This window comes from Diadema setosum, chromosome 13 (assembly GCF_964275005.1).
Source record: "Diadema setosum chromosome 13, eeDiaSeto1, whole genome shotgun sequence".
NCBI lineage: Eukaryota > Metazoa > Echinodermata > Echinoidea > Diadematoida > Diadematidae > Diadema > Diadema setosum.
The window spans coordinates 21,231,225-21,303,313 of NC_092697.1; the positions used below are offsets into that span (position 1 = coordinate 21,231,225).

The 72,089-nt window shown below is 38.1% G+C and overlaps 3 protein-coding genes across 6 annotated transcripts in view; 1 reads left to right on the forward strand and 2 right to left on the reverse strand.

The window, feature by feature from the left end:
* Window positions 1-5,205: 5,205 nt before the first annotated feature.
* Window positions 5,206-44,311, reverse strand: LOC140237194 (uncharacterized). 4 transcript variants are annotated; one of them, XM_072317134.1, is made up of 13 exons: window positions 44,131-44,311; window positions 32,235-32,359; window positions 31,371-31,649; window positions 22,821-22,910; window positions 19,363-19,537; window positions 17,427-17,872; window positions 15,976-16,039; window positions 14,205-14,500; window positions 12,935-13,150; window positions 11,035-11,307; window positions 9,767-10,023; window positions 7,706-7,808; window positions 5,206-5,445 (listed from the first exon to the last, which is right to left on the reverse strand). In XM_072317134.1, the coding sequence occupies exons 4-13, from the start codon at window positions 22,896-22,898 to the stop codon at window positions 5,302-5,304; spliced, it is 2,052 nt and encodes a 683-aa protein (XP_072173235.1). In that variant the 5' UTR covers window positions 22,899-22,910; window positions 31,371-31,649; window positions 32,235-32,359; window positions 44,131-44,311; the 3' UTR covers window positions 5,206-5,301. The 4 variants fall into 4 exon arrangements, with proteins under 4 accessions (XP_072173235.1, XP_072173234.1, XP_072173236.1 ...); XM_072317133.1 differs by having other exon boundaries at window positions 31,371-31,849; window positions 32,201-32,359; XM_072317135.1 differs by having other exon boundaries at window positions 11,035-11,304; window positions 31,371-32,359.
* A 13,472-nt stretch (window positions 44,312-57,783) lies between these two features.
* Window positions 57,784-61,068, forward strand: LOC140237215 (zinc transporter ZIP3-like). Its single transcript, XM_072317158.1, has 2 exons — window positions 57,784-57,901; window positions 59,977-61,068. The coding sequence occupies exon 2, from the start codon at window positions 60,027-60,029 to the stop codon at window positions 61,065-61,067; it is 1,041 nt and encodes a 346-aa protein (XP_072173259.1). The 5' UTR covers window positions 57,784-57,901; window positions 59,977-60,026; the 3' UTR covers window position 61,068.
* Window positions 61,069-68,479: 7,411 nt separating this feature from the next.
* The window catches only part of LOC140236882 (prolyl 3-hydroxylase OGFOD1-like), a 21,604-nt gene continuing 17,994 nt past the window's right edge, over window positions 68,480-72,089 (reverse strand). The window contains exons 12-13 of the mRNA XM_072316820.1: window positions 71,331-71,389; window positions 68,480-68,936 (exon numbers count right to left, since the gene is read on the reverse strand). Coding sequence (XP_072172921.1) covers window positions 68,772-68,936; window positions 71,331-71,389 — 224 coding nt within the window. The 3' untranslated portion in view covers window positions 68,480-68,771. The remainder of the gene's footprint in view (window positions 68,937-71,330; window positions 71,390-72,089) is intronic.

The window sequence follows — 72,089 nt, forward strand, 5'->3', positions numbered from 1 at the left end:
GTAAAGCAGTAGGCCTACATTTGGACAATGTAGACGAACACAAAACAAGCTCATATTAACAACAAAGTTGTACTGTATAGGCATAGGCCTACTATATGTTTTGTAGGGGCTTTAATCTTTAATTCATTTTATAATTTTTTTGGTGGGGGGGGGGGCAAAATTCACAGGTTAACTGCAATCCACTCTTAACCACACTGAAGTATATCTCCTGTATGTGCATGGGATATACTGTCGCTAAGGTGGAAAACCATGAACATTCTTTCTTGAAAAGGGAAAACATCTATATCTCATTCAGTCACTGTAGACAAACTTCACCACTCATGAAATTGTTTTATAAGTTCAGATTGCCAAATATCTAGTACATATAATACTCTTAACAAAATACAGCAATGCTATACAACCCTTGCAATGGCATGGAAACAGAATGAAATAAGGGCACAAAGTTTCAAGATGTAACAAACTTTCTTTTTTTATTGAGACACTTTTTCATAAACAGCAAAGAATTTATTACATCATGCACAGATCTGCTAAGTGCAGTAAAGTTTTGTCAATACTTTTATCTTTCTCATACCTCTTAAATCTCTCCCCTTTCACTCAATCTCTCTCTCTCCCTCTCTCTCTCATTGTAGCCCACAGTATCTCTGCTGTCGGTCTTACATCAATGTTACTTGTAGGTTGTAAGATATGGAAAAATATGCTTATTTGCTTCACTTATGACATGTCTGTATGCATCAACATTTCTGCATTTATTTTAGCTTTCAGTGTAAAATCAACAAAACTTAAATGAAGAAAAACCATATAAGTGACACATTCTTCGCTGTTTGACACAAGTTCCTGTACATCAGAAGAGTTTTGAGCACAGCTCTTCATAATGTGGGAAAACAACAAACAAGATTAATATATATAAGGTATTCTTTTTTAATCATTTTCAATGAGACAATCCCATTTATGCCAATTAAGTATTCATTCTGCTTCTTTACAAATAGTACAAAGAATGATACTTGAGTACAGATCCATCTGAAAACTGTTTTACATGACAGCAGTCTACAGTGCAAACACAAGTAGCACAGAATAAAATAAGTAATAAGGAAAGTGCAGGAAGATCTCAAAAATTTTACCAAAAACAAAGTTGTCACAAATACAATCTTGTTGGTATGAAAAACAAAATGAATTAAATGTAGGACCAATTGACAAATGGATGTCTGTATAAATATCACAGATGTAAGCGGATCACCTGAGAATATATAAATGCAAAACCTCCCTTTCTAAGCATTTCCCGACAATCCTTATGAGCTTTACACATGAACTTTGTTCAAAAGCAGAGCTCTGTGCTGGGCATTGTGCAGTCTGTGCAGACTTGAGAAGCCAGCGAGGCACAGCCATCAGACACCTATGGAATCAGACATGCATCACGTATACCCAACAGAAGACTTGACAGAGGGTGGGTAAGTAATATTTGACATCTTGGCACAATGAAATGATATTATCAAATTCAAAAAAAGTCTGCTAACAAAAATACACAAGAAAAAAGTAAATAAAAGTGCTACAACCCAGGCGCGGATGCTTTACCATTTTGTTGTTGTTGTTGTTGCTGTTGAAAGTTTTGACATTTAGAAGAAAAGGTTGTTTTGAGTTTCGTATTCATGATTCTCCATGACCACACAAGAACACTAAATAGAAACAAAAAATGAACTATTAACCAGGGTACACAGCTCCTCCCAGTAGAACAATTGCTAAGGCATAGGAAACTAGCGTCTTGTCATAGACACGTGACACACAGGCATGAAATAATCCTCGCTCCTTCCACTCTCAAGATGTTGCAACAAACACAAAATTAACTTCCTGTAAATGTTTACACTTGTATTAGCCTCCATTCATATTTGTCTGCTGTATAATTTCCTGTTAAGAACAAAATTTTGAACTACAAACCTTTATGAAAGAAAGGAAAAAAATATGCATGCAACCCACAGCATTAAATATAATTATATGGTGAACTCTTCCTTTTGTTTGTTGGCATTTATGGCTAAGTGGCTAATTCAAAAATGCTAATCATCAAGAGTGAGATTTTTATTATTATTTTTTTTTTCAAAACAGTAAGTCAAGAATTTATTACATTTCCCATGCCTAACATTTTTGTGTTATGTGTGAAATGAGTGTAATGAACTGTTTCCCATCCATTTTGCAATGGCTAACCAGCATTTGCTAGTCATGGTAACTATTTTAGCTTTTCATCAAGCTGGGAAGACATTGACATTGAACAGAAATCAAGTGAGCATAAATCAAGGGAGTGAAAATGGCATGAATAAAGCATGTAAAGAGTGATCTACTCTCACAGTCAAATACTGTAGGTGCTGCAAACATTTTTTAAAGGTTGCACTGCCTCAAAAGAAGTGGCAATAGAAAAACATGTAGTGCCATATTAGTGATCAAGGTGAAGATTTTAGATTAATACAGGCACTGCTTTTTTGTTGCCAACTGAAAAACCCCAACACAATGTACAAAACTAAGAAAGAATAAAAGGATTGCCGACTGAAATTTTACACACACACAAGAAAAAAAAAACCAACAACCATTTTTCCAAGTAAATCTTGTAGAGAGCTGTTTGTGGTATTCTCCCAAATTTTCACTAACAGCATAACTACCAAGAATATAAATCATTCCTTCAGAAGAAGGTGTAAGGCACAGCTACTGCAGATACCACTCTCAACTAGCCCGGGAAGTTGGAATCTCTCAAGTCAGTAGTCACTTTTAATTCCTGGTTCAAGACAATCACAACCACACAGAGATAGTTTTGCTGTTTGTTTAATTCATGCTCTAAAACCCATTACATAAATCTCACTACACACTGTATGTCAGGCTATTTTGGTGAACCAGACCAATCTCACATGCTAGATCTCAATATTGTCCTTTTGAAAACTAAAATCTCTCATGAAATCCCAACTCCTGCAAAGTGGTACATATAATGTATGACAGAGAAAAAAAAAAATACATAAACAGTACAATAATGAAAACAATAATGATTGTAGACCTGCATTATGATCAGTGATGTTACTTTGTTATGCATATTGAAATCTGGTAATATCAGGGTTTTAAAAGGTAACAAAATATCAAGATATTTGTACATTGGGGGAAGAAGATGATGTTTTATAACCAGTTTGTTATATGTGTAAAAAAAGGTGTCCTTGATAAGAAGTGTCCACTGAAATAATTGCATCGTCAGTAATGAGCTTGAAGCTCATTGTATGGGATATCTATACCTCTAGTACATATCAAAGTTGGGACATATACATATGTAGACCCTGAAATCAGCATTGATAGTAGGACAAAGATATCACACTATCCATCTTGTGCTATTCATAGTAGGCATGCTTGCCTGAAAAGGTATGAGCATCTCGGATAAGAGATATCACAGTACTTGTACTAACTTGTTAACCTAGCACAATGAAAGCACAATCTTGCACTTTTTCTGTGTGGAATAACACAATTGGACACATGCTTGTACACAATCCTGCTGCAGAAAACACCCACATGAAAAAACAAAACAAACACTGTTTCTTCATTTTTGTGTATTTAAAAGAAACACATCTATGACACAAGATCATGAATAATGTGCTAGTGATGTGAGAGTTGTGGTTTAGGAATAAGTTGAACACATGACAATGCTACAGGTTACATTTACAAGCCCTCTTTTTCCAAGGCTGCCAACATTCAAACATCAAAATTAGAGAGTTTTGAAAGAGTAATCATGGAGATATTTTTGTGTTACAAGCATCTCTAAAAGGGCAAAAAATACTTCCTAAATCAGGGAGATTGACATGTTGTCTTGTCCAGACATCCTGATATTCATACACAATTGGGGAGACTTTGCAGACCTACATATGGCTCAAGTTACCTCAGAGAAAAATCATAGTAGTATGGAAATATGTTGTGATGTATGGTGTTCTTTCCTACCAAATAAGTATGTTCACATATGACACCAAGACTGCTAATCCATGACATTGACTTTGTCAGTTTCCATAGAAAAAAAAAAAGGTTTACTGGCATTTATTGCCAATTACACTGAGGAAATCAGAGAAGGTCTACTCTGCATGAATCACTAATTTCACGGTCATTTCAACCTGTGTGGTTTGCTCTCACTGGTCTGTGTTAATTATCACTTGTTTATGGCCTGTTGAACAACTTTCACAGCCTGAAGTGGACCAAGTAATGAGCCTACTTGTGCAGTACATAGATATGTATGAAGATTATGAAAACATAATGGCACACCTTTAATTCTTTTATTGCAGACTGAATCAAATTCTGGGCTTTGTAGAGCCTTGCATATACCTAGCTTAAGTAACAACTTTGATTTTCCTTTGAAGATATTGTAATGAATCACAAAACAAATGTATGAATAGGAAAAACATTGATTGTGGTAGAAAACTCACTTCTTGAATATTAAGATAAAAAGTTTGTATTTGGTACAAAAAAGACACACGCAACAGACTGGAAGTACAGGTATATATACTCATCGTTGTGGAAGATAAAACATGATTATTTTGTCACAATGAAACAACATTTGTATATCACGCCTGCTGTCTTTCTCCATTCACACCTCCCAAGCATTTATATGCCTTTTAATAGCATCTGCAATGAAATGTACTTATGATAAAGATATGAATTTATCCACACTCTAACAATGATATGTATATCTAATATTCTCACTTGTGAAAAACAAACACATGTCAAATAATATTTTTTGAATGACAATAAAAATGGTCTTGGCTCATCAGACCTCATTCATTTAGGGAACACTATCACATTGGTATTATTCAGAATACAGCAAATACAGCCTATTTTTTTTTTTTTTTCTAAATCTTGAGGTTTTCTTGAGAAAGATTACTGTGTAAGGGGACAGATCAGCAATGTTATACTCTTCTGGTGTTTGCTTTGCAGCTGTAACATAGACATTGAATACCAGTATGTATGTTTGTGTTTGTGTATGTGTGTGTGAGGATGGAATACCTTTCGTGTACACTATTTTAGCTTTATGAAGGTGTTAGATTCAATGAGTGGACATGGATAGCATTGTGCAAGGGAGTCTTAGACTTACTGGCAATGTGGCTGGTGGCCAAAGACTCACAGTCCAACTTAGGACATATAATCCTGAAGAAGTACATCTCAATGAGTAGTGTGGTACCATACCACAAAGAAAGAAAGAAAGAAAGAAAGAAAAAAAGCATCTGATGGCTTGGTGAGGGATGCAGGCATTAAGTAAATAGCACTGCCCAAATTCTGAACCCCATCACATTCAGCTGGATCCTATAAGTCATCATCTGAGGAATCATCATCTGAGGAAGTAAGCTCTGCATCCTCTATTGTCATAGCAGTTATTGCGCTCATGACTGGGTGGGGTATGTGGTTCAGGATGAAAGGCTGGGGCCGGTTGAAGCCATTCCTCTTCATCTACAAGAACAGCAAACAAATCAACAATGAAGCAAAGAGAAATTGCAACATGGAACTAACATTTAAAAAAAAGGACAGAAATAGCAATAATACATTACAAGTACTATGTAGTAAAAGGCAGATGAAATTTATGAAAAGATTTTTCCACCTTTCACTTCCTAGTGCTTGGTTACATATGATTGCAAAGATATAAAAATCACAAATTACACACATAGAATCGCAGAAGAGGACACATTACAATTCTTCAGGACCTAATGATTGAAAAGTATCATTACTTGTCAATCTTATGTAGTTTACATTAGTGTCACAATGAGCTGTACATTTGGCAGGGCAGTCTCGCTTTGATTTGTGGTTCTTTCATTGCAATTTTCATCGGCAGTTTATTGCAAAAGATTATCTTAACAAGTTTTTTTATGTTGACTTGTTTTTATTGCAATTGATAGATAAATTGCCCTACGTCGACATAAATGAGCAACAAACTAATTAGTGTTTTAGTAGTAGCCATGATAAAAAAATCATGGGCATACATACTTGAGCAGAATTCAATCCTACGACCTCCTGATTAATATCACCAGACAGACATCTTCTCCACTAGACCACTGAGCTTCCACCTGACAACTTGACACAAGAATTTCATTAATTTGAATAATTATGCAGTACCCTCTGCATGCTAAAGGTTTAGAACCAGCACCCGACGTGTCACCATCAGGTGGTCTAGTGGAGGAGATGCCTGTCCACTGATCAGGAGGTCGTAGGTTTGAATCCTGCCCAAGTATGTATTCCCATGATTTTTTTTTTTTTTCCAAGGCTACTACTAAATTACTGATTAATTTGCTGCTTATGTACATCAATGGAAAGCAATTTGTCAATCAGTTACAATTAAAAAAACAAAAAAACAAAACAAAACAAAACTAGAAATGTCGCTATGGCGACTAGTATGCCTCCACCATAATGCATGGTTCTCCTAAAAGGTCTATTGTACAATGTCTTGACAATGTGTGATGACAGTTTCACATTAATGGCAAAATACTAAAATGACAGGTTTGTCACAAATGAGTTGAATGCTCACTTTCCTTGAACTAGGTTTAATTGGATGAATGGCTGTATTGTCTAAGAGTGCAGGTATTTGGGGATTTGGGGATTTTTACTAGACTACTGACCCTTTCATCTAGGTTAAAGGAAGAAGTGAAATTTAGCAATTTTTACTTGACCTTTGACCAGAAACTTTCAAGAGAATCTCTATTGGGTGATACATGCATACACTAAGTTTCAATAAAAATCGTGCAGGTATTGCATAGATAAGAGAAGAGGGAAATAGCTAAATTTTGAAGAGTTGACCTTGACCTTTGACCCTTGACCCCTACATTCCCTAGATAATCACTGATAGCCAATGTATGCATATGCACTAAGTTCCATGAAGATACTTTGAACCATTTGTGAGATATGGAGAAAATAGTGAAATGTTAACATTTTCACTTGACCTTTGACCCCACAACCCGAAAAGCTCTCTGGAGAATCGTTATTTGATAGTTCATGTATACACAAAGTTTCAAGAAAATACCTTCAGGCAATGCATAGATATGGGGGAAATAGTGAAACCTCTACTGTTCTGTTCATCCATTTAACTTTGTAAGAGTCAACAAGATGCAGATCATATCAATTGTACTATATGCAGATTATATCAATGATTTTTTTTTTTTTTTTTTTTTTACTAAAGTCAAATTTTTATCAAAATTTTCGTGCAAAAATTTGAATCAGTCAAGACAGTGATCCTGGAGGGGAGGATGAACTTATTCTCAATATCGATGAATATGAAAATTGTGGGGATTTTTATACACTTTACTCCCCCCCCCCCCCAAAAAAAAAAAAATAAAAATAAAAAAAATAATAAGATAAATAAATAATAATAATAATAATAAAAAGCATACCATCCACACTTCACCATCTACCTTTTCCTCTTTAGATCAATTGTTGTTTCGTAAGGCTAGTGAAACAATGAGGAGACCTGGTAGATATGCACTTTCATGCTTAATCCACAACTAGGAGTCATTCTGCACTGATCTACACAGGACTTTGAAGCCATGTCAACATGTGTTCTTTTGTTCCTTTTTGTTCCTTTGTTATTTTGTTTGTTTGTAACGACACTGCATCTGTCCTTTACCAATTTGCTATATTCATAATTTTTGTAAAATGTGATATCTAATCTTCAGAAGAGCTGAAAACCCTGTGATATTACTTAAATGACTACATGCAAAGGTACCTGCTGTGATCGAAGTTTGAATTCTCTAAGTTCATCTTCTGTGATGGGCGCATATCCCTCTTCGTTGTCACTGTGCTCGTGCCAACCCATTTCTTGAAGAAACCTATAGAACAAAAATATGCTAGAATGTAATATCTGCAAGTAAAATGACAGAAGTAGACCACACATATTCCAACATAAATAAATCCAGCATGCATACATCCTTAGTTTGGTGAATATTGGATCATGTATCTTGAATAGATTATGGCAATGTTAACATGACATTTGTTTCCTACCCCACCTTTGCTTTAAATAGTATCTTTAAGTACAGTACTGCTGGATCTGGAATATGTCTTCAGAATTTACATAGCCGAGGTCTTTTGATTTTAAGGTCATGCATGATGCCAACGTGAGCTTAGTGTTATCATGATAAATTTTTAACTGAATAATTCTTGTATTATATTAACTGTATGAGTGTTAGGACTATAAAATTCTTGCTATAGAGTTCAGTTTCTTCATATTGTTTTCCAAACTGTAACAACTTTCAGTATAAAAAGTGGATCTGCTGGTTATCATGATTTCATTATCATAGGAGTCCACTGTATACATACATATCATTAGAAAGCCTCTATATGAGTTCTAGAAATATACCTTTTCAACACAGATTAACAACAAAAAAGAGATTAAAAAAAACGATTTGCCAAATATAAAGGCCACATGCAATGGCTATGATGACCATCTAATTGCATAAAATCTGCTTCACAACATGTATCCTTAATTCCTAGAATAATGATGCTGATGACTAATGTAGCAAGATTATCACACACTATGAAATACAAGCACATGAAGAGCATTCATCACATTTCACTGAATCCGTTCTGCTAAGGTGGCACACTATAGACCACTCCATATCTATACATCCACTGCAGTACAGAAAGATTTGCCTTGGCATACTCTATACCAAACTGGGATGTGGTTCTGTGGTGTGTGCTTTCTGGGTCACAATGGTTTGCCACACTGTTTCAGTAGTCAAGAAGTGCGCTTCTGACCACTCTCAGCATTAGTATGGTAATAAAAACAAGAGACCGGGTTCTTGCGCTCACCTGAGTATTGCAAGATCACATTCCATGCATTCTTGCAGAATATTATCTGAGAACAATGCAACCTGAGAAGGGGGAGGGGGGCAGCTTTGATGGCTTCCATGGGGACATGTCAACCATTTGCATATTCTATCACACTGGTAAAAATTTGTACAAATATATTTTCTACTCTCCACCTATCTTTTCAAGTAAAAGATGAGAATGTGAAAATTGGGCCCCAACTTGACCCCCAAACCCCTGAATCTGCCATGAACAAGCTAGAAAGTACAGTCACTGATCTCTTTATTCAAAGCACCAAATTAGCTTTATCTCTTCTGGTTCTAGATAGAAGGTATGTAAAGATTTAATAAATTTAGGGGCTTTGCCTCCCCCGGAGTATTGTGCTCCTTGGAGCCCCTAAGTGCAGAATGGTGTGCATTTCCACAGATACATATTTGATCATCCTAGCGATAATCTCTGTCAAGTTTGGTGAGAATCTGATTTTGCATTTTCAAGAAGATTAAACTGTTAAAACTGTCAACTGGCGGGGCACTGCTGGATCCCCCATGAACAAACTTGAAACTACAGTCATCAATGTACTTAAACATAGTATTAACTTAGCTCTATCACTTCTAGTTCTAGGGAAGAAGATTTTTCATGATTATTTTATTTCATTTTTTTTTTTTTTTTTTTTTTTTTGTTGGGGGGGGGGGGGGGGGGGTGGGGCACAAGGTGCCCATCTGAAAGATCAAGATCCTATCCCCCTAGAGACAACTGCCAAGTTTGGCGAAAATACGTCGAGGAGTTTTCAAGAAGAAGATGAAAATGTAACAAGTTTACACATGACAAACGCTGGATGGCACACGCTGGATGACGGATGATGATTGATCGCAATAGCTCACTTGAGTCTTTGGCTCAGGTGAGCCAAAAACTTAAAGGTGAGCAATATTTATTCAGTATGTAATATAACAGCCTTAATTTTTAACACCTTTAAAAATGTTACCTTTTCTCTGCTTCCAAGCTACTGGATAGTTCCATTGGTTGACAGTCAAGATTGGTCTCGTCTGTTTGCATGCTTTCCAGATGACCTTTGCTGGTGATGAAATCTGTTTCAGTGGCAGCAGGCTCCTCCTCTTCCCCCTCGTCCTCATTGGCTGCCTCCTCAGAGAGATGACCATTGCACATGCTAGATTCATCTGTGGAGTTCCTAGTCTCATTTGGAGTTTCCTCTACAGCAGTATCATCAAAAGGGTCTGGCTGCTATTGGGGAAAAAGATATAATGTACATTTATTTACTGCATTCATGGAATGGCAAGAGGTATGGCTTGCTTGTTTTAGTGTTTGCTATGATTTTTGTCTGGGTTATCTTATTTGGTATCACTGACATGATCTTCTCTCTTGGAAATCAACTAGACTTGAGATTTCCTAAAATACAATGAAAATAGGTCTAAAACCTTTTACTACATTGGACTCCGGTTACAACGAGTCCTGGGGACTGGTAGCTTTCTTTCGTTATATCAAAATTTTGTTATAACCAAACAAATAAACAAACAAAAAAAAAAAAAAAAAAAAAACGAGCCGGTAATATTGCTTGAATATCTATTTTGATGTAACCAGAATTTTGTTTGAACCGTGTTCGTTGTAACAGGGAGTGCACTGTACTGATAACCTTGTCAGCGCCACTATGACCCAAATGAGCAATGTAATGCTGAGATGTGATAGCATCACTTGCGATTCTTGTTTTTCATGGATGTAAGAGTACTTGCAGAAAAAAATTCTAAAAAATTGAAAGTTTTGAAAAAAAAAGTTTAAAGAGCATTAAATTGTGAACATTTCAATGCATTTTAACTGCAAGATAAGTCTGAAAAGTGGGTTTTGGGCAGAGTAAAAAAAGTCTGGTATTTGACTTAACTGCACTCTCACACCCCTATGTTTTGTTTTGTGATGTTTTCATACCCTTCTTGGAATGGATTGAAAGACAGTGATTAGTAACAGCAAATTACTGGTTCAAGAGTCTTACCCAGTTTGATATACAAAATCAATATTAAATATGCATTTCAACTAAATCCAACCATGCAGACATGTACAGAGAAATATTTTGTCTTGTTTACTTCCACATTACCAGAAACAGACTAATTATGTACAAATATTCCAGAATCAGAAGAGTTCACGAAGAACATTTTTCTTAACTTTACCTAACTTGGTTGTTGGTCAAAAGATATTTTCATTTGAAAACATAGTCTTACAACTCAACAAGAATTTGTAGTTTACCTGATATATCGGGGTTGAGTTTGATTTGTTGTATTGCTTAGTGGAAGACCTGTGAAAGTGGTGTTGGTTGTGATGGTGGTTGTGATGGTGATGTTCCTGGTCCAAGCCATTGATAAGACTCCCCTGAGGAGGAGAAGTTGATCTTGGGGAGTCCACGCTGCCAGAGCGACGAAGCTCCTTCAGGAAATCAATCTTCTCTGTCCGTTTGACCTTGCCGGTTACCATACGAGGGGTGGGAATGTCAATGGCTGGGCTGGTACGTGGGAAAGCCTGCTGTTGGTGTTAATCACATAAATAGTGTATTCAAGTATTCTGACAAGCAAAGGTATGAAATATACCTACATTTGCCTATCGAAGTCTCTGCTAAGCACTGTTCCTCTTTTATTTTTCATATCTATTGGTACATACATGGGATAGGTAACTTTCAAACATTCTTATCATTTTTTTTTTTTTTTGCACAAGGGATATGAAATAATGCTTGTTCATAATGTGGATGGGCTCTCACGGACATCAAGAGTGCACAAAGACTGGAGCCATCTATGGAGTGGCATACCTTCTGCTACTCAATGAGAAACATTTAAAAAAAGTGAATTGTCAAGTCCCAGAGTCTAGAATACTTCTGTCACATACACTAATATACACATGTTCAAAAAAAATTGTTTTTTCACCTACAGCATCACTCTAAATTTAATTATCCCCCACCCCAACCATGCTTCCTGCTACATTTGGTGTTAATTCAGCCAATATTGTTTGGTTTTTTTTTACTCTGCGTTGAGATTGCATGTCTTTTTACTCTCCAGTTGTGTGCAAGATTAGACAATATTTGCAATAAACAAAAAACAAAACAAAACAAAAAATAAATATTGGATGTAGTTATGGTGTGGTATTACAACTCGCCATGCTTCATGTCAGCCTTTTTTCCTAATGCTATTACATAGAAATTCACTTTTTTTTTTTTAACATACTTAATCACATTATGAAATATATGTGTGAAATATCTATGGATAAACCTGGGCCCCGTTTCATAAAACTTGTTATCAGTGACAAGTTGTCATAGTTGTTATAGGCTACTGAAATCCTTGCATCTGATTGGCTAAGAGCAAATTTATCACAGAAACATGGCAGTTGTCACTGATAAACAAGTTTTATGAAATGGGACCCAGGTTTGCATTCATATTGCATTCATTAATTCATTAGCAAATCAGGGTCCAATGCAAGGTCACATTAAGGTCACAGGTTATGGAAAGATGTAGCATTTCTTTATGGTTCGGAATGCAATTCATATGATCAATTATCCATTTCTATGGTCACTCTCAGCATGATTTGTTGATGTGCTGTTGTGGGACACTTGTATACATTTCTTCTGCTGTTGTTGTTTTTTTTTTACTTTTGAAAGACAAATAATGCAATGAATTAAAATACCAACAATAATACAAATACAAATTTAGAATAACTTCACTAGCAAAAATATTGTAAGAAACTCATAAAGCCTGAAAAAATGCACATTTCCAAACTTTATTGGCAATCACTGGAGCATCATTGAATGTGTGTTTATGAAATTGTATGTGTTGAGTCAGCATGTGTTACTTGATATGCATGCCAAATTTCATCTCATTTCATCATTCATCTTCCAAGATTCTGGAGGCAGAACCCCCCTCCCCCCCCCCCCCCCCCCATCAACAGTGAGCTGGGTCCAAAAGACCTGGCTCTTCTTTTTTCTTCTTTTGCCTCGTCTGAGGATTAATTCAGAATTCCATTAGACCTGGCCTTTTTAGACCTGGCTCTTTTAGGGTTAAGCTCATAGTCATTGCTGTACATAATGCATGTCATATGCAATGCTGGTGGACACTGGTATCTGAACATTTGATGTCTTGTTTTTTTTACATTCATACATACTCACCTCTATGGGTGGTGCAGATGACGAGGGTTGGGACAAGGCCACACCTCCTGAAGGTGATGTTGCAGATGGGGATGGCGCTGATATTGAAGTAGACGATGATGACGATGATGCTGATGATGATGATGGGACTGGAGGGATGGGCTTCTCTTTGCTGCTGATGACAGGAGCCGGTCTCATTACAACTTCCTTAGCAATAGGTTTTCGAGGCATTGTGGCCTGTGAATTATAAAGCAGTAAAAATATCAGTTTCTACATTTTATATTCCCCTCAAGCATCATTTAACACCCTCAAGCATCATTTAACACTTAAGTGACTTTCCATGCAAAAGATGAATTATAGATAACTGTAACAAAATTTTTTTAACACTGTCACATGACAAAGAAGAGTTTACACTTGATGACAACACGGATAAGGAGACAATGATGATGAAATGATAAACCAAAAAGGAGACAAAGGAAGAAGATGGTGAAGGAGAGAAAAAAGATCAAGAATAAAAAAAAGAAATGAAAGAAAGACAAAAAAAAAAAAACAGACTACAGTTAAGAGCAATGTGGAAGCACAGCACATTTGGGATGCCTCCTCCTCCTCCTCATACAATCTCTATTTTCTGCCACAATGGTCCTTTGGGGTCCTTCATTAAGATGTACATGCAGCTTATTGATTGTGACCACTGGCCTTGATGCTCGACTTCTAACCTCCTTTGTAAAATTGAAATATGTCTCATCCTATTTACATCCATCATGCCAAATCACAGTGAAACAAGACTTTCCTAGCTGAAATTTTGGCTGAAATGAAATTAATTGATCACCGGTAATATTTGATATTTTATGTGTGATATGGGTTGCAATAATGTAAACTCTAATATTGTTGTTTTGTACCCCCATGTACGTGTCTAAACCTGCCATTCGTTTTGAATGAAACGGTGGACCTGGTTCTTTTGTATACTTGTTATTCTCACACTTTCTTGAACTTGAATAAAGTCATGACTAATCATCTTTAGATAAAATTAGTGACCTGCAGCTTGCATCAATAGGGATTTGCTAACAATCTAACCAGCACATTCACAGCACATGCAGCATACTGGGCTAAATACCAAGACCATCCCCTACAGTGTTTTCTTACAGAAAAACAAAAACCAAAACAAAACATATCATACAGTACTAATGAGGTCTGAGGCGTACAGATGAACACATGGATGGGAGGATGGACAACCAACAAGCATACTGCCTCAGGCAGTCTGTGGTTGCAGAAGCATGAAAAGTTATCTCACCTTACTTGGAGCTGTTGTCTTTGATGGTATCAGTGATTTGTACATGCTGGTGCTGGTGGATGAGAGGCTCACAGGAGCACGACCAGCCTTTGGCCCTTTGCTGGGACTACTAGTCTGTACTGGGGCCATCTTAGTAGCTGTGGACATACTGCCGACACCATTGATGCTGGATGGAGCAGACATTTTGCTCGGAGTCTGGGTGCTGCCGGCCGTCAGCGAGTCACTGGCTGTGGTTTTCTGCACAAGTTGAAGCTTCTTTCCGCCAATGTTGATTTTGGCAGTTCCTGGCCGCTTCTCTGTAAGCATGAAATAAAATTGTGATGCTCATGTCACTGCTTTGTCATGCATGCACTTTTCAGACTTTGTTGAAATTCTTACTTTTCAGTTTCAGTTTGGTGGAGGGGGCAGGAGGCAAGATGTTAAACCAAGTTTCATGACATATTACACCTTGATGCAAGTAACCCTGGATGGTGCATCTTTCACTGAACTCTAGCAACATGTTCAGTTGCCCTTCAACATTTACAGTGTATAGGAGAGAATACACACAATGAAATTTAGCTGTATTACTAGATACAGAAAAGGTCCAAATGGGTATCACATGTACCCTTTGTATAGTTTTGAATTCCCTACCCTACCTGTGATTCCTGCCAGACCTGATCATGATCTGATCATAATTCATGCACAGGGATGCTAACTTCGTTAACAACATTGCAGTATTCTAAGGGCTTAGTAAGCATAATTTGTGGTGGAAAACACCATTTCTACCTTTCTTCCAATAGACAGGTTTGGTACCATAATACAGTATGTCCCCCCCCCCCAAAAAAAAAAAAAAAAAAAAATACAATTGGATTTTCACTTTGATAACTTCCAATATGTTTAAACAGTCTAAATGCTACTTCAGGATCTTAAAATATAACATCTTAGCGATATTTTGCAGAAAACCCATTAATTTAGTTAAGTGGTCACAAAGAAATGTGGCTTGTTGTAAAGCATGTCATGGGTCTGATTCTTCCAAGTTTAGCTCTTGGATGCTCTTGGAACTGCATAATGTGTGAACACAATGGACAGAACTTGGAGGGAAGGGATTCCTGACATGCTCTACAAAAGTCCTCATTTCTCTTTGACTACTGAAGCAAATCAGACAGGGTTTTCTGAAAAATGTGGGTAATAAGTTATAGTTATATACCCTGAAATTGTATCTGGATTGATTCATTATTTTTAAAGTTATCATTGAGGAGGGTCCTGTTGTAATTTTTTTGGGGACATATGGTACAATTTAGGATAAACAATACTTTTTAAAATTAAACCTGCAGTCAAAAACAATACAAATTATTTCAACAACAAAAAAAAAAAAAAGAAAAGAAAAGAAAAGAAAGAGTCAAACTAAATAATGCCTCCGGCACCACTTCATGGCAGAGACATAAAAAGTAATAGTTGGCAACTCTGACTGCGGAAGAGAATGCTGACAGAATTTTATCACTGAGCCCACCAACAAAAATGCCATGCCCCAGTGCAGATATTGATGCACAGCAACACAAGAGTGTACTGGTTGATCTGACACAGATGTTAAATCCACTGTCACTACTTTGGATCTTGGGACTTTTGGGTGTTGCTTCAAAGCCCTGCTTCTAGGCTCAATATGAAAGAAGTAAATGATTCAGACAAGTTTGTATACTTGTATACCATCATCAAAGAATATAAGACCTCACCCCCTTACGGGAGTAAGTTCTCATACACAGCTTTTGATAGAAGGCAATCATGAAGCTCTTACCCCATGCTCCTGAAGGCTTTGAAGACTCGTTCTTGACATCATCACCTTCACCAGATAAGGAAGGCTATCATGGAAGGGGAGACATGTGAGAAGCAAGTCAATTTCTTTATTTTATTTGTATCCTCATTTGCACTCAGAAAAAAAAAAAACAAATTACCAATATACATCATTATCTTTACAAAATACCCCAAACTTTACAATAAAATTCAGTTACTGATGAGGTGTTGCAATATATGTATAACCTTATCGTTGCCTGCCTGCAATCATCCAGTTGATTTCCATGCGTCCTATACATACATGAAAAAGAGTTCAACCTATAAAAACAAACAGACAAAACCAAAAAAAAAAAAACCAAAAAAAAAAACAAACAAACAAACAAACCATGGCTGGCCTTACAAAGCATCAAATTTCTTCCCAACAATTAAATTGACTGTGATAAATATCGACCACCTTTTTTTAATTCAGTGAACCCACTATAAAAAAAAAAAAAAAAAGGAATTATTTTTACTATGTTGTTGTTGTGTTTAAAAGAAAGAAGAGAGAGAGAGAAAAAAAAAAATGGGGGAAACAACAAATAATTTGCCCCAAATATATATTTTACTATGCATACACTTGGAGAGAGTTAACCTGTTCCATACGGGAACCTGGTGGTCTGTGTATTAAGTCTATGGGCATTTCAGAATTCAGTATGGAACGGGTTTATTCTGTCACTGATGAGCACTACTACATTGTAAGAACTTGTAATTCATGTAAATGTCATTGTGGATTTAACCTTGTTCAAAATGATATGATATGGTTAAAGATATGCTCGTGCATTTCCCAAAGAAAATACAACAGAGCAAAAGACCCACATGTTACAATGACTTGATAATTAGACATTGTAATCCACCATTTTGTGTATAAAGACAGAACAAGCAACAGCACTATTACGATAAGTTACAGGCAGGTAGATTTTTAAATAATACACTTACTTATCAAATTTTAATAAAATTCAAGTTAAACCATGATGCTTTTGAAGAAACCTGATCTAGCAATGTGCATGGTTGAGTGCACACAAGAGCCTTTGACCATGTAAAAGGCGAAACATTAGGGGAAGCATCACCAAAAATGATAGGGGTTAAGATTTGACCGAGATAAATCTATGTACGGAACAAAATCCATTCAAAAATGTGGCTAGGAGGGCGCTTACAAGCAGACCTTAAAAAAAATCAACCCTTTTGTGTATTAAGACAGAACAAGTGAGGACACTCCCACCTACAGTAATAGGCATCTAAATGCTACGATACACCTCCATGCTGAATAAGAATAAAATCCATTAAAGAAAAAAGAATATGGCCAGAATTGCCCGCACAGAACGTAATGAAATGGCAGCAGAGTAACATTGCTGAATCATAAGTATCCTCTGGTACACCTAACGGAATACAATTACAGTCTGTGTAACTCAAACTTACAAAGTCATGACTTGATAAGGCACTTTTATCTCCCTCGCCATTCTCACTCCCTCCTTCTCCCTTCTTGCTGCGACTTCCAACCTTTGTCCCATTATTCTCCACTGCACAGGATTCCCCAGGTTCAGGACCAGCCTTGTCATTGAGGCCACCACGGTGCTTGGCCCCTCCACCTCCATTGTACCGGCTTCTGCCCCCTTCACCTCCATAGACATTACGCGCGTGATAGTTGTGGGAATCAAGGCGGTTGAGATTGTGGTGAAGGGGGGAGCCACGCTTGCCTCCATGAATGTGCAGGGCATGGTGGTAGTCAGAGGAGGGGTAGTAACCAAGGGAGTGGGGAGGTGGTAGAAAGCCATTGTTTAGTGGGGCATAGGCACTGGGGAACTCAGAATGACGCATGGGATCTTCAAGAGAATGGTAGCGTGGTCCAGGCCTGATCCTCTTTTCTGCAATAACAAAATGAAAATGACAGCATCTTGATTCAACATATCTTTCATCATGTGTTCTTTTTGCAAATCACAGAAACAGCAAATCCAAAATGCATTTGTTGCATTTGTTGACTCACCTGAAGAAAAAAAAAAAAAAAAATGGCAAGAATGTACATGACTTGCGGAACTCATTGCAAAAACAGCAGTGGTAAAAGCAATACTGTATACGCCAAATATTTGGTTTTTATTTTTGTGAATTTTGTGAGTCAGGTGCTATTCATTGCTTAAACATTTAAAGGTCATTAAACATAGAAAGTCGTTTCGAAAATAGCTTGTGGATTATTTGCTTGAAATATAAATTATGTTGTGTAAGAAGTGTGAACTCAGCTTTAGTTCTACATGTACACATTAAAATGTACAGATGTGCTACAAACAATAAGTTCAAGGGATCAGTCCTTACTAGCACTTGTGTTATCTTTGATCCTTCTGACAACCACATCAAGTAATAATATTGTACTATTTTTCTTTCCTTTTCTTTTCTCTTTCATACTTTTTTCTTTTTATATTTGTTCTACACATGTAATATGTTCTCGCCAATGAAAACCAGTTTAGTTCTAATGTTTACGCATGTGTATTTGTCTAGCTTCACTTATTAGAACTTTTGTATCCATTCATGTATTAATGTACTCATTTACATGTTGTTGTAATAATAAACTTCAAACTTTCATCTACTGTAGGTAGCAATCTATTCATTATGACTGAATGACCTCAGAGACCACCTGTAACTCTCTTAAGCTTAAAGGGAAGATTAACCCCAAGAACAATGTGGATTGAGTGAAAGCAGCAACATTAGTAGAACACATCAGTAAAAGTTTGAAGAAAATCGGACAATCGATGCAAAAGTTATGAATTTTTAAAGTTTTGGTGTTGGAACCGCTGGATGAGGAGACTACTAGAGGTTATGACGTATGAGTGGACTACAATATCAAGAAAATATAAAGAAAATACTACAAAAATCCATTTTTCATGAGAATTACAAATTCCATCAAATTGATATTGACATATGTTAAGGGTAGCAATTATTCCCCCTGCTTTCTGAAAGCGGTTGGTCCACTGCTCTTTCATAATTCTAGAAAAGTGAATTTTTGTTGAATATCCTTTATATTTTCTTTGTATTGTTGTCCACTCATACGTCATATCCTCTAGTAGTCTCCTCATCCAGCGGTTCCAACACCAAAACTTTAAAAATTCATAACTTTTGCATCGATTGTCCGATTTTTCTCAAACTTTCACTGATGTGTTCTACTAATGTTGCTGCTTTCACTCAATCCACATTGCTCTTCGGGTTTACCTTCCCTTTAATTTCAAACCAGTGACCTTTGACCTTGATAAACAGACTAAAACCTCTGATATGTAATGTCTCCAGCATCCTTTGAGGCTGAGGTTTGAAAATGTGGTCTATTGCCCTTGACATATTGAATGTCATGAGTAGATACTTTGATTCAAACCTTCTCTGCTGCGGTATCCATGGATGTTGGGTTGCGGAGGATGACGTGCTGGGAAGCCCTGGTATGATGACTCATTGGAGAAATGCCGACTGCGTTGGCGTCCACTATCTGAATGCTCCGCATAGGAAGGATAATTGGACCCTGCTCTTTGGTCTGAGTGTTGTTTAGCTATGAGCTATTGCAATTTGAAGAAAACACAGTAAAAGATGAGGATCAAAATCTTTAATTGCATGTGTAGGAAAAACATGTAATGTCATCAGATACACAAGCAGTGACAATGACAAATCTCAAACTAAACACACACTCAGCATTCCACACTACAGAAAATATACCTGTATCTGTCCATGCATAGAAATGCAGTACTGTACCCAATTTTATGTACATGTACCATAAGTCCCATTTTCTTTGCTCACTTTCCACTAATAAGTAACCCGCTTGTTAACTCCATAAACTGGTAATTACCTATCATGAGGACAGGTCATCACATAATTGCAATGTATATCATTGTCATAATCCTTGTGCATAAAAATTCAAGGAACAATGAAATCATTTTATTCTATATTAGAATCATATTGTATACCAAAATACATGTATTCCGATTGTGTAGAATGTACAAAGAAGACAAACTACTTCTGTAGTGCAGCTGGATATGGGCATACAGCCATCTTGTCAGATGGAAAATAAAAACAACAGACATTTTGTACATTGTACATTGTATAATGTACATGCCGGTAATCAAATGACACATGTACAACTGTATATCACATACCGGTATTTCACAAGCAGTGCTTTATAATGTCAGTGTTAGCACATGTTATAGAATGGGTAGCGAAAATCCTGCGATCTCATTTGTCGAGAGCTATGTGTTGATTTTTACTGGCCGCACGCTGATTCCCAGTGGTAAACATGTTATCGCGCACTTGTAGCAAGAGTACACGTACTTGTAACAAAGGTTCGCGCACTAAGCAAGCGTTCTTGCACTAAGTACTGATGCACGATTGGCCATGCGTCCAGTAAAAACTGATGCATGGTTTGCGGACTCACGTCTTCGGCAAGCCAAAAGGAAATGCATCCAGTACATTTGTAATCGGGTAACATGATAAAACTAGAAATGTCGCTTTGGCGACTGGTATGCCTCCGCCATAATGCATGATTTTCCCAATAGGTCTAGATAGTACATGTGGACAATGTGTGATTACATTTTCACAAAATTGGCAAAATATTGAAATGACAAGTTTGTCACAAATGTGTTGAATGTTCACCTTCCTTGACCTAGGTTTAATTGGATGAACAGGAGAGCATGTATCTAGGGATTTAAGGACTTTAACTCGACTTTGACCCATTCATACATTTAGGCATTGAGTAATTTTCAAGGTACAGGTGTGGAGAAAAAGTGCAATTTCTGAATTGAATAGTAAATTGTTATCATTTTCATCTGGCCCTTGACCCTAAAATTCATAAGATAATCACTTTCAGGTAGAACATGCATAATATGTACTAAGTTTCAAGATAACTTGAGCCACTTCCGAGATATGGAAGAAAAAATTAGTTCAGCACTTTCACTTGATCTTTGACCTTTTGACCTTTGAGGCAAAAAAAGAAGACAAAAAAACTTTCCAGAGAATTTCTATTAGGTTACACATGTATGCATACACCAAGTGTAAAAAAAAAATAACCCTGCTGGCATTGCATGATAGGAGGGAAATAGTAAAATTTTGAAGTGTTGCACTTGACCTTTGACCCCTGACCTTTGACCCCATGAACCCTACATTCTCTAGATAATCACTTCCAGTCAGTATATGTATATGCTATGTTCCATGAAGATACCTTGAACAATTTTCCAAGGTATGGAGAAAAAAAAAAGTTTTAATATTTTTACTTGACCTTTTGAACTTTGACCTCATGACCCAAACTTTCACCAGAGAATCTTAACTGGGTAATACATGTATACACTAAGTTTCAAGAAAATATCTTCAGGCATTCAATAGATATGGTGGAAATAGTGAAATTTTATGTATTTGACCCTGACATTTTGACCTTTGACCTTTGACCTCATGACCCAAACTTTTACCAAAGAATCTTAATTGGGTAATACATGTATACACTAAGTTTCAAGAAAATATCTTCAGGCATTCAATAGATATGGTGGAAATAGTGAAACTTTATGTATTTGACCTTGACCTTTTGACCTTTGACCTTGAGCATGTGCACCCAAAAGTTGATAGGCACAACTTCACCCCCTAATACACATACATGCCAAGTTTCATTAGGATACCTCAACGAGTTTTGATAGTTACCTTGTCCACAAAATTCATTACGGACGGACGGAAGGACGGACGGACGGACGGACGGACGGACAACCCGAAAACATAATGCCTCCGGCACCACTTCGTGGCGGAGGCATAAAAATAGGTTTTTGGCAAGAAAATTACCCATTCTATAAAACAGATGACGCACATGTCTTTTCGTGCGTCAGTCGGAATATAGTGTGCATGCGGTAACTGGAATTCATCCTAAACCCACTCGGCTTCACCTCGTGGGTGAAGCATTCCATAGTTAGGCCAAAAAAAAAAAATTGTTGCATTGGCGTAACCCGCCCGACCCTAAAAATTCCGCCGACCCCATGTTTTTTTATTTTTTTTTTTGCTATCGATATCAAATATCTTGTTGATTGCGATCGCGATCGCACAAACCCGGAAGTGGAAATGGCTCTGGGGATATCGGATGTGTACGAGGGAGAGATCTAGCGCCTCGCATAAGCCTTCCTTGATCAGTACGTCATCTGTTTCCAACACGGACACGTACTCTAACAAGATTTATTCATTGTATACGTAGCATTCAGACTGCGATGTATTGTGCACAGTTTTGCCGTAGGTTTCTTGTGTGGAGAACTTACACGAATCTGTATATGTGGGACTGTAATAGAGATCGCCGTGTGCGATGAAAAGATCGTACATATGGGTCAATTTGCATCTATCTTATCTAAGTCAAAATAGTAAAATATGAAGTGAAAACATTCAGGATAGGGATTTCAACATCTTTGAATTCTGTGAAGGGGTATAATTCCAGTAATATCGGCCTCATAAATGATTTGTAGAATAGATGAACACAGCACATTCGGTGCAGCAGTTGTTACTGTTTACTGAGCTGAGCACGAGTTTTACACGTAAAATGCAGGTAGCAAAAAAAAAAAAAAAAAAAAATCCGCCCGACCGACCCTATTTGAAAATCTCATGTTACGCCAATGCAACAATTTTTTTTTTTTTGGCCTTACCTTATGCACACAATTCCGATTGACGCACTCAGACCTGTGCGTCATTTGTATAATGAACAGTAATACAAACATGGGAAATTAACAGGAGGCCTATTGCATCCACTCCACAGGATGTCATGGGTTTAATAATAGGTGACAGTGACAGAATGTACATTTACATGATCTGATCTAATGTGACACTCACCCGATTGTCATTAGGGATTTTGAGCCAAGATGGAGCAAAGTCATGCTCAGGAGGGTTGGCCATGGTAGCCAGTGGCATACCATGCTGTTCCTGGATTTACAAAGAGATAAACATACCGACTTGAATCCACATGACAAACCTTACAACAATTATACAAAATAGAATCATGTATGCTGTGGTATGCACTAACTAGCAGGATGTCATCTTCTATGTGAAACACATGTGTCAAGAAAGTAGCTCCTACACATTGACATTGTTAACAGTATATTGTACAAGTCTCCTATAAATGAACTTTTTGACTTGTGCTAACATTGTGTTGCATACACAAATTTTTCAATGTAGACTTCCTGCTTAATGTATATGTAGTGAGTATGGGTACATGAGGAAACCAAAACCCAAAGAGAAATGTGGATTGAGTGAAGGCAGCAACATTAGTAGAACACATCACTAAAATAAAGTGTGAGGAAAATTGGACAATCGATGCACAAGTTATGAATCTTTAAATTTTTGGTGTTGGAACCACTGGATGAGGAGACTACTTGAGGTTAAGTCATGTGTGGACAACAATATAAAAAATATATAAAGGGAATACCACAAAAATTCACTTTTCTAGCATTATATGAAAGAGCACTTGACTAACTGCTTTCAGAACCAGGGGGAATAATTGCTACTATTAACATATTTGTCAGTTGATGGAATGTGTAATTTTCATGCTGCTTTCACTCAATCCGCATTTCTATTTAGGTTTTGGTTTCCTTTAATTGTATAAGAATGCATACAGTGTACCACTATAGTATTCTTTTCGGCAGATAGAATACAGGGTATAACCATACTCAAAAAGATTAATGCTTTTACACTGTATACATGTATATGCTTCACTTTCTATAAAGTGAACTATATGGCATACAAGTATGCAGCATTTACACGTATATTATCATTTATACCTTGATGAGCAAAACTACTAAATGCTCACCATGAGGAGATTAGAGTAACCAAGTATGCACTGTACACTGTATTACATTAAAATGCACATAAATGAGCATTTTAATTAGGGGTGTCAAATTACATCGAAATGACTGATATATATATTTAAAAAAAAAAAATTTAAAAAAAGGGTTTTTTTTTTTTCTCCTGAAATTGCTTTTACATATTCCTGATAAATACCGCTTTCATTCACCACTAGCACATATATTGGAACCATGACATATCACAAAATATGAATGCCATATTTTCACAACTCAAAATGGATGATCAATTTTGTAGGCATAACTTTGAAGTTATATAAAACCACTTTCATATTATTTCATAATGTTTCTCTTTTGCCAAAGAGTGAAGAGGTGAAACTTTCAGGACTGTAGGTAATATGCTGGCCATTATTAAGAAGTTTTATGAAATTAGGGCTGGTATGTTGGAAGATATGATAATTTTCATAAAAAATCGATCTTTACAGTTTGACCTTGAGTAATCACATATGTGCGCCAAGTGTTTGGATCTATTCAAAAATGTACATGTATAAACATACATGGAGTAATGAATATGACATTTATGTTGACTTGAGTTGATATCCAAGATGTGACTCTCAATTAAGCCAAAATACTATGTTTCTGCATATGATAAATGAAAAAAAAAAACCACAAAACATTGAAATAAGAACACTAAATTTATAAACATTCATCATATGACCTTGATGCAGTAGACAGTGGGCATGGATGTCTTATATTTCCTTAGCAATGTGTACTGGTAAATATACAAAAATATAAGTTCTTATTGCTCAAACCTGCTAAAATTTTCACACAATATATTACTACATATTCATGAACAATTCATGGCTAAAAACCAAGGATACTGAATATAAAAAGGAAAAGATATCTTCCAAGATGTCAAATTAGGATTCAAGTCACTGAAAATACAACAAAAAAAAAGCTGCATTTATTTTCCTCAGCATTTGAAGATGGCTCAAAACTCAAAACTGGCTGAACCTTTATTGGCAAACAGCACACCACATTGTTGGGTGTCTTCAGTACTTTCAGAAAAAGCAGAAAAGTAGACTGTTACTTCATGTATACTGTAAAAGTGGTTTCTTTCGCGTACAGATACTTTCGCGGTTTCCATCGGTGCCGACTTTTTTGCGTGTGTTTATATTCGCGGTCGGCAAAATCTGTGAATTCACAGCCGGCAAAAACTGTTTTATTTTGCACATGAAAACCCAAAATATAATCCAACTATTCTTTTATTAAAGGGAAGGTAAACCCAAAGAGCAATGTGGATTGAGTGAAAGCAGCAACATTAGTAGAACACATCAGGTCAATTCCACAGAAAAGTTGCAGTTTATGAAAATCAAACTATTGAGTATAGATGATTATTGAAGCTTAATTAGATGATCTGGTATTGTTTACTCAAAGCAGCCTTTCACAACGGATATTTTGATACCTCATTTGTGAACATCGGTGAATGTGGAGTGGAGTTATGTCCGAAAAACCTTCATTTTTCATGAAAATTGCCAATTTTTGCAGAATTTATGTATCATTTCTGATACACTATTATGACCATAATACAGCTTGTGTAATTCTCAGATGGCTTATTTTCTGAATGTTCTTTGGTCATAGATTGGTTTTATGATGTTCTTGAACTTGTTCCGGCATCAGTAAATATTATTCTCTCAATCTCAAAATGTGGTAGTTGATAGCGTCCCATAAGTAACATTTTTGTGTCCCATCAGTCACACTGGTTTTCCCTATCCTGCTACTGTACCAATGAGTAGATAATCATATCACTTGGCTCAGGGTAAGCACCAACCCTTTGCTACATTCAGGAAAGAAAATATCTTTCCAGAGACTCTGTGTGTAAGAATATTTCAGAACTTACTTTCCCATGTGAAAAACGGTGGTCCTCAAATGTCCCATAAGTCACGACAGCAATTTTTTGTTGCTGTACGAAATGCAACGATACTTTTCAAACTAAGTATGGTGTTTTCATAAACTGTGATATGATGGATCTAACCATGAACTGAGAAAAATGCATTTGATGCAACTATTTTCTCAAAATACTGGTTTGAAATTGCCGAAAATTGTCACTTTGTCCCATAAGTCACAATGGAATTGACCATCAGTGAAAGTTTGAGGAAAATCGAACAATCGATGCAAAAGTTATGAATTTTTAAAGTTTTGGTGTTGGAACCGCTGGATGAGGAGACTACTAGAGGATATGACGTATGAGTGGACAACAATACAAAGAAAATATAAAGGAAATTCAACAAAAATTCACTTTTCTAGAATTATGAAAGAGCAATGGACCAACCTCTTTCAGAAAGCAGGGGGAATAATTGCTACCCTTAACATATGTCAATATCAAGTTGATGGAATTTGTAATTTTCATGAAAAGTGGATTTTTGTAGAATTTTCTTTATGTTTTCTTGGTATTGTTGTCCACTCATACGTCATAACCTCTAGTAGTCTCCTCATCCAGCGGTTCCATCACCAAAACTTTAAAAATTCATAACTTTTGCATCGATTGTCCGATTTTCTTCAAACTTTCACTGATGTGTTCTACTAATGTTGCTGCTTTCACTCAATCCACATTGCTCTTGGGGTTTATCTTCCCTTTAAAAAAATAGAACAGGTATGCCTGCATTTAATTTTTTATTTAAAATTAAATGCAGGCATACCTGAAATCCCGTCTCTCGAGTACCGTACAATGACCGCACGCGTGGGGCACGTGCACAGGAGTTGACCTACATGTACATTGTGCGGTATCGCTGTGTGTGTGTTGACCATCAATAACACTCAATGCGCGGAATCTTCGTGTGTGCATGTGCGCAATAGCATTGTAACAAGTGGCGAGTTCAAAACATTTCCTTGCGTGGTTAATTTTGCGCGACTTTTCAAAACATTTTTGTGTGATGTTAAATTCGTGGTTCAACCTCATAGCGCGAAAATAAAACCACCGCCAAAGAAACCACTTTTACAGTAGCTGTACAGCATGGGTTAAAAGGTCACAATGTCATGAAATGAAGCCAGCATTACACTCCTACCATGATGGGACTTCGGACCTCATAACTTTCTCCAGCAAAACCACTGTTTTTTATTGCATGTACAAATGTAAGCAATGCTAGGAAAAAATCCATTAATTTGATACCAAACACATAGGGGTAGACTTAAAATTCAGACCTCAAATCTTGATTTTAAATAAGTTGTGAAACACTTTTTTGATGGATTACATGGGTTTGGGGGACTTTTTGGTAATTAATCTTCAGTAATTAACAGTAAAATATGAGAGGAAATTATCTATTGTCTAACCACATGTGATTATCAATGTCTAAGCATGCTGCATGTGCATTCTTTTAGAAGTGAGAAAACCATGATTGCATACCCTGATTGTGTTTAACACCTCTTGCTATACAAGAAATGAAAACTTCAGGACATCTGTCAATTACTATGGTAAGATGTACAAGTACATGTATATTTCTACCAAACAAAATACTGCTGCTACAGTTGTGTACATGAGGAACAAAGACCAAAAGAAAGGTGCATTTCCACTCATACCTATTCCATTTAATTCCACATCATTTGAATTATGAAACATGCCAATACAGTTGTATCACTGGTCTAAGGTCATCATAGTTAATAGTTAATTAACAATGCCTTCAAAGTATACCCAAATACAACTTGCTTAGAAGTGCTGTGCTTGAGCACATATCTCACTTAAACCCGACAATATTAGTAACATGTACATGTAGAACTGCAGACAGGTGCTGCAGGGGGCTTTGGGGGGGGGGGGCTACTCACATGTACATGCATTATATTCATTCAGAGCATTTCTGGTTTCATATAAGGTTGTCCAATTTGGGGGCACTGGGTACGTACATGTATGTGTACCTGCCAAGTTTGGTGAAAATTTGACCCTATGGGATTATGTGAAAATTGGGCCCCAGTTTGTAACCCAGCCCAAAGGGGGAATCCCTGGATCCGCAATGAACAAATGGGCAATTCCACGGTAACTGACGTTACGCGTAAGGATTTTCATAAAATTGTTTATGTTGTAGTTTTGTGAATGAAAGCACCCGGGGCTTGTAATTAGCATTGATGAATGAGTTCATGAGAATGAAGAAATAGGTGGAAAGTTTTTCTCTCAAACTGCATTCCTTATCACATAGCAAGTGAAAATGTGTTGGTAACTGACGTTACGGAAAAAGGACATGGGAAATTATGGTGTAGATTTAAATGGAAATATCTCATGTCCCTGACTTCTAAACTCTATGTGTTTTATATGGCAATATACCTAGGTTCTTAGGAACAGTTGTGCAAAATAATGTGCACTTTAGATATTTCCTTTTAGCACCATGTCAATTTCAGTGAAGGCATGACGGTAACTGACGTTACGTAACTGACGTTACGCTTACATTTGCCATAGGGTTTACACATGGAAAATCATGATTAGGAATAGTTTTGTGATATTTTATGATTCTGACCTTTCAGAGTGATTTGTTTAATATGGAATCATACCTTGGTTCATCAATTACAAATACCCAAATGAAATGAAACATTAGTCTATTTTCTTTGTGTTTAATGAAAACTTAAAGGGAAACATGTCAGTAACTGACATTATGTAACTGACGTTACACATACTTTTGCTATGGGGTTTACAAAGAACTAATTTATTTAACAGGTTATTATACTGCTGCAGTATACCAGTAACAATCCCAGGCATTTACTTAGCAACAAATTAAAACAAAATCTAAAGACACAAACGGGATGGGGCCCTTAGAGGGCAAGCTCCCCCCCCCCCCCCATGCCATAGCACAGTTGAGCAAAAATAATGTAAATGCACCAGAGGATATTTCTTGACATTTGTCTTAAGATTGAATGCTCATTCAACAGTTATGATTACACAGAGCCATTTAGATTCAGCAGTTCGAAGTATGAATATTGACATAACTAAGGGGCTTTTTTTTTTTTAATGAACAGGAAAGTTTCTATCTAGAGTACCCCACCCATAATGCCCTGCAGTACTACACAAAACACAGATATTTTTGTGTGTAAAAAAAAAATATCTTTCAGGTCATGGGGAAAAAAACACATACAAATAAAAATATTCATACGGCCTATACATGTATGAAATCTACTGTGATATATTCTTTCTTCTTTTCTTTATTTTACTCCTTCTCCCACAAGGCATTGTTAGGGCCACAAATGAATAAATGATCTCCATTATCAATAATGATTTAAATGAATAGTGTTACACTTTTAATATTTTTTCTGTGAAGAAGAATCATGCTATTTTGGTCAAAAGGGCATTATTTGTTTATTCCTTGCTTGAAGCAATGTAATTGTTTTTCTTTTCCTTTTCACTGGTATATCAAGGCTTGCCAATACATCGCAGATACCAAGAAATAGAAATTTGCAACGAAAGAATTCTAAGATCAATATATACGAATCTTCCTGTTCATGATTATCATGTATTACAAAAATGTCCCTGCATGAATGAAATAAAGTAATCAACAAATATGCACAGTTTTTTATTTTACCCTAGAATCACCTCTCACTTTGAGCAACATCAGTGTTAGCTTCAAACAGTAATGACAGTACATGCCTTATGTCAGGCCTGCTTATGTACCATTTCAAGATGTGCCATATTAACTAAACCACACATTTAAGTGCAAGCGAAGAAATATATCTGTTCCTGCATTTGCCTTTAGGTACTGTAGAAACTTCACTAAGTTTCCAGAAAAAAAGAAAAATGCTAGCAAAAGTAGTCATTAGTAAAGATTATAAAACTGTTGGTATACAGCTGTACACAAGCTTTTTAATAGAAAAAGGTGGTTACCATGCAACCACATCATTGATTAGGCCTACAAATGTGAATGTACTGTATAGTAATTTGAGTGCATATTGCATGTGGTAAACCTAAACTTCCAGATGATTTAACTTTAAACTTGTGCTGAACAGAAAATCAAAAGCTCAACCCCCCCCCCCCCACCAAAAAAAAAAAAAAAAAAGATAGATAAATAAATACGATAAAATGAACAAAAAAAATGTATCCATGGACATACAGTGTACCATGGTGATGACATCATTCCCTGTCAAAGTTCCCAGATGTATTGAAATGGCCTAAAGTAAAAAAAATTGCCTAAGTTATAATTACCGTCATGGTAACTGACGTTACATACTGGTGTATGACGTTTTGGTAACTGACGTTACACATTTTGATGTGTTCATTTGACTCTCCAGTATGCCAAGTATCCTTATTTTCTGGTATTGGAAGGAAGGCATATGGGCATACATTAGAAATCCTAAGTTACATCATACAGCTCACTTTCTTTGATGAATAAAGTTAAAAATTCCTTGTTTTTGGTAACTGACGTTACATCCATCATTGTCAAACTAATTAAAAGTTTTTATAAAATTCTTTAAAGCAACCAGCTTTTTCTTTCTATCATGTGGTAAAAGACTTGTCTGGTAACTGCATACATATAAAAGATTGTTGTTTAGAGTACTAGTAAAGTGGATATACAGAGGGTAAATTATGTGACAATACACTCTTTCTTACCATTGAGTTATAGGCATATTTTGGCAGCCATTTTGAAAATCAAAATGGCCACTTTTATTGAAAAACATAATGATTCTTAAAACTTCAACTCAAGTATTGTCTGAAAATGTATGGTGTTTGAAACAAATATCATTTTGAATTTTTGGCATCTGTGTCCTACATACCGTGGAATTGCCCAAATATGAATTTACAGTCACCAAAAACTAATACAGCTGTAGCATTAAACTTTTGTGTATTGGTCAAGATATTTTAATACCCAAGTGCTACAATACCACAAAACTCATACTTTCACAGACTACACTGTATAATACCCATACATTTGTCATAAAATGATGCATATTTTATATTTTTCCCTTAAATGTGTCATTTCATCTTTGAGTCTACACATTCAGCGGGCCCAATGGTAATTTGCCACTGTCATTCAAAACAACTATTTTAGAACTACTGTATTTTGAAGCACTATACATGTAGCTGAGTTTTTGTTTCATCTGCAAATGGTAAATAATGCCTTTAATTCTTATGTTATGCAGCAAGAATTTCTCCTTTGGAGAGATGAAAGACAAGAAATCATTCAAAAAATGATCAATTACATCCGATGCTTTTCCTCCTCCAGTCTAGAAAACAGACAGTCACATTGATGCTAACATTGGTCTGTTGATGGAAGAAAAGTCATTTCTACAAGCTATGACATGAAAAGACTGCTCTACCATACATTTTACCAATAAATAAGTTCAAATTCACATTGTACAGCGCAGATTGAGACTGCCACTGTGTATACTTATTTCTGAATAATGCCTTTACAGCGTACATAACTTCAATTTTAACAGTCATACATGTACAATGTACACATACAAACAAATACCAGCATATTCAACACATTGGGTAAGATCTGTAATTAATGTAGTTTGTAAGGCAAACCAGCTTCATTCAAGTAAAATGAACATGGTTAGTGTCATTTCTTACAGCTGCTAAAGAATAAACAGCAAAGAGTGCAGTGCAACTTACCTCCAGGCGAAAAAGCAAATTGGCAGAATGGCTTTGGGGACTCCAGAAAGTAGGCAGGTGGAACTGACAACTGTAGGTCTATCACAAGCAGAGTGAGTCCTTCCTTCTGGTTCTTGCCTTCCACAGATCCTTATTCTTCTCCTTGTGGATACCTCCCTTCCCTTTTCTACACAGAACGTGTCTTGATATCTCCTTCATGCAACCAGCCTTTTTTCTCCTTGCCTTACTCTACTGCCTTTCCAACCCCATTCTCACTGGGTTACCTTGCCATGGTAACAGCTGGGGAGTGGAGCCAGCAATTGTAACAAAAATGGAGACAGTGTTCCTTTTCTCCTTTTCTCTTGCAAAGCTTTGAACAGAAAAAAAAAAGGCCAAGTCTTCTGCAGACTTCCAATGGCAGTTCACGTTGAATGCTCGACGTCCATCTATGCTGTTGGAGTTGCGCTCTGCTATGAATGCATCATGCTCTATGCAATTTTCTAAAAGTAAAATGTACCTGTACTAATTTGTTTTGCATCAAATTCCTTTCTAGTCATGCTGTAATTTGTCTGCCATGTGGTGGCTTGCTTTAATTTTCAATACACAATATGTAATATGTATTCACAGAACAACTTAAAACAAAGGCGGCAGGGTTGTCCGTGATTTATTGTTCCATGTTATATGTCTGGACAAAGTAACTAAAAGTTGAAAATATCTCCATAGCCCATTATTTGATTGACAGCTTATAAAATCCTCATATCAAATTTGGTTTATCTAGGCATTTATGATGAAGGTTGCATTGAATATTCTGGCCAACTAGATATCTTGCATCAGTGCATAAAACCACATACGATTCAACGGACGAGATATATTGAGGGAATTCACAATGGCTTGTAAACACTCGTCAGAGCCTTCTTTCCAAGATCATGTGATCAGTCATCCTTCACAGTGGGCATAGCATATCCAACACATGAAAACAGCAGGTAAGCAGCAACTCTGTGAAGTGGTGTCTGAAAGAGAAAAGACACAAATATCCTTCAATTTACAGATTCATGTACAATTCTGATCTCAATTCCCCTACTTCCCACGACCCCTCTTATTTTTTTCAATGTTTTTGGGAATAAAACTCATCTAACAAGTAAATTGCCTTATCACAACCCACAATAGTTTGGCTAAAAATCATAACTTGGTATTTTGTTTGTTTGTGTTGGAAGGGATTTATCTTTAAAATCAGTGATTTTAACCAAATGTCATCAAAACTTTATACCAAGTCAACTTGTTCATTTTTTCATCTTATAAAGTACATGTACAGATACCTCATGCGATGTTGCCCTGAACTTATTGCTGTAAAAAGAAAGGCACGGTAAGTACCAAGTACAGCTATAGACAGACAGACAGACAGACAGCCTGAAAGCACAATGCCATTCCTAGGCTGTTAATAGGAATTTGCATTTTGATCTCTATGGCATCATACCTGCAATTTACAATTGATGTTTAAAATTTTGGCAAGTTTTCTAAGAATATAATTATGTTGATACATGATTGTTATACATGTACACTCACCAATGTCTTCACTTACAGAATTTACTCAGTCGTTTTTGTTCTGGAGATTCTTCTCCCCTTACAGTTAAAATCTAACCATGTATTTTTAAGGAAATAAGCATTGGGAAAATGTGGCACTGGCACAATGGGGGTCACCCCTTGATTTGCCATTACCCCAACAAACCTGAACGGTACACTCACTAATTTATTTACTCATAGCATTCTTTGATCTTCAATAGAAGATCTTTTAAAGATTCTATTTTTGGGATGCTTGAAAAGGAAGATCTTTTAAAAATTCTATTTTGGGGGATGCTTGGCCAAATTGGGCAAGCAAAAAGTTTTGAAGCAAGCCTTTTTTCACTTTTCTCCCTTACAAACCCACTAAGCCAACTATAAAGAAGCCCAAAGTGTTCTGCAACAATTTGAAAAGAATTTGAAAAATGTGAAAAGTTACATAGCACCCTGCAAGAGGGTGTGAAAAATTAGGTTAGTTTCATTGTTTCACAAGGTGCAACGTACCAGGTACACATTGTGTGATGTTCATTGCATGTTTATGTGGCTTTAGCCATATCCAGCCTAGTCTCCTCTGTTGTAAACTTTGTACAATCTAGTCACACACGTGTGGCTCCTACTTCGGCCATGATGGATACAATCACAGGCATGTAGCTGTATACATTTTTTTTTCTTTTTTTTTCTTTTTTTTTTTTTTTTGGGGGGGGGGGGGGTTGGGCAGTGTATACAGCCACATGTGTGTGTCTTTACCATCCAGACACATGCATGTGGTTGTATTCACGGCCCAAGTGGCTTGATACAGCCACACGCATGTGACTAGACTGTATCCAAGCACACATGTCTACCGCTGTAGGCTTGCTATCGCTGCAGCCACGTCAACATGTAATGTGAAATCTACATCACACACTGACTTGCAAAGCTAGGAAAATTTCCTAAATCTTTATTCTTTGAAGACAACTTTGTTTACAAACAATATTCTATACTCCCTTCTATTTTAATCATCTTTGTTTTATAATAAAGATTGATTTGATATCAACAGCTGCATAACAACTGATTGGGGAATAACTGATTTGTGATTGATAAGGCCAAAGAGCAATCACATTTACGCATTTAAGCAATGATGGCGTCTTGATACATTGTGCAATTTATCGTGGGGACTTTGGCTATTTATGCAGGATATGAACAGCACGTAAATGTGAACACGTGCACACTGAAGTGTGTGTATATTCTCTGAAGTACATTCAGTAAAAAAAAAACAAAAAAACCTGTACCAAGGTTCTACCTCCCTGGCCAAAATTTGACGGTGCGCAAAGGCATAGGTTTCTACATGTAGCAGGTGGTTGAATTGTGGACGGCTTGCTTTACTGCTTCCTTGTACTTTGAGTACATACAGCACCACGTATAGCAGACCCTATGACAGCATACAACAGGAACACATGGTATTGATATCCGATCTATATATCAGCATGCATGCTCTCGATCTCACGCTTGCAATGTTGGTGTTGTGGTGGTCAAACTCGTAATAGAACGAGGGCATGCAGCATGCGTGGGACTGCAAATGTACACAAATGCCTGTGTGGAAGGGTAGCAAGTCACCATGCGATCACTTATGCACGCATAGCCTTTTGTCAAGGCCCTCTCGCTGTAAATGGGCAAGCGAAGCGAGCCCAGCCGAGCGCACCAGCGCGAGGGCCTTTTGAGATCTGCTTCACAGATTATTATTCATGACACGTGAACCCTTCTGAATACTCATTTTATCGGGTTCCGGTCAACCAATGGAATGGCGCGCTCCCCAAATCCTCAGTCTTGGTGTTGTCACGCCTGTTCGCATGCATCACTGACCACCCGCAGAGGTCTGCCACAGAACTCTACACACTCTGTGTGTGTAGAGTTCTGTGAGGTCTGCGGCGTGCATTCGCTCCATTCAAATCGGGTTTGAGCAGACAGACACGCTAATTGGTCGACTTTTGCTCCTGAAATCGGGGAGCAAAAGTCGGTAATTCAAAGGGCTAACAAAAGGATGCGAAGCAGATCTCAAAAGGCCCTCGCGCAACCCCACTCAGCTGGGCTCTCTTCACTATACAGCGAGAGGGCCTTGACAAAAGGCTAATGCACGCACAGATCACATGCAGTGTGACGACACAGCAGGGGAGTGGCTTCTGCACTTGTTACGCATATTTCCTAACCGCAGTACGCTCATTATCTGATCACTGGAGACCTGCAAGCGTATGCAACTTTTCAGTGTTGTCTGCAAACATGATTTGGACATTTTTTTGTGCATACTTTGTCAAAAAAGGTTGTATAATAGTACTGTGATTTGACAGGTAAACTTCTTGACACAGACACATTATTTTGCCATGAAATTTGAAACATGTCTTAATTATGTAATTCTCTTTCATATTTAAAATAGTTCACAATCTACTTTTCAAGGAATTTCAAAAATTACAAAAACATTCCAGACACCCTAGAAGAAAGCAGGATAGTCACTGACACATAAATAAGTAGATAGAAAGACTTACAAAGTAGAACTTGTTACATTTTGCTGAGCAACTCCAAGCCAAGGTGTTAATAGCCGGGTTCACACGTACACATTAGCGGGATGACGATCGCGATGCTCATCCCGAGTTTTTTTGCGAGCGTCCACACGTACCAAATTATCCCGCTAATTGCCGATAGAGATAACAGCAAAGCCTGCAAACTGGGTCACACAGCGCCCTTCTCTATCACTGCCTGCGCGCACTTACCTTTGTCCATTGTCTTTTACGCGTCAGTGGTGTGGTTCGCGTGCTGTTGTTGTACTCCAGAGGTGAAGGACCTCTTCGCAGAGGCCTCGCTGTTGTGATGTGCGTATTGCATGATGGGATGTAAAAACTCGAGATTCTAATCCCGACCGTTCACACGTACCAGCGCGGCGCCAATTATCCCGCTAATTGAGGAACCAGCGCAAGATTTCTTGGGATTAGCATCGCGATGCTTATCCCGCTAATTTTCGGGTTTTTTCTGTCCACACGTGCAAAAAACTCGGGATGACGATCGCGATGCAAATCTCGAGATTTGTATCCCGCTAATTGGTGTACGTGTGAACCCGGCTAATAGGACAAGAAGAAGAACTATCATGTAAGATCCTATCCAACTCGTACTACCGGTACAAGTCTAGATACTAGATGTCTGGAAACTACAAATCTAGGATATAGCCTAGAAATCTAGTCAAGATGTATCTACCGTGTACGTACGAAACGTAGTAGACACTACCTGATCACTATTGATGAAGAATGGTCTAGCTAGACTAGATCTAGGGCTCTTTATGATGCATTAGTAGACATAGCATTGACTAGAGCCAAGAAAATTTACCCAGTCTCTGTGCGGTAAGCTTACCAGTATTCGGGCACCTACAATGTACCACAATACAGTCACTTATCACTACTCACAAGCCAGCAAATTCTATTATCACAACACACGCGAATCACATCATTTCAAATACTGGCACTGTCGTTCATAAGAGGAAGTCCCTTAGTCACCTCCGAAAATCCATCAAAAATCTCATATTTTGCTGTCAAAAATGCAAAATCAGCACAACCTTTCCAAAGCAAGAGAGAATCAAGCCCAGTTTAGAGAATCAGAGTCATGTAAAAAGCACTTAAAGCAATATGCCATTCTCTTGCAAGATTTTCTCCTTATTGCAAGCTCAGAGTGTGATGGTGCTGGCAAAAATGCAAAAGAAAAACAACATCTCCATACATGCTGATACAGTGACTAAATGCATCAGGCAAGAATTCAGTCACCAATGGGCGGCACAACATCCCCGAGCAATGCGACCTTGCACCAAAAAGGTATGGCGCAGCGCATTTTTCAGCAGCCTTGCATGCGCATTGACACTGGACGCTGCACATCGCCTGACCGAATTCTGATTGCGTTGACAGGATTCTGGTTGGTTATCATAGCCATAATTACTTTGTTGGATTGCCTTTTATGATGTAGAACAAAATCAAAATTGAGATAAAAGAAGTCTGATCACTTTGATATATTTAAAACAACGCAAGTCGCCCATGATTCGACTACAATGCCGTCAAAAGTTTGACCGCCTGCTACATGTAAAAACCTATGTGCTTTTGCGCACAGTCAAACCTTAAGCACAGGAGGTTAAACTTTGGGGCAGGTGCCAATAAGTTACAAAAGGCAGCGTATACAACCACACGTGTGTCTTTACCATCCAGCCACACAAGTGTGGGTGTAGCCATGGTACAGCCACAGGTCACTGGATACAGCCACACGTGTGCATACTGCAGGGCCGGCAGAACCGGGGGAGGGTTCATGGATTTACAGAGGTCGGTTTTGTATGGACTACAACTGAGGTTGTTCTTGAAAGAATGGAATTTTCAGTGTTGATCTGCTGGTTGTCAAAATGGCAAGAAACAAAGGGAAAATGCATCTGCTTCGGGAAGAAAGCCTAGGGTAATTGAACTATGACAGGCAGGTAAAAGCATTAGAGAAGTTGCACAGATACTAAACAGAAAAAGACAAAAAGTAAAGATTCGTTACAGCCACCTGGGCTAAAAAGGAATAATGTCATCTCTCAGACAGGAAGCGGAAGGCCAAGAAGAGCGAATTGACTGTCCAAGCAATTTTTTTTTTTTTACTGCTTTTGTAAACAACAATGTTATAAAAAATCACTGGGGAAGCAGCTCATAACTGGTAAATCTTAGATATGAACACAATTCTGTATTCTCTGCTCGTCTTTTCTCCTCATTTTGTTTTGTTGGTCTTGTCACAAACATTCATCTGTTTCAATCGTAAGTTTTATAGAAGAAGATCCTCCCATTCCAGGCCGGCCAGCAGCACAGCCACATGCACCGACTGCTTTTGTGTACCCTATGCGGCACTTAGTCAGAGAATATGCACGTGTTGTAGTGGTGCTGGGCACAAGGCTCCGAGCGCTGCTTGCTACTGTAAGAGTGAATGTTTAGCTAGTTCGCATACATGTATATATGTACAGCATGTACAAAATTGTATGATATGCCAAGCCCTGGTCTTGTTACATCCCAAGATGCCATTGTGGAGTTGTCCCCGGCCCAGCCCGGCCCGGCCCAATCAATTGTAACTTTGGTTGATTCTAAATTCATCTTATGAAATAAAGAAAATAAGAATGGGAAAAAAATGTACATGTAGGAAAATAAAGATGTCTAGAACTTAGAAGGTAGAACATCTATGATAAAATATTACATGAGGTTAGAATCTATTATACTTCATCGCTTTGCGGGCAATACACTTGTACATTGCATACTGCTGCACGATCAAACCCCTGTCTTTCTTATCTTTTCTACTCTTTGCCTTTGTTTACTCTGTTGGTTCTTGTACGCTGTCTCTGGCTCGACTCCTGACCACATTAGTATATGATGATTAGTGTATCGCTAAAATTTCTTTCTGCGAATCAAATGCAGTTCTCCAGGACTGGAGGAAGTCAACAAAAGAAGAATACCTGGTAAGTTGACGTGGTGGCTACACCCCATACGCGATATCAAGCTTCTCCATGTGTATGGATATGTACAATACACATGAGTGTGCCTGTATCTCGTGACTCGGGCCATGTCTACAACCACACTCATGTGGCTGGATGGTAAAGACACATGCGTGTGGTTGCATACACTTTGAAGTTTGATATAATTTGACATAACACAAGTCGCCCATGATTTGTAGATTCGATGACCACCCCGTCCAAAATTTGACCACCTGCTACATGTAAAAATCTAGAAGTTTTTAGAACTGTCTATGTGTGCTTTTGCACACGGTTGAACCTTGGCATGGGAAGGCGAACCTTGGTGCAGAAGGTGCGGGTACCGATGAGTTATAAAAATATTGCAGAAAAGTCAAATAATCAAATTCTGGTAGATTCACCCAAGAACTACAGTCTAGATCCAATAATTTCAATAGATTTGGGAAAATGGAATATTAGGAAAGAACAAGAAGTTGTAACATGTCTTACATTAAACAGTTTATAAATTCGTACTCATAGTATAGTTTGACCTACATGTACTACTCATTGATCACTTTTAGATTTTAATACTTGTATCTTAGAAAATATCCCTCAGTTTCACCTTAAAGGACAAGTTCACCTTCATTAACATAAGGATTAAGAGAATGCAGCAATATTAGGCCAAAAAAAAAAAAAAAAAATTGTTGCATTGGCGTAACATAATATTTTCAAATAGGGTCGGTCGGGCGGATTTTTTTTTTTGCTACCTGCATTTTACGTGTATAACTCGTGCTCAGTAAACAGTTACAACTGCTGCACCGTATGTGCTGTGTTCATCTATTCTACAAATCATTTATGAGGCCGATATTACTCGAATTATACCCCTTCACAGAATTTAAAGATGTTGAAATCTCTATCCTGAATGTTTTCACTTCATATTTTACTATTTTGACTTAGATAAGATAGATGCAAATTGACCCATATGTACGATCTTTTCATCGCACACGGCGATCTCTATTACAGTCCCACATATACAGATTCGTGTAAGTTCTCCACACAAGAAACCTATGGCAAAACTGTGCACAATACATTGCAGTCTGAATGCTAAGTATACACTGTATAAATCTTGAGTACGCGTCCGTGTTGGAAACAGATGACCTACTGATCAAGCGAGGCGCTAGGCTATGCGAGGCGCTAGCGAGATCTCTCCACAGAACTCTTACACAGTGTAAGAGTTCTGTGGATCTCTCCCTCGTACATCCGATATCCCCAGAGCCGTTTCCACTTCCGGGTTTTTTGCGATCACGATCGCAGTCAAGAAGATACTTGATATCGATAGCAAAAAAAAATAATAAAAAAACATAGGGTCGGCGGAATTTTTAGGGTCGGGCGGGTTACGCCAATGCAACAATTTTTTTTTTTTTTTGGCCTTAGCAAAACACATCCGTGAAAGTTTGAGGAAAATTGGACAATCGATGCAAAAGTTATGAATCTTTAAAACTTTTGTGTTGGAACCACTGGATGAGGAGAAGGCTCGTGATGTCATATGAGTACAACAGTATAAAGAAAATGTAAAGAAAATTCAACATATTTTCACTTTTTTTTCGCATAATAAAAGAGCACTTGACTTGCCTCTTTCTAAAGGAAATGGGAGTAATATTACCCATAACATATGTCAGTAACGAGTCAAGGGAATGTGTACTTTTTTCAAACAATGAAATTTTGTGAAATTCTCTTTATATTTTCCTATATTGTTGTACGCATGTGACATCATACACTGCAGTAGTCTTTTCATCCAGCGGTGACTGCACAAAAACTTCAAAAATTCATAACTTTTGAATGGATTGTCCGATTTTCCTCAAACTTTCAATGATGTGTTCTACTAATATTGCTACATTCTCTCAATCCTTATGTTAATGAAGGTGAACTTGTCCTTTAATTTCATTCCACTCAAGGCACAAAATACCGCAGATTCGTATCCCGGGCTCAGATTGTTGACTCGTATGATACATGCGGAATTATCGGCGTCAAACATAAGTGACATTTTTTACTGTACACCGGCGCAAGCTCATCATTTTAATCGACCACCTGTTTTCCCATTGAAAAGCATGCAATCCAGTGAATGAGAAAATGTGTTATGCCCCTGTCACACTTTGCTGGATATGGCAAGCGCATTAAAAACGAATGTTGATTTTTGACATCCGTTGATATCCGTTAAAATGCGTCACCCATTTGTTCCTCATGCATTCTGTCCTCTGGGCATGCGGTTCTTACAATTATTTGTTTCTCATGCGTTTGCGCGCGTTCCACTGTCCTGTACACAATCGCCCAAGGTGCGTTTTGTTCGGTGGCTAGACCGTGTACGTACGCTCCTCTAAAACGGAAAATGTACACTTTGTCCACTGGATTGAGAATTTAAACAACGAATGGGCAAAATCTTGCCCCTTTCTTTTACGGTGGGCCTATCTGACAAAGTGTGACAGGGGCTTTAACAATAATTACGTGAACATTTCAATACTAATGCAGATTCTCTTCAATTCACTTTTCCTCCTGTTTCTGGGGGATCCTGAGCTTATTTACCTGTATCCCCCTAATTTCTCTTGATCTGTATTCATGTTCGAGTGTTCCAGCATATTGCGCCCTAACCCCAGGGCGCTCCTTATGCTGTGGGAGCGCCCCGAGTTGAAAGAGTGCTGTCACTCAACATTGGAAGACAAACCCAAATTAGTTACAGTACGTATTTCACCAGCAAAAGGCTTTTATACTCTACATAAGTCTCTTATCTAATTCATACTTGCCGTTCACTTGCACACTTTGAAACTGATCCTTCGCTCTTGAAAAGACATTTTTCTAGGAGTCCATCTCCATTCTCCCCGTTCCTTCGTTTTTTTAAACAACCTTTGTGAAGGCACATAGCGCACTGGCGATATGAATATGCATGAAAGGCGCAATGTTTTCACCTTTGGACAAGGCCCTTTCACTTTCACGCTGTTGTGCTCAGGGACAGCTGGGATACTATGTATCGCTTCTTCATTTGCCCAGAAAGCAACGCAATACAGCGAGAAGGTCTTGTGAAAAAGCTACATTGAACTCTGGTTAGTGAATGCGCACAGGTTTCAAATCCCGTCGAACTGAGCAGTTGTCATTCTCACAGATTCCTCTTGACCAGATCATTTAAAGTCTCTAATATTTTCAGAAAGGAACTACGTACTAGAGGAGCAAAACGTTCCACAGCAAGTGTTATCAACAATTGGACCAAATAAAGTCTATACAAATTGAAGAAATTTCGAGTAATTAAGTTGGCATTTAATTGCGATACTCCCCCATACCATGACTCAATATCCTTCCCGACACAGCCTGAACACTTCACATTGCATTCTGTGTTTCGCAGTTTACTTGCGCCCCATCCCACACATACTGTTGATTTTGTGAGAAAGCCATTGCATGAGGGTGGTCGATCTAAAAATAGGTGGTCGATGAGTGTAGTTCTAGATCTAGTAGACTTCTACTATATCTTAGTTAAGACCTGACCTCGGCCTCTGTCTGTCGTGTCGAGTCTTTCTAATCATCATGCTAATTCGAATCGTAGATCTTTTCTATATGTAGATCTAGGCCCTAATGAATGAATAGCAATGTTATCACTACCACTTGCTAAATAGTAACTATACACAGCCCAGTCGCTGTACATGGTACGTCGCGACAGGGCTGTACGAGCGCGACCACCAACCACTAGGAGAGCGACGTAATCGTATCACGATAGCTTTGAATTTTGATACTTAACATCATTTTTGTCACCTCAAACTCATCGAGTATACTCTTCAATATTTACTCTACATCTGATACTCTCAGTATTCAAATGTACGCAACGAAACTTACTGAAATTGATCATCATATCCAGCATGTCCACACGGTACACAATCTTTCACGCCAGGCCTAACTATACACAGCCCAGTCGCTGTACATGGTACGTCGCGCGTACCATGTACAGCGACTGGGCAATTTCGGTAAGTTTCATTGCGTACATTTGAATACTGATAGCATCAGATGTAGAGTAAATATTGAAGAGTATACTTGATGAGTTTGAGGTGACAAAAATGATGTTAAGTATCAAAATTCAAAGCTATCGTGATACGATTACGTCGCTCTCCTAGTGGCTGGTGGTCGCGCTCGTACAGCCCTGTCGCGACATACCATGTACAGCGACTGGGCTGTGTATAGTTAATGGCTTACCAACATGACTAGAGTAAAATATCCCGTTTGCGGCAGTTTAAGCATTGTTAAGGGTTTTTCCAACTTGTAAACAAATCAAGCAAATTATTTTCAACCATTTCATATATCATAGACAAGATTATTCATTAACGCAATTGTTTTCAATAAAAGAAATTTACCATTGACCAACGCAGTTTTCATGATTTACCAGGGCAAAACCCGGCACAATTTTCGCCGATAAGGGCGATATGCGGCGTAGTATTTCTACGTGCGGCACGATGTACAATCCCTATGCAATACGCGCGTGCTCCGCGATCTTTAGCTGAACGCCTTCACATGTCTCGCGAACATTGCGTAAGCGCCAATACCCATTGCGAAAGCACGTGAAAATAGCGGGCGCACATGCATTGGCCGCAAACAAGATCGCAATTCTGGCGGTGTTGTTGATGTCTTTCTCATGTTTTTCTGAATTTTTCGATGGTAACGTCCACTTTACGAGCAAAAATGGCGGCCCACATCGGCTCGCGAAAGTTCTATTTCATGTGAGGATACGTTTTTAAAATCCATGAGCATCGGGAAAAAGACAAAAAATCAAGTTTCTTGGACCATTATTTCTTAATTGTTATGTTAAGAAGTACCGAAATCTTTATTTTGGATGCGATATGTTGTCATTTAGGTAAGAAAATTTCACTTTCGTCAGAGATCGTGCCCATTTTATCGGTTGGTTTTTGTTGATTGCTAGTGTGTTAGTATACAGAATATGTGTAGTGTGCATGTAACAGTGCAATGCTGTGTTTAGCGGTATATTACCGTGTATGTTGTACCTGCCGCGAACGGCTGCACGGCCGCTTACTGCCGCAGTTACTCTAGACGTCCGTCCAAGGCCAGTAACTTGAGTAAGGGCAAATAGCCTCCTCACCCAGACCCTTAACCTTGCCGCACTAGATCTATGGTGTTGATGATGGTACACTACCAAGAATATCAAGATGGATGTGCGGTGCTTCTCAGCTCAGCTCAGTTCAGCAGTATTAAGTATAATTTAAAGGAAGTCCAGAAGTTACAGAACGTGTTTTGTACAGTACTCGGTGCCATGCCAGTCATGACACTGACAGTGCAGTGGCAGTGGATGATATACATTATACTATTTAACCTTCCAGTTAGTTCCACCTTCCATTGATTGTTGTCTTACTCGTGCTCGTAAAGATTCTATGTTACAGACTGTAGTTACTTGCTTGTACAGTACGCCTCACGGCTATTTTAAAGTTAGACGGAAATATTGGTTGATACTATTAACACTATTAATACATAAGTCAATGACCACTTACGACATCACAAACGTTAATTACTAGTAGACTCTAGTAACAATTAGCACTGCACTGGCACTGACTGCCAAGTCTGACCGTCTCTTTTGCTTGCATTGCCAATCACCCATTGCATTGCAAGCACGCGAGGCAACACACCACAGCACAACATGTCATAGGATGCGTAGGTCCCGCGAAAATTCACAAACCCATATCGTTACAACCACGAGAAACATCACGTAATTACCTTTCGAATCAATCCACATCAAAGTCGTGGCACTCTTGTGATGCTGCCACTGCGAAATAGACGACTCAGTTTAAAATGGTGGCTATAACTCTTGGTGACCAAAAGCAAAGCTTTGATGAGGTTGAGGTTTCGTTTACTATTTAGTACAGCTTACAGATAACAATTCCGCGTTCTACCCGTCTGTACTACTGTAAACTGCGTATAGTTCTTCTTCATTCAAAGCGCGCGTGTGAGGAAAGCAGCCAATATGGAGGACACAGTATCGTTGGATCGAGACGACACTTTTAGAATCTCGCTTTTTGCGAGAAAAAAAAAAGAAAACAACGAAAGGGAGACCTCTTGTGCCAGCGAAATCGTACTAAATTGTGTACATTAACATGCAGTAGTTTATACTTTTATACAGTTTTGCTTTGTTGTAGGTTGTGAGCAGTGCTCTGGGGGGTGTTTCATCAACGCTTGTCAGTGCCGACAACTGTCGGCGCTGACCAATTTCAGCAAAATCCTTGGTTTTGATTGGCTGAGATGCTCTGGTCACTGACTGTTACTATGGTGATTCAAGTTGTCGGCGCCGATAAACGTTGATGAAACACCCCCCTGATCTTTCAAGGTCGAGTACCGTCATGTTTTGAATTGTTTAGTTCTGAAACAAAAAGTGTGATTTTTTTTTTCACGTGCCATAGTGTGTGTGGCCCGTGTGTGTTTAGTAGTGATGAGTTAATACAATACGACTTTACCTATCGAACGATATACATGTATTTTAATTATTTATGTATTTAAAAGAGCTATTGCTTAACAGGTCAGTCATTCTTCCAGGGCTTTCTATGCCACAGCCCTGTCGCTGTACACATAACTATAGTTGTCGCGATGACGGCGTCTGGTTGGGCTATAGGGCTTTCTTTGTAGTCATGAAATCAGAGTCTTTATGTCTACCACTTGGAAGTTTAGAACTTCAATAAGATTATTGTTTGATCAGATATTGCCTATACTATGGATATGAGGTATGGGGATTTGAGAAGATAACCCAGATTGAAACTTTCTATTTGAAATTTTGCAAAGGTCTCCTTGGTATTCAAAGAAGACACAAGTCATAATTGTATGGTTTACGGGTGAAAAATTGGAAAAATATATAGGCCTTTTACTGGAATAGGCCTATGTGTCGTGTTTAAGTGGTACGCTCATGTTTTGGTATATACATTTGTAGTTCATCTTGTTGGAAAACAACTATAGGCCTACGGGTAAATTAACTAACTGTATTCTTTTTAATTTTCTCTGTATTGTGATATGTATGTGATATGTATCCTATATGTATCCTATTGTGATATGTATCCTATATTCTTTACCTGGTCGAATGAATAATGATAATAATAATAACTCAGGTACTCACACTTTGTGGCTTGGATAGGGTAAAAAAAAAAACTTTTTGCCATAGATCAGTGTTTTCGTATATAGTGGAATAGCTAGCACGAGATACAAGTGTAGGGGATTTGCTGCTTTTGTATCGCGTCTCAGAGGATGAGTGATACATGCTAACAAGATTAGCACAACGAACGATGCAAACATTAAAGGGTGTGTACAGTTCTTGTTGAGGTGAGGATTTAGCTTTTAACTTTTTGCGAGATATTCAGAAACCACTCAATGAGATGTCAAAGAGCATGCAATTCTAAGGGGTATCAAAAGTTTATTTGATGAAAATCGGTTTGAAATGGCTGAGATATCCAAAAACAAGGTGAAACAAAGAGATCCTAATAAAAGTCGTGGCCTGTCGCCTTTTATTATTATCAATTTTTTTTAATATCTCAGCCATTTGAAAGCCAATTTTCATCAAATAAACATTGAATCCTCCTTAAAATTACATCCTCTTTCATATTTCATAATGGGTTCTCATCTCACTTAGGAATGTTCAAAACATGAATCCCCACTTCAACCAGTACTGTACAGTCCCTTTAACATGTTTTCATTTCAATTCTTAAAATGCAAAAGCTCCCTCGTATGGGAGGGGCGCATTGTTAGGGGACATCCCTTGGACCACACGCCTCCCCCGTTATATTCGCCTTCCCTCCATGTGTGGCTATATAATGGAACACCTTTAGCTACCTTTGGGACTGACAATTTTCCAACAGCCTTATTCCACCTTAAGTGTGCACCAGATCGTTGTACTGCAGTCATAAAAAGCAAAAGCTTCCTATTGTGGGAGAAAGATAAACCTCCTATACAGTATCCTTCCCCCGCTCTTGGTCTCCCTCCATTGATGACAGACCACTATAAAAACTAAATTCCAGATATTCCACCAACTATATAGTAGTTAAATTTCAATATTCTAAAAAGGAAAAAGCTTCCTCGAATGGGAGGGGGCATCCCAGCCCCCCGGGCCAACCCAGCCCCTTGCTCAATTCCCCCTACATACTTGGTGCACTTTGGGGATTGAACATTTTTCCAAATATTCCCCAAAATTAGTGCGCATCAGATCGGTCTATTAAATTCTAAAGATAAAAAGCTCCCTCGTGTGGGAGGGGGACCACCCCCTCCGTCAACTTCCCCATACACAATATATAGGCAGTGATGACGCATAAGCTGAACAAGAGATAGAGCTGATACACAGTGATTTAGTCATTCACAGTTCTGTTTTGTTTGTTTGTTTGTTCATTTTCCATCTGAGAGATGGCTGGATAGCCCATATTCAGCTAGATACGTTAAGCTGGTCTTCCATGGGGTCCAGTTGGATGAGAGGTGGGACCACTTCACCGCTCTTTGCGATGAATGAATGAAGCGGGATCTTTCTCATACACGGGACCTCCATTTTATGTCCTATCCGAGGAACAGAGTGTTATGCCTCTTACTAGAGGGGGGACGGTATGCTTACACACAACATTGCTCAGTCCAGACTCGGGTTCGAACCAAAGACGCTTATCTTTGGTTCGAACCCGGGCCGCGTGAAGGCAGGCGCGCTACCGACTGAGCCAACTCTGTGGATATGTATTTTTCTTAATGTTTTGAGGGGAAAAAAAAAATCACCTAAAGTAAGCACCAGATCGCTGAATGTCAGGTCTGAAATGCAAAATCTCCCTTGAGTGTGTGTGTGTGGGGGGGGGGGGGGAATATCCCCTTACCCTCCCTTATGGGGCATGCTTGCAAAAGGTCTCCTCGTCTTCTTATAATTGTGTTTTAATGTAGAAAAAAGGAAAACAAATAAAAGTTCAAAGTTCAAATCGTGACGACATCTCATGATCTCTCCTCAATCCCAAGAGCTCGAGATGGCGATACCCCGGCGCTCGTATCTCGCCTTCTCAGACCCAACATGAGATCTCGAGGCTCCTCTCGCTTCCTCGGATATACAAGAAGTTAAAATGACGAGAGGATGTTAGAATCTTAAGGTTCGTCTTTTGGTGTTCACTGATGCTTAAAGAGTTATATAATCGTACTTGGTGGAGATTAAGATTGGGCTTTTAACTTTTTGCGAGATACCCAGAAACCTCTTGAAACAATACAGAGCATACCATTCTAAGAAGAATTCAAAGTTTATTTGATGAAAATTGGTTTTGGAATGGCTGAGACATCTCCCCCCCCCCCCCCCCAAAAAAAAAAAAAAAGAAAGTAAAACGAAGTGATCGTAATAAAAGGTGGGTCCCACCTTTCATTGGGATTGCTCTGTTTGGATATCTCGGCCATTTCATAACCAATTTTCATCAAACAAACGTTGAATTCCTCTTCGGAATTACATGCTCTTTCATATTTCGTAAGATTTTTTTTTTCATTATCTCACCAAAACTGTTAGAAAAGAGAAGTTACATCTCAACCAAAAGTATACACGATCCCTCATAAGATGTCGAGTTGACGGGATTCATCTCGCCTTTTCTCCTTCTTGGACATCATAGTAATATAATAATAGAGGTTAAAAAAGTTGAGATCTTGGATCTCACCTTCTCAGACCCAATACGTCGAGATACGAGATCTTATAAAGCTCCTCCATTTGTTGCATAAATGTAATCTAACTACGTTTGAAAGAGAAAGTAATGGACATTTCCCAAGTATTTCTTTAAACAAAGAGATGCCGAGATCTCGGATCTCGCCTTTGCATGCCTTCTCGGTCCAAATGGAACGCAGTCGAGGTGTCGACGCCTTGTCGCGCCTTTAATTCTCTGACCCAAGAAGACGAGACGGCGAAATCTCATTTCGTCTTCTCTGAAGCAAGACAAGATTCATTCATTCATTCATTCATTCATTCATTCATTCATTCATTCATTCATTCATTCATTCATTCATTCATTCATTCATTCATTCATTCATGCATTCATCTATTTCATCTTATTTCCAGTGACACATTTGCTCCTGCGACCATTGCTCTGTTCTTTTTCTCCAAGGACCTAAGGTTATAGGGTCAGGGTTGTGATAGAGTTTTAGGTTTAGTTTGATGTGAGGGGCAGTTGCCCCCCCCCCCCCCCGAAAATATTGGAGGGGGGGGGGGGCAAAGATATCATTTTGCCCCCCCCCCCATAATTCCAGAGATCAGATTTTTTTTGCTGTTTTTTTTTTTTTTTTTTGATAGAAAACTGTCCAAATATTTTGACCCAAAGTGTGCACCAGATTGCTGAATTTCAATTCTGAAAATGCAAAATTTCTCCCGTTTGGTCCTTTTTCCATAGACTTATAGTACACTTTTATATGAGATTGGCAGATTTCCTAATGCTTTGTCAAAAGTGGCCCCATCAGATCTGTCACTTCACTTAAAGGCATAATTTCCCATTTGCAGATGAAACAAAAACCGAGCATTATTGCTCTAAAATAGTTCTAAAATGTGAGATAGGGATAGAAACAACCACTGTAAAAATTTCAATCGGTAAAATCGATGTTAAGTACTGTTAGATATGCAAAATGTGAACAATAGATATAATAAAAATGTTTCCAGACTAAACCGTCTACAGTTACGGTTTACTGAGAAAAATACAGGTATCTCCTTATATTTTAGGCTTTATCGCGAAAATTTTATATGATAGGGTGTTTTGTGGTACAACAGACCTACACATATGCACTAAATGTCATATCTAGAACATTTTTTAAATCACTGTTCCCAAAGGTAAACAGGGCCTTTAAAAAAGGGGGAAAAACTTCCTAGTATGCAGGGGCATCAATCCCGGAGGACAAGGGGGGCAAATGTCATTTTTTCCCCCAATGATTCCAGAAATTAGCAAAATTGTTTTGCTTTTTTGTAAAGGAAACTGTCCAAATATTTTACCCATTGTGTAACAGATTGTTGAATCTCAATTCTGAGATTCTCCCTCGCGTGGGAGGGGCCCCTTCCCACAACCTCCCCCTTCCATGCACCTAGCACACTTTGGGGATTGACAATTTTCCGAATATTCCACACAAAGTGTGCATCAAGTCGTTCTATTTCAATTTCAAAAATTAATGCAACAGCTCCGTCGTGTGGGACGTCTAAAAGTTGTCAATTTTATAACTGAAAATGCGAAAAATCATAATGCAGTGTATATTATTAATATACATTATAATATCTATGAGTAAATTTAGTGTATAGATGGTAGCCTCGCGTCCTCAAGTGTGCCCCTGAAACATACCATTAATAAACCTTACATTTTCCCTTTCTTCTATATGCTTTTTAGCAATTATAAGAATAATGTTTATTGCTCGAACAATGCGATCACGTTTAAGCTTTTAATGAATACATTTCAGACGAATGACAAAAAAGTGGCTCGCTCGCTCTGCCCGCACATATAAAATGAACAGTTTTCATAAGTTATGATCATAGTCCTTCGCAGTGATTTTTTTACTACGTTTAATTCCCTAGAAATTTGAATTAAAAAGTTCTGTATAACGCGACTTTTATGCTCCATTTTTACAAAAAGTCCCTACCGTGATACCCCCTCTCACACCCTCCCCCGCTCGGTCGCTTCGCTCCCTCGCCGAGGATCTCACACCGTCACATAATGTACCCCCTTGTGTTATAATCATAGTCCTTCGCACTTAATTTTTTCCACTTTGTGATTTCCTAGAAATTTGCTTTTAAATGCTCTATAAACGCGACTTCTCTGTTTTTACAAAAGTCCCTAAAATGATACCGTGTGGTACCCCCGCTCGGTCGCTTCGCTCCCTCGCCGAGGATTTCACAGCGTCACATAATGTGCCCCCGTCGAGATTTTGCCCCCCCCCCCCAAAAAAAAAAAAAAAAACACACACACAAACAAAATAAAAACAAAAAAAAAAAACAAAAAAAAAAAACCAACAACAACAACAACTGTTTCCGGCGCGTTTGTCTGTGAATATTTCTTTTTATTACTTTTTTGATAGGGGAAAAAAAAAATCGCCAAAAGTGTGCACCAGATCACTGAATTTCAGGTCTGAAAATGCAAAATCTCTCTGTGTGGGAGGGCCTGAGAGGGGGAGGGTATATTCCAAGTTTCAAAAAAAAAAATCGTGAAAACGGATCGACGCCGCTGACAGTAAACCAAGGCGAACAAGATCTGGTGGTAATTATCACGCATTGATCAAATCGTCCTCATCATGAAGTGTTGACTCATCACTGTTCAATCTGGTCATTGCTGCAGTTCTGCGTATTAAACGTGAAAGAAGCTATATAGAAGATTGAAATTTTGGAGTTTTTGTTATACGCGATTCAGAAGAAATTTGGCACATGTGGTGACTGTAATTAAAGTTGTGCAAGTCATATTTTTTCAAGAGCAGCTGTAATTTAGTTGGCCCTGTGTTAGAAGCGGCCGTATTAATCAATATCAGGATTTAATATTTCCATTAATGCGCAACAAAAAAAGGTAACCCAAGCCATAATCAAAATGTCAATTAACGGTAACTTTTGAACTAAAAAAAAAAAAAAAAAAAGGTTTTGAGCAGGAGTATTTCTATACTTATTAACTTTTGGATGGAAATGAGAATGATCTGTTTAGTCATCATGACTGAGCACACATTAACATAGACAAATGGTCACTTTTCAAAAGTCACGAGAGTCATTTTGTGGGGAGGGGGGAGTTGTGATACATCCTGTTTCTATAATAAAATATCTATAAGTGCTGTTGTTTTAACCATCCATCCTCTGATCCCCCCTCACATTATTATACACTCCTATTCTGACCCTTTTCTCGTGGATTTTTTTTAATGGTTTGATTAGCACACAAAGTTAGAGAAAAAGGACTGTGTAATTCATGAGGAACTGCAAAATCTATTGCATAGGCCTACAGTTCATTGAAATAATGTGACATTATATATTGTTACAATATTTAAACATCACACGTGCAGTGCATGAACGCAAGAGGGAGTCGTTGTGCTGGTCGTGCATGAGTGAACACACTTGAGGTGATGACGATGGAGCAAGAAATCCCAAAGTGTATATAGGCCCTATTATGATATTACAAAAACAGTACATACACATTTGCCAGAAACAGAAGTTTCACAAGCCTCCCAAGTATGACTTCTGTGAATTGTGGGCCTTGTTTGCCTATTATAGTATCGGGCTCATTTTTTTTTTTTTTTTTTTTGGCCTTATTTGCTAAGTATTGAAGCTCGTGAGATGGGCTATGATTCGTGATCGTGGGCTGTATGACTCGTGGTTGTCGAACTCGTGACGTGCACCCGCAGGCTTCCGTCTGAGAAAACTTCTTATAGGCCCCTTAGGCTGGTTGATGCACTGAGAATGTCGAGCTGGTAGTGTGGTTAAACGTGCTGAAATTATGATATAAGGTAAACGCGAATACAATGAAGAACGTCGATTGTTACATCTTAAATCAAAATAAACAAATTTCTAACATGAATAGTGAAACAGCAAAATGTCCATAGTTTGAACCAGTAAAATAGGCCTATACAACAACACAATAATTTATAAGTATTATGTATGTATATAAGACTGTATACACGTAAGCCTAAATACACCGTTAAATGATTAAATATATACACTATCTATAGTTATGAACATAAAAAGTGGGGTTAAGTGCATGGGACACTCTAGCTTTTATTTGCAAGTCATCAACAAAATAAAACGCGCCAAGAAATATTCAAGCATCTCAGTTTCACCATAAACAAAACATAAATATTATGATTTGGTTTTGAGTAAATATTATTCATAATCAGTTCAAGATGTTACACTTTAACTATACTGTCCCACTTGCCCCGACGTATACTGGGGTAAGTGGGACAGCATGCATTATACGCATAGGGTTCTCTACACAAAATGAGAAAGGCGGAAGTACTAACATGCGTAACTGATATAATTAACTGTACCATGCACTGTCCATTCAATTTACGTGCATCCCACCGGGTGCTGTTCGTTATTCCGAATGTTCGTTAATCCGAAATTCGCAAATTCCCTATACCTATAGAGGTTCGTTAATCCGAAAATGAAAAAGGGTTCGTTAATCCGAACATTAAATATTTTTGTGGCGTTATTATGAAGGTTCGTTATTCCGGAGATTCGTTAATCCGAAAATGAAATTCGGAACAACGAACCTTCGGAATAACGAATCTTTGGACTAAGGAGCCTTCGGAATAACGAACCTTCGGAATAACGAGCTGTAACCCATCCCATCTACCCCAACCCCATGGTTATAGTGGGACAGGAAATGTTTTAATGCAGCAATTAATGAAATGTTTCTCCCCCTTTTTGATAGATATGGCCTACAAGAAGTTTCGGTGAAAAAGTAGCATCATAAACACGATGAATAAGTTGCATTAAAAAAAAAAAGCAATTTTCAATTGCATGTCCATTATTTCGTTTCTTAAATTTGCCGCCCTCACGTCATGGCCTGCATGACACAGGCCAACAGGATGCTATTTTTATGAGTAATTTAGTCCACAAAATCATCATTTTCTTTATTTAGAAAATAATGTTTTTCAAGATTTAAAGTTATTTAGGACATTTCGGACCTGTGAACTTGTCACTTAAACATTTTGAAGAAAAAAGTCAGACTAAAATGAGTCTGAATAAAACAAAGCACTGACAGGAAGCTACATTATCTCAATGACGACGTCGCTGTCAACACGCCATCAATCAATGTTTAATCTGAGGAGAAAATGCCCGAAATTAAAGGGATCGTATAGTTTTGGTTGAGACTTAATTTCAGGTTTTTATCATTTTGGGTGAGATAGTGAGAAACCTCTTGTGATATATGTAAGAAGATGTAATTCCATGAGGATTTCAACGTTTATTTGATGAAAATTGATTTTGAAATGGCTGAAATATCTTAAACAGAGTGATCCTAATAAAGTGTGGGCCAGGACCCACATTATTACGATCGTTTTGTTTTACTTTGTTTTTTAATGTTTTAGCTATTCCAAACCCGATTTTCATCAAATAAACTTTGAATTCCTCTTAAAATGGTATGCTCTGCACTATTTCATGAGTGTTTTCTTGGAATCTAAAATATACTTACGTTAATTGCTGAACTTCTGTTACACAATCTTTCACTCACGACACTAAAATACGATTTTTGAAACAAATAGGACACTATTCACCACCATTGTCTTCTCCACTGTTATTCATAGAATAGCTACGACGCAAAATCTTGGAGTGAATCTGTGAGATGTTCAGGATTTTTGACGATTTCTGATGATCCTAATTTTTATCACATTGAGGGCATTTGTTTCTACAGTAACATTGTTTGTTCGTTCAAAACTTTTGCTCCACTATTGCCTTCTCCTAAACAGTGTATGACGTACGTACACAATAAAATATTCCTTGAAGTGTCCCACTTGCCCCATTAAGCAGTATCCAACTTCAGTGGCGGATCCAGAGGGGGCGCAGCCAGCGCACGCCCCCTTTATTTCTCGTTAAAAACAAAAGAAATAAAAAGAAAAAAATGAAATGAAACCCGGAAGTGGCACCAGAAATATTAGTTGCTCCCCCCCCCCTTTACAGAATTCCTGGATCCGCCCCTGAACTTATCCCATTTTATCCTACCTTTAGGCGAAATTGACATTCTGAATGCTCTAACAACTCCAATGCTCTATGGCCAATACGAATGGCGTTTTTGCACTTCTCAGTGCTCTATGGCGAATTTGAATGCCAATTTATTATTATTGTGCATATTGGGCTGCCCAGTGGCAATTATGAATGTCAACTTTGTACTTTTGGTTGCACTATCATGAAATTTAAAATGAGCTGTGTGTAATCTTGCATGCAGTAACTGCAAAATTAGACTGGAAAAACTATAAGAACAATAAATGATTCCATTTTCATATCACCATAATGGAGGTTTTTCTCCCAGGGAGAAGGTCTCCCCAGTCTGTTACGCAGCTACGCAGCTACGGTTTACACTGGGTGTTATAACAACTCTGAAGACGTCAACAAGGTCACAAACTTTCCTACATAGTCCCGAATGGGTGCTGTTCGTTATTCCGAAGGTTCGCCATTCCGAAGGATCGTTATTCCGAAGGGTCGTTAATCCGAAACACACAAATTCCCTATACCTAGATGTTCGTTAATCCGAACATTTGTGGCGTTATTCCAAAGGTTCGTTATTCCGAAGATTCGTTAATCTGAAAATAAAATTCGGAACAATGAACCTTCGGAATAACGAATCTTCGGATTAAAGAGCCTTCGGAATAACGAACCTTCGGAATAACGAGCTGTGACCGTCCCGAATGATGGTCAGTATGGAGGATCTGACTTTAGTTATACGAAAGCCCGGCTCACTGTGATCAAGTATGCTGGGCAATAACATACGAAATGGTCACTAGCTAGCTTGTGAAATGTCCACAGTCTGGACTTAATAAACAGTCTCATAATAAATGTCATATAATTTTACATTCAAATAACCACCAATGCAGTAATCAGTTATATAAATTCATTCTTTATACTGTATGTTTAATTTTAGTGTTTTTCTTCGTTACTTTTTACACCTTTTTAAGCAGACAGTACTTCATCCCATCTCTCCTGTCATTTTGCAAAACGCTTTTATTTTCTTTAAAATGGTGTTTATTCTTCTCCTTGATATTTCATTTTGTATATATAGGCCTATACCTATCCTTGTGTTGCTGCGGAGTGTACTAATGCCCCAGTCACATAGACATCCCGGATCACCCCGGACCACCCCGGATCTGATCCGGGGAGAGATCCGTGTTGACGCCGGGAGGCCAACACGGCAACTTTTGGAGGTCAAAAACATCCGGCGTCATCCTGGGATTGCCGTGTTGGCAGAGCAATCCGGGGTGGTCCGTGTAGCTGCCGTGTAGCTGCCGTGTTGATCCGTGTAGTTGCCGAGTTGATCCGTGTAGATGCCGTGTTTGTCCGTGTAGACGCCGCGCTCTTCCGGGCGCGTTTTTTTTTTTTTTTTAAGACGGCACAGATTGGGGCATGGCGCGTGTTAAACCTATGGGAAAAACGTTGGGTTAGGGTTTTTGGTTATGGTTAGGGTTACGGTTAGGGTTAGGGTTGGGGTTAGGGTTAGGGTTTGATGGTTAGGGTTAGGATTAGGATTAGGGTTAGGTTTAGGAATAGGGTCCCCGATAGATTTTTAGTTTCCCCAATCTGTGCCGTCTAAAAAAAACACGCTCCCCGGATCACCGTGTAGATCCTTGAGCATCCGTGTTTGTATGTGACTGGGGCATTAGTAGTCCACTAAACGTGGAATACAGTACATTGATAGTCTTTAATCAAAGATCCTACACTCTTTGCTAAACGAACCTGAATGCTGAATATGATTTCATTTCCTTTGTCTTCTAAGGCGAAATATGTAATTTCTTGCACTTCAAAAACATTTTTTCCTTTTGTTGTGGTCGAGGTGGGTAGTCATGTGGGCTGGACACTGATCAATACTTGTGTAGATTTTTATGATCGAAGGCCAGTGGCGTATCTAGGGAAAAAGGCGCCCGGGGCAAGCACGAAAATTGCGCCCCTATATTTATGAAAAAGTGTTCAACCCCAACCCCATCCCGGTAGGGACTTTAAACAAAGTCCACATGATGCTTTTTCAAGTGCTTAAAAGGGATCTTTTGAGGTTGATTTAAATGTAATGAATTTTGATAGATTTTGGCGAGCGAGCGTAGCGAGCGAGCCGAAAATTTTTGTATATCAGCTTACAAAACATGGAATTCTTGTCATTTTTTGCTTACCAAATCTTACAATTCTAATCAAGATATAGTGACGGCCTTATAGATAACGATTTATACCAAAAAACTGAGGACTTTAAAAAATACTCTAAATTAGTGCGCGCGAGTGAGCTGAAATTTGTATAATTATGTCCTCGTCATCTTCACGTATTGTTCTTTTATTTTTTTTTTTATATAAATTTTGGCGAGCGAGTGCAGCGAGCGAGCCGAAAATTTTTGTATTTCAGCTTACAAAACGTAGAATTCTTGTCAGTTTTTGCTTATCAAATCTCACAATTATAGTGACGACGTTATAGATAACGACTTATACCAACAAACTGAGGACTTGAAAAGATACTCTAAATTAGTACGAGCGAGTGAGCCGAAATTTGTATATTTCTGCGTCATCATTACGTTTTTTCTTATCTTTTTTACCGTTGGCGTCCTCTTTTGATCCAATCGGCGATCGCTTCAGAACGAATGAAATTGCAGTCGCTGCTCCGTGTAACATTTTTCCTGCTAAATACAAAATGACACGAGTGAACACAATAGACATTATCATTCTGTCCGCGTCATCGTCACGTTTTGTTCTTATCTTCTTCTCTTTTTTTATAAATTTTTGCGAGCGAGCGCAGCGAGCGAGCCGAAAAATGTTGTATTTCAGCCTACAAATCATGAAACTCTTGTCATTTTTTGCTTATTAAATCTTACAATTCTAATCAAGATATAGTGACGGCCTTATAGATAACGATTTATACCAAAAAACTGAGGACTTGAAAAAATACTCTAAATTAGTACGAGCGAGTGAGCCGAAATTTGTATATTTCCGCGTCATCATTACGTTTTGTTATTATCTTGTTTAATTCGGTTTTTTGCGCACCCCCCCCCCCCCTCCCGTATGTTCGAAACCGTTGGCGCCTTCTTTTGATCCAATTGGCGATCGCTTCAGAACGAAAGAAATTGCACCCGCTGCTCTGTGAAACGTTTCGCCTGCTAAATACAAAATGACACGTGTGAAAACAATAGACACTGTCATTTTGTCATCATCACGTTTTGTTCCTACCTTCTTTTTTACATAAATTTTGGCGAGCGAGCGCAGCTCACATTTCAGCTCACAGAACATGGAATTTTTGTGTGAACACAATAAACATTGTCATTTTGTCCGCGTCACCATGTTTTGTTTTTTATCTTGTTTGATTTGTTTTTTTGCCCCCCCCCCCCCCCCCACCATTCTCCCTCCCCCCTTCCGGGTGAGTTTTTTTTTTTTTTTGTTATTATTCTTCTTCTTCTTTTCTTTTTTTTCTTCTTCTTCTTCTTCCTTTTTTCTTTTTTTTTTTGCGCCCTCAAGGAGTGGCGCCCGGGGCACGTGCCCCCCTTGCCCCCCCCCCCCCCCCAGATACGCCACTGTCGAAGGCTGAACATCAATATCCGCATGGCTTTCAGAGAGAATCCTACATGTACTAATAATTATCCTGAACGTTTTGATTAAAGGTTAGCATTTGTGTACACTACACTCGCCCCATGTAGATGCGATGTGTACAGTATTATTGCACTGGTGGTCTACGTGCAGCCAGAATCACTGCACACTCTCTATTTAAAAACGATACGAGTGAAAGACGGACGCGAACCCAGGGTCCATAGAGAGAATTCTATCGATTATCAGGTCAAGGATTATCAGCAGAAAAACTGATAGAGTTCAGCGCTCAGTCTCATGGCATCATTTATCATCGTAAGTGGCTTCTCGCTTTCCAAGACCAAGGATGATTTGCCGAGCGCGAGCGTACTGAAGACGTGTGAAGCGGACCGACCGAGGGCCGCGGCGCGGCCGAGACTTTATAAGTGACAACAACAAACGACGTTGTGTTGACTGGGCCTGGGTGGGTAAAGTAACTAGTCTACTGTCTAGTCTAGTCGTAGTCGAGCCTCTCTGTCGTAAACAACGTCAGTTTGGTGCCTAATTGTTAGAGTCTACGTCTATAGGCAAGTCTATAATGGGCATAAATAAAAAATGTAGTCTTTAGAGGTCTAGAACCATAATTCTGTAAGCATTGTCCACTGTCGTCACCACTGTCACTGAGCAGAGGGTACGATATGATGGGGGGGGGGGGGGGGGGGGGGTTGTGTACCCGGACACTGAAGAAGTTGAGATTTAGATGAATTTTTCACATTGCCATTCTCAATAAAAATATTCCAATACACAATGATGAGGTTCTGAAAATGATTCTTACAGTAACAGTTCTTCCAAAGCAAAGCGAACAAAATCAGTTTTTGTCGTAATTGGAGAACTTGACCGAAACCCTTGCAAATATATTTTGAACGTTGGGTATAATCTAACCCTGACGCGGGACGCTGTAACAGTATTGGGGTCGCTGCTGCATTTAGTTGTAGCCAGCCTGCGTTTATTGTCTATGGGAATGGATTAACACTAAAGTTTGTTGTTTCTGACTCTTACACGCGCACAAGTTTCACGTCACGCGTGTGCGTGTGATAGAATATTGCGTGCTTCTTTTGGTCGACAAATCATGAAACAAATCGCCGAATTCTGCTTTAGAGAAGTTACCTCAAAAATTGGTATAGAATATTTATTCAAAAGCCATTGTATTCTGTGCTTATTTTGTGGGATTTTATTGTGTTTGTGGAAGTAAATTTTTAGTCCGTTCCCACAACTTGTCCGGTCTGACCACTTATGGTCAAACTCAGTATCTATTTGTTGTAACGTTAGTCATGGTAGTGTATGTTCTAAACACGTAAATAGTAGATGGACTTGTGGATGGTTGGGTACGTACAAATGTATCAAATTTAGGTTTTCTAGATTTTAGATAAATAGCTAGGACCTACTCGGCTTTTTTTCCCCCTGTCACAGTGCACGGTAGTCTAGATCTATAGAAAAATAGAACGCCTCTACTCGCGAGTTCAAAGAACATCACATTACACAGTACCAGGGTGCAGACCTGCTAACTGCACCAGCGACCCAACACGTAACAAGTTACAGCGCCCCGCGCCGAGGTTACAGAGCTGCTAACTGCGAAACACAGCCTGAACACCGAACGCAAAGCGTTCATACTCCCACAGCATATTGTAACTGTGTACAAGGAGTGCCCCAGGGTTACAGAGCTGCATGTTACGTAGTAGCGAGTAGATTTTACAAGTATAAAAAGTGTCTTAAAATAAATGGTGGCTCGATGAGGACTTGACGTACACAATCACAACAATGTTGGGGATAGACCTAAACATGACATTAATCATTGTAACGTCATTACATTCATGAATGACGAATCTGACTCGTGCAAGCAGGACTCTGCATCGATAACTGATTATCCTTCGCAGTGGATCAAGCACTAACAGGGTATACTATTCAAATTTCGTCTAGTCTGTAGATTATATTACTTCAAAAGCATGAAGATGAGAGATATCAGGGTTTCTGTGAAGGCTGCCGACTGCTAGGTGAGACTTTTGATGAGCTGTGGCTGTACCTGCAGTGACATACGTTATACTGTACATAACTGTGACCAGCCTGATGTGTACAAGGAGCGCCCCGGACGGGGTTATACTGGGCTGTGATATTATACAGACAGGTGCTTAATCAGTACGTAGGAGCTGTGACCGCTTGATCGGATTGATTTTGATGGACCGACTGCTGCAGCCAAGTTAGATGAGTTACATTGCTCATTTTCTGTAAATTTGAAGAACTTTATGATCTTAACATGTACAATATATTATATTTTGCGGCTTAAATGTGTCCCTAACTGATTTTTATTGTGTTATCTGATTAATTAGGACTGCTATTCTAACTCATTCATACAGGTGTCTGGTAGCCATTGAGCTGTGGAAGGTTGAGTGACAGAGACTATATTATGGAGGCCAACATCAAGATTCTCTTACCAGTGTGCATAGTAATCGTCTTCCTTGTGACATTAGTGGGTGCTCTTCTCCCACTGAAAGTCTTTGGAAGGCAAGCAAGTCAGTCAAAAGCTCAGTGGCAGAGATCAGAGAAAATTCGCAACCTCTGCAACTGCCTTGCAGGTGGAGTCTTCATGGGAACTTGTTTCCTTGGTCTGCTTCCCTCAGCGAGGAGGAAATTTGAAGATGTCTTTGAGCGCAGCAACTACCAAACTGATTATCCTGTTTGTGAAGCTGTTGTCATTGCAGGATTTTTCCTTATATTAGTCCTAGAACAAGTCATGACTGCATTTCAGCAGAAGGTACACACTGTGGAGTATGTGCAATTACAGCAGCTTGAAGCAGATTTAGATCTAAGCCAGGAATCATCTGATCATGATGGAACTATGGATGTTGAAGATGACGACGAATATGTTATACTTCAATCCCCATCTCAAAATCAACTAAATGGAGGTGCTCGGGGAGATTCCAGCTATGATGTTCATATCAGTAACCATTCCCATGATCATCAAGGTGGGCACAGCCATTTTGCAAATCTAGATTCTTCAAACTTTCTCCATTCTCTTATCCTTTTGCTGGCCCTCTCCGTTCACTCTGTCTTTGAGGGCATGGCACTTGGTTTGCAAGAGGACATCAAGCAGATTGTATACCTTCTTGTTGCCATGGTAGCCCATGAAAGTCTGGCTGCGTTTGCCCTTGGTGCAAGCCTCCTAAAGAGTAAGACTCGCCTCTGTGCCTTCGTTACATTCAGTGTCATATTCTCCAGCATGATTCCTGTGGGAACTGCTATAGGAGTTGGTATCCAAGCAACACCCAGTTTTGCAACTGATGTGTGCTCTGCAATAATGCAAGCCTTAGCTGCAGGCATCTTTATCTATGTGACTTTCTTTGAAATACTGAGCCATGAATTTGAAAATGGGAACCATCGTGGACTTAAACTTACATGTGCTATAGCTGGGTTTACTGCTCTTGCTCTGCTGGAAGTGGTAGGGTAAAGTCAACTCATTTCATAATCATGCTACAGTTAATTTGACATTTTTTTCCTATAAAAAGGGAAACCCTATTATAATGAGCTCAAGAAAGAAATAATTCACCACCAAAGATTGCACTGATTTCTTTTTACTATGTCAGCTTGCTGCCTTAAAGTCAGCATGAGAATCTTTCATACTTGAGCATGAAGAATTCAGTAGTTGTCACATAAATTTAGACAATCAACTGCAACACTACTTGTTGGACCATCAAAGTAATGATCACCAAACAGCCAAGGCTTGCTTTAGAAACATTATACAAAGCTTAATTTGTTAGTGTGTGCTTTTGAAGGAATTACAATTTGGGCAGATTGCTTTCCAAGAGTTTTTTAAAAGTACACTGTAGTTGTGAATTTTGTGTACATTTAATTCAAATACATCAGTGAATTTTTTACACAATGTGAAATGATTTATAATATGTTTCATCATTTGTTTTGTTGTTTTTTAGTCTCCTTGCAGCTGATTTATTAGTAATCATTCTTTTTTTTTTAAATTATACCATTGTTGCCTTACAATGCATAAAACCATGCCATCCCTCCGCCAACGTATGCATGTTATCCATGTACTTTATGAAAAGAGACTGTTGTTAGTGTTCCAGGCATTGTATTTACTTGTCAGTACATTATACATGTAATAGAATTTTATTTCCCAGTTTGAAGAATATGTTTACTTTCCCAAGTGCACAATTAAGATACATTGTACTGATTATAACAGTGTAGAATGTACTTGCAGTCAATGAAAGGATCAGTTTATTACTTATGTTGTATCAGAGTTACAGGAAATGTCAAAGGGAAGCCTGTCTGAGAAAAATAAGAGTTGTAATGCTACAGATATACAGTGTATGCCGTTTGAATGCACACTTTCAATATCTTATCATGAAAGTTCATGAGGTACATGTACACTATTTTGTATACTGTATTTATTTCAATGAGACTTTCAGATAAACCTGTACCAGAATTGCTTTCGTTTCCCAGTTACATGTACAAAGTGGACCAAGCTCTCATTTTTATGATTATTCTATGCAAGTTTTAATGGAAATAAATGTCAAATGTTCATTTTTTTTTTTTCATTTTGTCATGAACACTTCAGAAGAAAAACACAATTCAAGAAAACTTCCCAGAAATAAGACTTTTATTTCAATGGATAAAGTGACAATACATTGTATTGCTGAAGAAAATCAAGGACATCACAGATGTTGGAGAAAAATTCAAGTGTGTGATACACATACAACGTACGTGCATCAAAGTACAGTGCACTCCTGTAGTAATGAAGAAGGTTAGAGTGCAGTTCTCATTACAACGCAGTAAAAATTCAGTTCCCAAAGGTATCATCTATATCTCTGTACATGCTTATCATTTAACTACAACGAAATTTCAATACATAACGGAAGAAAACTGCTGGAGTATGTATGACATCATGTGTTATAATTTCTAACACGGTTGTTATCATTTTTGAAAGTGACATAGGTTACATACATGTGTAATTTACCCAACAAATTTTGGATGCTATGTGACATTAGCTACAATGTGCATTCGTTTTTATCTTTTTACATACCCGTGCAATTTCTTGTTTAATGAATTTACATGTTCACCAAGTCATTTACTTATTTCACTTTCAAAGAGCATGTTTTGTTTTGTTTGTTTTTTTCTGGGTGGTATTTTGAAATACAAATACACATTACATGTCACCACATGTTTACAGTTGTAGCATGGCTTTTAATCAAGTGCAATGCATTTCATGTTCAATTTGAATCTATGAACTGTACAGTCAAATCAAACTAACAAAAATGAACAAGTTTCAAGTGAAGCTTCAGATGTTTGCATGAAATGGAGATATGTGCAGTGAAGAGACTCACACCCCAGAGATTTTCCTTCTGGACCGGACCCCTAGCAAAACTAGATTCTGATTGCAAGAACACAAATGTGTGACATCCCCTGCAGTTGGGGTCCTGCTTAAAGATGCTCTCTGGTGCTATTTTGGCCTTATTATTGAATGTACATTAAAAACTGAAATCGGGCAGGACAAAGCTAAATTCTAAGTGGGAGTAAATTACATCTATAGCCAAGATACACAGCTACAGTGAAAGAAATTCAAACTTGAGCAGGAGAAGGAAGATTTGAGAAAATGGCCTCAAAGTGGAGATTTGGAGTCTCTGGTAGAGACCACATATTCTTATCAGATTAGACACTTTGTCGTCATATCACAACATTATCGATTTGCTCAAGAAGTATAAATGCCTGTTTTAGTTAGAATTGTTAGTATCAGTACAAAGATTGTTTACAGTTATCTTTATGCGATGGATGCAATATACTCTCACTTTGTATTTTACTATGCAGAATAAAAAAACAACAGAAGACTTAGGCCCGAATTTACAAAGGTGGTACAAATGAAACCATGCTTTAAACCATGGACAAAAACCATGGAGCGCCAAGTGTCACACGGAATATTTCGTTATGAAATTGGTCATTTCGTCGACAAAATAACCATTTCGTAAATGAAGTTACAATTAGTTACAAATTGTTGTCATTTCGTTACAAAATAATCATTTCATCGACGAAATGACTGATTTCGTAACAAAATATTCCATGCAACACTTGGCGCTCCATGGTTTTTTTTCCATGGATTACAATTGTAAACCATGGTTTCATTTGTACCACCTTCGTGAATTCAGGCCTTAATGTTCATGTCTATGATACCTCATCTTATACCAGTTGTCTTTAGAGAACATAACACTTTGGAATTCTGTGACTATGCTATTTTTATACAGTTTCTACTCATTAGTTTTTATGATTTTCTGCTAATGTATCTAGGGAACTACAATGGATGACATTGAGTGGTGTTTCACTTTAAAGCCAATATTGAATATTAGGATGGATAATAAAAACACTAGACTGTTCTGTAATGGTACATTTCATGATTAATTGGCCTTGTGTTTCTGTTTCTAGAAAAACTGTTTGCAGCTACATCAGTCATATCATTTATCTGAGCACATATATATGACCAAAGCAAAGAAAAAGGAAAATGCTGTGTGAGGAAATGTACAATTCAAAACAAGCTTTTTTGATTGATTCCACTTTTTTCCTTTTTATCAGTCTTTAAAAAAAAGTACAATAAACTGTTCTTTTCTCCGGTTTGTGAGAACTCTACTTGTATTGGTTGAAGTGTCACTCTTTCCATACAGTTGATATATTAAAGGCAATGCACTGTGGTTTAATTGTATATCATAGGGCATACATGCAGTAAACCTTGCATAAGTCAACAATGTGGAAGTTAATACTGTATAATCAAAAAGTCTTTATGTTTTCATTTCTTGTGAAATATTACATTAAAGTTGACAAATCACCAATGTCAACATGATTTCCTGGACAACTGGAGAATTCGAGTTAATTTCTCAATGCAAGTCATTTGTGTGTGTGTGTGTGTGTGTGTGTGTGTGTGTGTGAATGAATCATGACTTCACAAAATTTTGTGAGGGGGTTGATCGTGGAGTACAGTACAGCGTATCAAATGGAGGAATGCATGTATGCCTGTCACATTCATGTCTACATCAAGTCAATATTTTCATGTGTTTTTAAATTCATGAATTGAACCAAACTCACAAAATGCATGAAAATTAAATATACCACATATACAGTATACTATGTCATTATTGATCATGTTAATTGTGTGTGTGTGTGTGTGTGTGTACTCCTTGATGCACCCCATGACTGTCTCAAAACCTGTTGTCACTCTGGAGTGTGAAGGAAAAAAGAAAAAAAAAAAGAACAAATCTTTGTCTCTAACAATGTACCAGCCATAATATTGTGATTTTACAACATGTACATTAGAAGTCCTGATACACACGTAATGCATCCAGTACCCTAATATCAATGCTGTCTTGATATAGATATGTTGGAAAATTTAGTTTCCATCAGGTACTCCTGTGTTATTTCAATGTCACTTTCATACCGTCTCGGTGGTTTGCTGTGAAGTTTCTCCATTCCCGCATCTGCTGACCCATGCAAATTTTACTGTACATGTACTTTACATGTACTATGCATACTTATATACATGTAACATGTACTATGTGTACACGTGCAAATGTACATGTACAGTATCATGTATCCAACTGAACATTCATTGATACAATTGTACATAAGACATCCCTATGCAGCGTATCCTGTCAATGGACAAATAATCCATCTGAACTTCTTGTGCCCAGAACATTCTCCTTTGGCTTTACAAAAACAAGCACATCCACATCTATCCCCAGAAAGAAAAGGCTACAGTCTATAACTGGATTGGCACACAGTGTGTACCACAGGCTATTCATACCATCTCACCATGTAAGGACAAACCTTCCAGTGACACTATCAATAAAAATTTTACGCAAAGTAAGAGAAATTTAGTTTTCTACATGGAGCAATACATCTGAGTACTCAGTTCATTTTGAAGAGACTCAAAACTGACAAATTCACATGGTCTTGCAGAAGCAATCGTATCATAGGCAAGGACTGCTTGAAATAAGCTTGACTTAGAACAAACATTTTATGCACACCAAATCACATCTTAACTAAGTAGGATTTTAGGATTATACTACATAGTAATTGTAATGCTTTTAGATACTTGTGTTTTAAAAGCTGGCGAAATTAGTCTGTGAAGCTGTACAGTTTCCTTACAAGCCACATGACCCATGATTTAGAAAGACATACATGAACAAGTGTGATTACTATCTCTGCCATTTTCTTTTCTAGGAGCAATATAATATGGAAGTAACCAAAGCACATACATGTACATGTATTCTGGTCATTACATTTCATTCCAGTTACCCCCCCCCCCCCCCCCAACAATGCCATGGCAATGGCTCTTCAGACTATACAAATAATTGCACATACAGTGTACTGGGTAAGCATATTAACCTCCATTTGGTGTACAAGAAAACACAAACAAACTTCAAAACTTCTCTCTTATCACTTTGCCATAAGCAATCCCATCACTGTTTTATGATGTGGGGAAAATGACCAATGATGATACATTATCATCTACTAAAGTGGTATAGACATCTCACTGTGCATATCTAAGACGAAGGAAACACTTGCAAAAAGGGAACGTTAATATACAAACCCTCTTAAATAGCAAAGAAAATCCTATGAACATTGCTGTTTGAGTTTTGCTCATTTACACATAAGGAGAAGATGGAATTATGTTTCACAGAAATGTATAAACAGCAATTTTTTTCTTCATTTAAAATCTGGATTGAATTTTAGCTTAAAAACCACAAAATGTATTACAATGTACTAGTATGTTTCCAAAGTGGAAGTCTATGGACACTCCTGTGTAATTGTATTTTTGACAGTTGAATGATGAAATGTAGCAAAGGTCATTCACAGCTTTCACAGCTTTGATTCTGCTTTGCTCTGCACCAAAGATTAAACCACATTTTACATTGTAACTGGTCTCAAGATAAATTGCAGCCACATCAGTTTTAACAGCAGGTGCGCCCAAATCTCATTTCAACTACCAGTAAGGCCTTAATGTATATCACACAATCCACCCTGTTTTCCCTTCTGCTTTAAATAAACTGAAATGAAAGGGAGCCCTATGGCATGACCTAGGCCTTATAATGCTTCAGGAGCTGATACAAAAACAGAAAGTGTAATAGCTTGTGCTTTGTGATACCTTCCTGATTTGTACAGCACATCCAGTATCTTTGGGTTTTTTTTCCCCCAACCACACCTGTTATGAATGCATGATTTTTAAGACTCCCGAGGGTAATACAATCAATTCCATTTGAAGCAGCCTTCCACTGAACATCCATATTTTGTCCCCATTAACCCTATTCTAACTGGGGGGGGGGGGGGGTCAAATTGACCCCCTCTCGACATTTCGCACCATTATGATTCCGCACGCGCAAAGATTTTGCCGCGTCGTTTCATGAATTTTTTCATTGAAGTCTCCCGCATATTTTGAAACCAAATTTGCGACATCCAGGTACACCGTTCTGAAGTTACGCAATGTTTTGCATATGCATGTCAACCCGAAAATAGCTCAAATTCATGATTTCGTGTGCAAATCCAATGCAAATTGTGTTTTTTTGTTTAATTGATATAAATTAGATTATTTCAACTTTTAACCATTGAAATGAATAAATTCTAATGTAGATAAGCTTGAAAAAGTGCCTGCAACAAATTTGGCCAAAAAACAATAGAAAACAAAAGATCGAGAAACAACAAAATACTTAAGAAATTAACAAATTAAAATACAAAAAAAAAAATTGATTTTGATTGCACTATTTTTTTCAAGAAAATTGTTTGATGTGTCTTGAGGAACTCTGACACAAAAATTTAGCAATCCTTCAGTCTTTTAGATGGAGTTATTAGTGAAATTATGATTTCATGTGTAAATTTGCATAATTTATTAAAAGAATATAAATCAACATTTTTCTATTGTATGACCATGTAATCTTGTAGTTGACATCTATGTTCAGGCAAACGTTTGTGGTGATCGCGCGATCAGCGGCCAAGATCTGAAGGGGGGGGGGGGGGGGGGGGGAGGGGGTCAAATTGACCCCCCCCCCCCCCCCCCCCCCCTTAAAACAGGGTTAAAACAAATCAGCAACCACGACATTACAAAAAACCATAACTAGGCCCCCCCGACATTCTGCGCGGTGTGTCACCATCGCAAAAGCCATTGCTGTGATGTTTATCGACTTTTCTTTCAAGTCTCCCACATCCTTTGACACCAAATTTGTGACCCCCGGACACACTGTTTGGAAGTTACACATAATGTATGTACATGCATGTCAGACCAAAAAATGCTCAAAAACATGAATTCTTGTACAATTTCAATGTAAATTGTGCTTTACAGTCAAATCTAATGAAAGCATGATTATTTTTTGGTTTTATGGATTGAAATCAATTTATATTTTCATGCTTGCAACAATGTCATCGGCAAATTTCATTGAAAAAAACAATGAAAAACAAAGTAAAAAACAGAAGAAATTCTGTTTTTAAGAAGAAGAAAAAGAAATTCTGAAAAAAACAATAGAATATATAAGAATCTTTTTGATGGCACAATCTTTTTTACTTACGTTTGCTGAGGACACTAGAAAGAATATTTACACATAAAATGTGCCTATTTGGAGCTATATTTAGTGATTTATAGGAAATAGTCTGATTTCATGCATATGTTTGCATAATTTAGCATAAATGAAATTTTTTGAAAAATCAACTTCACATTTTGTTTTAGATTACGTCACAGGCAATGTGTGTCAATTTTATCGTGCAGTCGATGACTGAGATCTGAAGGGTGGGGGTGGGGGTGGGGGGGGGGGCCTTGGAGCCTCCCTCCGGCTCTATCATCTACCCAAAAGCCTGGCCTAGTTAGGGTTAAAAGCTTTCAGTCGCTTTGAAGAGCTGGCGAGAGTACACTGAGGAAAGCAACTCACAGGCACTTACCTGAGATTTTTATAGCTGCTGGTCTTGTAATATGAATTGCAATATCTGTAAATCTTGTCTTATCTGGTACAAGCACACCAAAAAGTGGATGAACAATGGATGATGGTAAAACCTTGTTTTGGGAGCCGTCAGATTGCGGTTGAGTGTCTCCTGTCATGATGTATGTGAAGCTAGTCTCTAAATGCGCGATGTGAAAAATGCATGACTTGATCCAATAGTGAACTCAGTCTGAGTTTCACTCATAAAACACAAGGTAGAGCTCATAAAATGCAGACTGCTTGTTGCTGCTGGTCTCTCTAGATTTCACAAAACTCTGGTTGATGTGCTTCACAAACCGTAGTGTGTCCTTGTCTCTGTAGACCAGGCAAAGGGAATTGTCCTCTGGCAAAATGTTCAGAAGCTGAGACAAATTGGAAAGATAAGAAATTTCTTGGTAATGAATAAAACTGACTTGGTGAAATCTTGAAACTTAATGGCATCATCAGTCAAATCTGCAAAGCATTAAGGGGATTCTAAAAATAATCTTGACAGTTTTCTTTAAACCCATTCCTCCCACAATTCTCTGAGAGCCTTTAGTGTAGGGGAAATACTGACACTTTTACCAGTAAAATCCTCTTGTACTAGAAAAATCAGACAGCAATTGTGGAAGAAATGAAGTACTGGTAGATCGTATTTGTTTGTGACATCATAGGCGGGAGCCTTTGGCTTGTAATTCTTTGCAAGGGCTGTACAGGGCATTCTCATATTGCAGCTTCAAAGACATGTGAAACATGTAGTGTCATCATCGCCAAAAGTCACTGCTATTTTGCTGTTTCCGGATGAGCCCAATGTTGTAAGTATAGGCCCTACAGTTATTGGATATGTACATGTGTATTATGACAGTTGAATGTTTCCTGCCTTAAGTATGATATGGCCAGAAATAAGGCATAATAAAGCTATTAAAGTATTAGTCTAAACTAGAAATGTCGCTATGGCGGCTGGTATGCCTCCACCATAATGCATGATTCTCCCAATAAGTGTATATAGTACAATGTCTTCACAATGTGTGATGACAGTTTCGCATAGCTGGCAAAATATTGAAATGACAGGTTTGTCAGAAATGTCTTGAATGTTCACTTTCCTTGATCTAGGTTTGCTATAATTGTCTAAGAGTGCAGGTACATGTATATGGGAAATTGAGGATTTTTACTTGACTTTTGACCGACCTTTGTATGAAATTTATGCACTGAGTAATTTTCAAGGTATGAAGAAAAAGTGTAATTACAGTATAAAATAAATAGTGAAATTTTGAGGAGTTGACCTTGACCTTTCACCCCTGACTATTGACCCACGATCCCTAAATTCCCTAGATAATCCCTACCAGTCAGTGCATGCATGTGTACAAAGTTCCAGGAAGATACATTGAACCATTTGCGAGAAAAGTGAAATTGTAACATTTTCACCTGACCTTAGACCTTTTGACCTTTGACCTTATGACATGAAACTCTCTCTGGAGAATCTTTACGCAGTAGTACATGTCTACACTAAGTTTCAAGAAAATACCTTTGGGCATTGCATAGATATGGGGGAAATAGCAACATTTTTAGCATTTGACCTTGACCTTTAACCTCTGCCAATTTCACTAAAAAACTACTCAACTAATTGCCCTATCATACTTCATCCTTGGACCAAATTTGGTGAAAGTTGCTTCGTCCAGTTTTGAGTTATCACGTAAACAGACAAATTTTAGGATTTGACCTTGATCTTTGACCTTTGACCTCCGTCCGATTTCACTCAAAAACTAATCAAGTAATTGTCCCATCATACATCATCCTTGGACAAAGTTTGGTGAAATTTGCTTGATCCAGTCTTGATTTATCATGTAAACGGATACAATTTCATGATTTGACCTTGACCTTTGACCTTGGCCTTCAGCCGATTATACCCAAAATCTAATCAAGTAATTGCCTCATCATACTTTATACTTGGACCCAGTTTGGTAAAATTCCAGTCAATATTACTCAAGTTATCGCGTAAACGACTGCGGACGGACGTACGGACAACCCGAAAACATAATGCCTCCGGCACCACTTCGTGGCGGAGGCATAAAAACATGGTTTGAATTAGCCAGGAATATGTTGTGACATGTACATAATTGGAAGGGTGTGTATGATATACTTCAATAGGTACATGTACACATGCGTATGGTATGGTGGGTGCACGACTTAGTCCATACCTTGCATGTAGAGAAACGAGCAGTTACTGGAAATATGCAGTATTATGCATGCTATGTTTGTTGTGCATTCATTCGTTTGTACTATCAGAAGCACATATTCATTATGGGTTTTTTTTTTTTTTTGGGGGGGGGGTTTGGGTTTGGGGTTTTTTGTTGTTGTTTTTTTGTTATTTTTTTAGGTCATTAAATCCAAGGTTGAAACCTGGTTGCCAGACAGCAGCATGGTATCACACATAGGTGTCATCAGTTTGTTCACTCATCATCAGAAGTAGACTCTTTATTTAGAGTTTAATACGCCATCTGCACTCGTGTGTTTGAAAAATTAGCTGGTTTCATCAAGGTAGTTGTGTTGTAGAAATGCATGCTACAAAGTTTGTACCAGAAAATATTTTTGCCATTGGTATGGCATATCTATTTATTTGGGGGTTTGGCACTGTTTTGTTTATTTCAAGAGTTCACTATTTTTATCTACTTTATTCTCCTAGACATGTTCTGCCTGCTGGTATGCTAGCACAGTGGAAAGCACTGACGAATGAAACACAACATGAGCTACATGTACGTCTGGAATAGTACACTTACCTCCTCATCTTCACCTCTTGCAATGTATGAAACAAACCCGCCACCGTCAGGACTGAAATCTGAGAGAAAAAAAAGATGTACAAATCAGATGTGAGGTTTCAACACAATCTTTACTTCTACTGCTTGTTGTGAAAATACGTCTATTAAAAAAAATGCAGTTTGCCACTTCCAATGATCTAAAGTTCCTGGACACATTCACATACTGTTCCTGTAGTGCACCAGTAAACAAACAATTGGACCACAATGCAACATAGACAGGTTCTGCTTAAGCATGTCCATCACTTTTCAATTAAAACAGTAGACACAAAAGACTGAATTGCACTCCTGTCTAAAGTTACAATTGGTAGTTCATACAGTATGCTGTACACAATTGAAGGTATTGGTGGCAAACGGACTGGGTCATGTCACAATAGTACATAAATAATGCACATAACAGAGGCCATTACTCTTAAGGAATTATCCAACTGATAGTGACTTTGGAGCAGTCTGAAACAGATGAGGCAAAACCTAGTATGCTTTGGACTGTTCCAAAGTTACAGAGGGTGGATAATTTTAACTAATGCCTGAGTAAGTTATGTGCACTATTTGTTTTATAAAATTGTAACACACATCATCTGTATAGACCGATTCAATTTCGATGGCCTATTCACCTACCGCCGCTAGCGGCGCTATAACGGTCGCCATAACTGGGGGCCAACGGGGGCTTCCAGCGAGCTAGCTACCCAGCGAGTTGCACTTGCAGCTGAGCAGCCTAGCGTA

Bases quoted from the DNA above. Each gene is read 5' to 3' on its own strand.
- LOC140237215 (XM_072317158.1), top strand. From the start codon at position 60,027: ATGGAGGCCAACATCAAGATTCTCTTACCAGTGTGCATAGTAATCGTC.
- LOC140237194 (XM_072317134.1), bottom strand. From the start codon at position 22,898: ATGCCACTGGCTACCATGGCCAACCCTCCTGAGCATGACTTTGCTCCA. The intron at 13,151-14,204 runs GTGAGATAACTT...TATAATTCACAG, and splicing joins AGACAACAGCTCCAAGTAAG to GCCACAATGCCTCGAAAACC. The intron at 11,308-12,934 runs GTGAGTATGTAT...TAACACCAACAG, and splicing joins CATCTGCACCACCCATAGAG to CAGGCTTTCCCACGTACCAG.